The sequence below is a fragment of the Larimichthys crocea genome, chromosome XXIV (genome assembly GCF_000972845.2).
Source record: "Larimichthys crocea isolate SSNF chromosome XXIV, L_crocea_2.0, whole genome shotgun sequence".
Taxonomy (NCBI): domain Eukaryota; kingdom Metazoa; phylum Chordata; class Actinopteri; family Sciaenidae; genus Larimichthys; species Larimichthys crocea.
In genome coordinates this window covers 1,810,492-1,878,694 of record NC_040034.1, presented here as the reverse complement: position 1 = coordinate 1,878,694, position 68,203 = coordinate 1,810,492, and the positions used below count along the sequence as shown (strand labels likewise).

Genomic DNA, 68,203 nt, shown 5'->3' with positions numbered 1-68,203 from the left:
CTTGTCTCGCTGCCGTCGCCTCGCCCGCCTTCATTCAGGGCCTGGCCCTCCTGACACAAACGCTCAAATGAATCCCTGTGTGAAGGGAGGTAAAATGTTTAAACAGCTTGATAGAACACTTGAATGTTATTGACCGGGGATCATTATTAGGGATGACACACACCTTTCTTTGAGCACTTCCTGCTGATATTCCTCCACCTGCTCAAGCACGGCCTTTTCAGGACCACGCTGTTTGGCCTCGAGCAGATCTGTGGTCATTCTCGATTCCATGTGCTCCAACCACCACCTGAGCTTCTTGAGGCGACCCTCAAACCTACAAGGCATTTACAACGCAAGGTTAACAAATAGCCAGCTCACAAAGGGCTTCACAGTACCGACTGAGTCTCTTACCCCTTCATGAGAGACGCGCTGTCTTCCAGGATCTGTTGGTTCTGCCTGCACTGCTCCACGAAGCTGTCCCAGTCCTGCTGGATGGAGGACAAGTGCTGCTGGACTTGCCCAGCACTCGCTTTGGGAAGATGAAGCAGGAGCTTCTCTCCTTCCTCGCAGACCTGAGTGAGACGTACCTCACCCTCCTCCACGCGATCCATGGCGCCCTGAGAGATAAGCAGTCACTTTTAGCTTTGTGTTTCTAACTGTAGGGATGAGTTAGTCCAGGATCGGTTTTACCTTCAGTTTCTGCAGTTTGATGAGTTAGTCCAGGATCGGTTTTACCTTCAGTTTCTGCAGTTTGCGTTCCACAATTTGAGTGTCTCCAGATCGGTCAGAGCATTCTTTCACGATCTCCCTCTGCTCTGAAAGCCACCGATGGAACTCCTGAACCAGATCTGAGGAGACAGAGAATTACTATCCAGTGTAGATTCAAACTCTGCTAAAGCAGAAAGAAAGACAAACACTCAGTGATCACTACATGGCTGCGAGTTAACATGAAGAAATTAACAGGGGCTACAGAAAGTAAGTGGTCACAGAAACAGGATGTGTAATATCTTTAGACAATAATGTGACACGTGAGCTACCGCACCAAGTGACGAGTTAATGTTCTGTCAGATTTCTCACCATTGAACTGCTGCTGAAGACAGTTCTGCAGTGACACCAGCGTCCTCGCAGAGAGCTGGTTCACAGACTCGTAAGACTTGATGAGGTCAGTGAGAGCTGAGCCCAAACCAGCCAGCTCCTCAGAGGGATATTTTCTACACAGGGTGTTGAGGCTCTCCCGGGTGGAGTCAATACTCCCCTGCTGATTTTGCAGTTCTTTCTGGAGGTCCTTGAAAACATTTTGAACAACGTAGATTAGTTTATTAGTGTCTGAGGCCTATCTACAAAACAAAGGCTGACTGGACACATGTTGACCTGGCTGCACCTTCACTCTGCAGATGTCCTCAGGATCCGAGCCGGTGGGAGAAGAAACGAGGGAATCCTCCATACTTTTTAACCATGCGGACATCTGGGAGATGTAGTCTTCCAGCTGTTTCCTCTGGAAGCTGAAGTCCATGAGGTTTCCTCTGGCCTGCTCGTGTAGCTTCTGAACAGTGCTGATCTTTTTACGGAGGTCGTTCTCCAGCACCTGATGAAAGTGGGGGAAACTGTGCAATGCAGTTTAACCATTTAAACAAAACAAACACATGAGATTATAATAATCTTTCAGTACCTGTAATTTAGCAGGCGTCTCTTGACTTTGACTGCTCTTCTTCAGCTCTGCTACTTTGCTCTGCAGGATTTCAAGTTTCTGCTCCTTCTCGCCCATTTCTGTCTGTGGATGTATGAAATGAGAAAAGCACGTCTCTGCTCAGTTGCTTTGCTTTGTGACTAGGCAGGATTTCTATCATTTAAGGTGCAGAGCTCATCATATTAGAGTTACGTCAGGCAGTTTGATCGCACTAGCTATGCTTTGTGTCTGACAGTAAAGGGTCTTGGTAGCATTGTCCTGTGTGGAAAACCATTTTAAACAAATGATCCCCAGGGATGACAAAGTCTTACCTGTAACGTGGAGAGCCTTCCCGACACCTTCTGACTGTCGTTGAGGTTGTTCAGGCTCTCGTTCAGTTCAATCACACAGCTGCTCGTCCAGCTCTCGATGTCCTCGTTGATTTTCCGTACATCTTCCCACAGAGTCAAACTCTGGTTCAGCCGATCGATGTTGTCATCTATCTTCTCAGACACCTGAGAGGTCACAAACATTTACTCTCTGTGGTGTGTGTGGCACCGACGAACATGATACAGACTGCAAAGCTCTACATTGTAACTGTCAGCCCACAGAATCCAAATAAACTGCACTCTGCAGTTAAGCTCTTTCTGATTCTGACTTTCCAGTAAATCATTTCTGTAAAATGCCAATGTTTTATATGTCTCTTCTTCAAATCCCATTAAAGAACAGCAATTCATTCACACTGACATCAGATCAACACATAATCATAATCATAAAATCAGACGTACATCCAGCCACTGATCGACAAGCGTCTCCATATCCTTTTTCATCATCTGAGCGTCACAGTCAGGGATCTTCTTCAGTTCAATCACCAGTTGTTTTCCTTTACTGGAAAGCTGGTCCAGTTCATGTTGCCTGCTGGCCATCTCGATTTTCACCGCCTCGTGCTACAAACGGAGAGAAAACACACGTCAGCAAGAGTCTTCAGAATTCTGATGATCGATCACAAAGGCAAAACAAAAACCCAGAGCTGAGATCATGACTTGATCTGACCTTGGTGAGTGACCTCCTGGTTTCCTCGTGGTCCTTCAGAACGGAGCTTATATCAACCAGAGGTTCAGTGCTCTCAATGATGCTGCTGATGGAGGTTTTCAGGATTTGGTATTCTCTCAGAAGCTCGACAAGGACATTGCACTGCTCCTGTCTGTCAAAAAAGAGAGAAGTACAAGACTGTAACTGAGCAAAAAGAGCCCTTCTAATGAAAAACATCTGCGCTTTCATTCCTTCAGTACCTCTCTGTGATGAGCCTCTTGGTGTCCTCCCACGTGGTCTCCAGCAGACTGATTTCCCTCAGCACCTCGCCTGCCAGCTCAGCATCTCTCTGGGCCAGCTGGTTGCCCTTATCCCTCAGCCACTGCTCCTCGTGCTGGTGTGACTGTAGCTCATCCTCCATCTGATTAAAGAACCGTAGCCTGACAAACAGAGGGATAATATGGTACTAGTTCCAAATTTTAACTCAACTTTTGGATTGTACGATAAACCTAACAGACATCGATCTGATTGCGCTCTCGTAATGCTTTACCTCTGCTGTAGTGCGTGCAGACTGGGCTCTTTGAAGCTCTGGTGGTCGGCTTTTTCTTCGATGTCCTCCACAGCTTTGAGCAGCTGCTCCTTCCGCTGTCTGAACGAGGTCCACAGAGCCCCCAGTGCTTCTGCTTCACTCTGCTTGGTACCGAGCAAGTTCCTCACTGCGTCCAGCTCGGCACTGAGTGAATCAGCCAGCATGCGGCAGGACTTACGAGAACCCTCATCAGCACCGATGTGGAGGTGGCTTTTGCAGAGACTGCTGTCCAGATTGACGGCTAGAGTCTCAAGCTGGCTGATGTCTGGGACAATAGTGGCCAGCTCCTGCTGCAGCTCCTCTACTTTTCCACGGTCCCAGCTCCCGGCACTCTCCACGGTCTGCTTCAGACCCCGCAACACCCCTGCAGCCACGCCGTGGGTCTGCAGGAAGGCCTCAAGCCTTTCAAGGCACTCTAACTGGAGGTCAGATGTGTGTCGGGCCTCCAGGTAAGGCTGCAGAGAGCTGTCCGCTCTGCTGCGGAGGAGCTGAGCATCATTAGGCTCACAGAACTGACAGAGCTTCTCAGTCTGCTGCTCCAAACTCTGTCTGACACTGGACTGCTTCTGTAAGGCCGCCTGGGTCTCCTATCAAAGGCAGTTGATAGAGGATCAGTTGCTGTTGTTTGATGCTATTTGTCTAATGGATCTAGGATGAGTAGCATCCTGCAGACACAAACAGACGAACAATGATTCTCAGCTCTTACCTTCACTTGTACGGTTGCAGGCTGCAGGTTGCTGATGTTGATTTGAGATGATGAGTGCAGATTTGACAGAATGGTTTCACTCCACTGGGAGAATTTGAGCAGGGCCTGGTCAAACTGCTCCACCAGTGAGAGGTGGCTCTGAAGATCTTTGATTCTGTGAGACAAAATGGCAGAAATAAAATAAAATAAAAATAAAAAATCTGCTTAAACCAGCATTTCTACTGTATGATTTGCAATATTTGATTAAATGCAGTTTAATCTCACACACTGTGTTATTCCTACACTTGTCTATCAATCTGTGGTTTATTGCACCTGATATCTGTAACGAACACGTTCATATTAAATCCAAATCACAGACAAACCCCGTGTGATTCAGGGTACTAATATCCTGAAATCCACTTGTATTCTAGACATCTTTTCTATTGCTGAGTCACATTACATTTTGCAGCTGCAATAACCATTTCCACCTGGAATACGTATTTCTATTTTAGATTAAATATGCTGCTCTTCACTTCACCTCTCTTCTCGTGAATGAGGTTTTGTTTGACAGCCAGCTGTCCGTTCAGGTTTGTTAAAAAGGTGTTTGAATATGCTGCATCACACTGAGTGTGAGCTTGCTCGTGTGTGTGAGACCTATAAAGAAAATGACAAAATATAAATGTGTTAGATTCTCTTACCTTTGAGGGATGACTTCGTTTTGAACATGCAGTCTCTTCTTCAGGGCCTCCAGCTCGTCTTTCAGCTGCCTCACTCGCTCTTCTGGTGCAGTCGGACACAAGGACATCCCCAAAGACGCCAGTTCAGCATGAGCGGGCTCGAGGGACTGGACCTCAGAGTGCAAGGCCTGCGAGGAAAAGCGTTTGTCAGTACATTTTGTTTTAAAGTCAGTGCTGTATAAATAAATGTGTGTGCATGTATCTATTTATTTACATGCAAATAAAATGTGTGTATGCATCGTACCTGCAGATCTTGTAACTCTGTGCGGAGCTTGGCTTTATCCGCTGACAGACTCTGACTCTCCGGTTTGGATGTGGATTCACTTCTCTCCAAGCAGGAAACAAAGTTTGAACGCAGTTTCTCATACCTGAAACACATCGGTAGAAAGGGTAAAATTGTATGAATTATTCAGTTTACACTGTTGATTATACTTTACTGTGAGTAGAGAAATGTGTGTCTATCTGTCTAGGATAAGCCGGTGGCTCTTACTTTTGCCAAAGAGAAAGCAGGTTCTCCAGAGAGCTCTGTTTGTCCTTGGCCTCCTGTGTGTTTTGGTCATAGCTGCTGTTCAGCTCCGTCACCGTCCTCTCTGCTTGCTCTTTGTCACTGAGTCTTCGGGCGCCAGCTGACAGAGACAGCAACGTTCCCTTCAGCTTTTCCAGTTGCTGACAGACGTCCTGGAGATGAAAAGCACAAGACGGTGACCTACACAGCATCACAAGTGAGCTGGAAAAAGTGTCTCTGAAATAAAAAAGGTCAAACTAAAAACAAGCGAACACACCATGTGATTCTGAAGAGCTTTATAGGTCTCCGATGAGGAGGTGCAGGATTTGATAGGATGCTCCAGTTTTATGTGCAGGTCACTGAGAGACGCTTGCACCTAGGGGAGAGAATAATAATCAAAATCAACTCGATATCTTCTCTAAATGTCGCTCTCACTGACATGATATTCTTAGCAATAAGCTTATTTACCTCCTCCAGACTAACTCTGAACTTCTGCTGGTGAGAGGAGCTTTCCTCCAGCTGTCCATCGAGCTGCTGTACGCTCTCCTTCAGCTCCTCCCAGTACCTGCCGATTTGGGTCAGGCGGGCCTTGATGCGAGCTGCCTCTCCCGAAGATACAAACTGGGCTAGTGCCTGAGAATCTGCCTCCAGCTGAGGAGGAACGTCAGCTCGCTCCTGAAGCTCTGCACCGACGACCTGGATTCAAAACAGCAAAATGAAAAGCATAACTGAGATGATGACCGAGTCTGTGGTTGAGGTAAAATTAAAAATGACATTACAGTGCTTTCTTGTAGTTGTACTAGAGTTACACCACGTCTCGGGCACATTGTAAATGACTGCTCACTCAGTTAGTCAGCTGAGCCTATAATGCATGTAAATATGTCGCAGACTTAGTGTCATTCACGCTACTCTGTGGTTATGTATCAACATTTATACCCACTGTTTATGAACTTCCTTCATTTTGCATTCAGTGCATCTATGTGCTGTTTTTAGCTCAGAGAATGAGTCCAGCCAACTTGCACTAAAGCGTTCAAGTGCTGCACCTTGTTGTTTTGCTCAAATTATATCTTCATAGTACGAATACTTTTCTCCAAGCTGTAAAGAACGAGTGGTATTTAGGGTTACTGTGGTGTGTCCTGTGGTCAGTCGGTGATCTACGATCTACGACCTTGCACACCACGCTAAAAGCAAGCATGCATCAAACCAGCACATGGTGACAGCTCGAGGTTGTCAGCGAACTTTGATGAACAGTTACTGCTCTCCGTCTGAGAGACGAGGGTGTCCAAGACAGAGCCAGTGTAAAGAAGGCCTGTGTTGTTGCTTTCTAACACCAACAGCCCCTTAAGACAGATTTATTGGTTTCCTGAAATGACGACGTGGATGTGGTGTAAGAGAGCTGTTGCTTTATATTACGAAACACCGTACCTTTATTGTGTTGATCTGTTGCTCAAGAGGCAGAGTAGAAGATTTCAGGACATCCAGCTGCTTTTCTTTGTCGGATATCCACAAAGAGAAGGCTTCAAATCCAGCTCCAAACTCATCCCACTGACACTTCATTTCTTCCAGAGTCTTGACACTGGAAAACAAGAGTTAAGTAATTAAGTGCCAGATAATTAGTTTTACTACATCTGGGTTTGAGATTGTGTTATGTACAAATATATTCTCAAAGTGTTTTATTGCTCTTTGTGGTAAACTCTTCTCATCTGGTACCGTATCATACTTACTCTTTTTTGAGCCCACTCTCTACTTTGTCCACTTGCTCGCTGAGGGAACGAGCTTGTTGTGAGAGCAGAGTCTTGTTCTTTGGACCGAGCTGGATTTCTGTTGCTCTCCTCAGCAAAGTGTTCATATGCGAGGCCTCTGCCTCACACTGCTTCAACAACACCTGTTCACAAAATACAGAGTTGATAATTACTTGAAAATCACAAATTACGTGCACAGGAGTTAACCCAAAGGCAAACTTTACTTACTCTGGCCTGGTCCAGTTCCACAGCCAGGCTTTCTGGGCTGCTGAAGTTCAGGTCTCTCTCCATCGTCGAGCGTGCCTTATTAACAAACTCATGCACTGCCTCCTGCTGGCTGTCAAACTCCTGCCAAGCTGCCAGTGTGACCTGAGGATGAAAATATCCCAAAATCATTGATATGGAATCAAATTCATATCGAGCTTTATCTATAAAACTCAACAAAATGCTATGTTTATATTTAGCAGCAAACTTAGACACTGCTGATATTCGACCTTTCCGCCATCATCATCACGTGAAGGTAGTCTAAATGTTGCAGCAGGGAAATAATTACTTTCTACTGGCAGTAATCCCAGATCTAGATTATCATCAAAAGAACACACTGACACATGATACATGTGCTGCCAGTCCTGCTCCAAACACATCATTAAGTATGCAGGTGACACCGCACTGTCTGGCTTTATCAGCACAGATGAGTCAGCAAAAAGAAGGACGGCTTATATTCAGCAAGCACCTCACCCCGGTGGACAGACACATCAGGTTTGTCGGTGTGCACCAGACAGAGAATGTTTTCATTTGATCCTTAGTGCATCTCTCCTAACACAGCACAGCCCCGAAAAAAGTTTCCATTTCAAACCTCCTCCACCTCCATCCTGTCCAGTTCTATAAAAGCACCATCAAGGGTGTGACGACTGACTCGCTGCATCGCTGTCTTCTAAAGGAACTGTAAAGCCTCAGAGGACGAGTCCTTCCAGCAGAAAACATCACTCAGACCTCTAAACCCTCCATTCAGGACAAGTGTCCTGCATCTCAAAAACCCGCCGCGGTAACTGAATCCCTCTCGCTAAAATCTTTAACCACATTTAGAAGAAACGAGTAGAGGCCACGTATTTAGTGAGTGAGGCAACTCTTAATGCCACCGTTTAATAAATAAATTCATCACCAGATGGGATGTGATTCGGCTCAGACACTGACATGGTGTGTGTTCATTTCACGGTAACTATGGGATAGGGACGGTGCAAACGAAAAGTTAAACTTCTGAGTTTTTAAGGTTTTTTTTGTGCATTTCATAGCCACCATAGAAGGTGAGGTGACGGGATTGCAATCAGGCACTAAATCCTACACACTGTCCCCTTAATCCGCTGTGATATTCACTAACAGTGTCCCAAAAGTTCCCTGACTCACTGGCCCAGTAACATAGCTCACCTCCAGGCTTTGTTCTTGTGAATCCATATTTTGCTCCATTTTGCTCAGCGTGTTCTCTAAAGTCTGCAGGTCCTGCTGCAGAGTCTCTCCCAAACCCTCCTCAGCCTGGAGCTGCTGGCCTCTGGTGATCAGCTGCTGGACGTCCTTCCTCTTCAGCTTCAGGCGCTTTGACAGTTGCTAATAGGACACATTGAAAGTGTTAATCTGTAGAAATGAACTTTGCCTTCGAAACAGGCCAGATAAAAGTCATTATTTCGCAGTTATATATTTTTGTACCTGGTGAATGAGAAGTAGCTGTTGGGCTTCTCTAACAGTTGGACAGTTCAGTATTTTGGTGACCTCAGCCTGAGCCTCTTTCTGCCCCTGGATGAGATCATCCAAAGTAGTCTGGACCTCTTCCCTGAACTGCACACAGTCCCCCACAGCCAGCACCATCTTCTCAGCCTGGAAGGCATGAAAAGATGATTAACTCATGCCGATGTATGTCCACTTTAATGCAATCAAACATATGTCGTTCCTTTAATTACCTCTAACAGAGAAGCAAGAAGACCCTTAAAATCGGTGGAGAGCTTGCTCAGTGTACTCGCTTGCCTCTGGGCATCGCTGTCAGCACAGATCTCAATAAGTACGGCCATACGTGCTTTCAGCCAGCCAAGATTGCCCTCCTGCAGCTCTGCATCATTCCTCAGCTCCTACAAACAAAAAAAGAGTGATACAGCCCGTGCAGTCATCTGATGCAAAGTGTTTTTACAGCTTTATCTTATCGACAGACAACTTATAACAAGTGACCCATCACAAAGGAGGCGAGAAGGGGCATGTCAGTGGATAGTTGGGGTGCATGGACTCACTCACCATGATGGTAGCTTTTACTTGGCCATATTTTCTGGGGTCGTTGGCTCGGTTTCTCAGCAGCCTCAGTTGGCTTTCTTTAGATATAAGCCAGCAGGAGAGTTCAGCGTACCTGTTTCATACCAGAAAAAAGGAATATTTCACTTCAAAATATGAAATGCAAAAAGATTTCAAGGATCAAGATCAGGAAAGAAAAGGCTGCATTTCTGCACACTGTCAAATGTAAGACAAAAGATCTGATCTGGTTCAGACTCCTTTGTGTTTACTTCATGTACAGCTTTGACAATAAAAGACAACTTGGAGCAGAATATTGAATCTTTCAGTGATAAACTTAAAAATATATACGCATTGCAAACCTCCTCGCCTTTCTCTCTTTAACTCAAATGAATGAAAGAATTTAAATGTGATTATTCTGGGTATGTAATGAATGCAGCACACTGCCTGGTTAATGAACAACACATTGACACAATCACTTCTACTGTTGCAACAAGGCTACAACAGTCAAAAGGTTCAATTCTATGTTGTAACCACTGCAGCCTCTTTACACATTAAGGGGAGGACCAGTTACTGCACCTCGCGTTGTACTCCTTCCATTTATCTGGGTGCTGCATGAGCTTCTGAAGGGTGTTCTCGATTTCCTCTTGGACCTCAGAGAAATCCTTTCTGGCTGTTTCCAGGGTCTGGTGGACAGGGTCACCCTCAGGGAGCTTCTGACAGAGTTCCTCCATTAACTGCAGCCTTTTCTCACATATGGACAGGGGGCCCTTTTCCCTAAAGAAGGCCTAGTAAAAAAAAAACACAGGAGAACATGGATTTTACTCTTGTTAGGCAAAAAACATTTATGCTGGTGCTTCGTGCACAGTACAAAAAAGTGAATATATATAAATTACAACACACACTTCTGATTTCGTATTTGCTCGACGCTGAAAGAGCCGGAGTTCTTTTGGAACAAGTTAATGAAAAATCGCCCCACTCTGCTACACAGCAGTGAATTTGCACTGAACTATTTCACACTGTGTTAATCAATACATGAGACTCAGCCAGCCGGCCAGCCTCTCTGCGCTCACCCTGTGCTCCTTGATGAGCCTCTCGCTCCCCATGCTGGCCAGGTGGCGGTTCTCTCTGGTCACCTCTGCCTGGCACTCCTGGAGCAACACCATCAGCTTGCTCCTCTCCACCTCCACTTTAAGATGCAGGAGGTGAAAGGGGGCGTCTGTCTGAATATCCTGGGAAATGAGGAACACAGACTCAGAGCGATTTCTTTTCGGGAAACGTTAGAATACAAGACGACAACACAAATATTATTATTACTGTTAGTTTACACCTTAAGGCATCATTTGGGAACTACAATACAAAATCACATTGGTGAAGTGTTTGTCTCTGTTATTCAGGAGAGTAAACTGCCAAAACAAAATCTGGACGACAGATATTTATCACCACAATATGCTGATATTATAATATACACTGTATAATGCACAAATTGACCTCAGCCCTGCACTAATAATCTTGGATCTGTATCCTTGCACTTGAAAAATGACACTAACCTTCCAGTGTTTGTGCAGCTTCCTGACTGTTTCCTGCAGCGCCTGCTGCTCCTGCTCCGGCAGAATGTCTGTCAGCTCATCGCAGGCCTTGAGGAACGCGTTCAAAACCCGCTGGTCCAGCTGACCAAAGAACTCCTGCAAGAAAAGTAAAAATAATCAAGGCCTCGTCATTTGTCGCACTTTGAACACAACAGGTCGTCACGTCTTAGAAGTAACCTTGATGAATCTGACACAGGGCACCATTTATTTTCTTACTGTGTGTTTCTTCAGCAGCTCCTCTGGGTTGCCTCTTTCTGTCAGACAGCTCTGTGCCATTTTAAGAACCTTCTCCAGCTCTACCCGTGACTCATCGAACCGCTTCATGAGGCAGCTGTTTGCCTCCACATGCTTCCGCCACTCTGTAGATTCCTTAATCATGGCCTAAGCACACAAAGAAGTATTTTTTTTTAATGCTTAAACAGATCTAAAAGCTGGTGGGAGCTGAAACAGTCCTTGAGGTTTCCTGTACCTGTGAGGAGGCCTGCAGGTCTCCGACCCGTTTCTGCAGAAGGCTCATGTCCATGTGCTGGAGGGTTTTACTGCCATTCATTATTTTCTGGATGCTCTGGTGGTTTCTCTCTATCACTGTCAGACACTTCTTACAGCTGTGGGTGAAGGTCGCCAGCTCCTGCAGAATCCAATGACAAGCAGTGCGTTAGCCATTTATTCATATTTTGAGATTATGCTTTTCAGTCTGAGACGTGCTGACATTGTGCATATCTTTATCTTACGTACACAGTATCTAAAAGTAGCTGCATCAAATGGTAGAAGTTTCTGGTTACCTGGCACTTCTGTTTAAAGTCCACTGGTCCCTCGGAGTCAGTGCTGCTGGTGATGTGACTGGCCTTTTCCAGCGCTTGATAGAAGCCGGTGATGTTCTTTTCCATTTCTTCCAGTGGAGGTAATAGAGACTGGGACTCCCTCAGCAAAGGCAAACATCTTTCCCGTACCTGATTGGAGGAAAGCGTGAAAAACACACAGCAGTCTAACTATAATCAACACACACTACTACATACAGATGCACACAAAGACAAAGAAGAGAGTGTACTTGACGACGTGCACACACACCTTGCTCAGTTGCTCTTTGATCGAGGTCATCACAGCCATCATCTGTGAAACTTCCTCCTGTGGAGTGTCTTTGGTCAACAGCTGAGCGGTGCGGCTCGCGGCCTTACAGGCGGCCTCCATAGCTGGCACTTTGTGCTTGACTTCCTACAGTGAGTTAGGATATATGGCAGAATGATTTTTCATTGTGGAGAAGAGAAAAAAAAAAATCACTCTAACCCGAGGGAAAGGAGGAACGTATTCGCTGTTTACCTCAACATCTTGAGCAAAGGCTCGGACGTTCAGGAAGGATACTTGGACGGGAGCAGTCATCTTCTTGTTGGTTGCATCCATGAACATTTTCAGCGTATTAATCCCATCTTGATAGTCTTGCCTCAACTTGTCTACCTCGTCTGCTCTTGCATACTGCCAGTGGAACAGAGGAAGACAGAAAAATGGATTGTTCTCATTGAAAAGTCAAACTGATGAGACAAAAGGTCATTCAATCATTACGTTATCTTTTTTATGGTTCAGTATTTACATGTTTGACTTTGACAAACAGCTCCCTCCATCTCCCGTTCAGAAGCAGAAGCTGCTGCTTCAGATCACGTGAGACCGTTTCATCGCAGGTCTCAATGAGGAAGTTCCCGGCGTCGTTCATGTCCATGTGCTGCTGCATCCAGTGTGAGAGGTTTCTGAAGAAATCCTGAAAGAGGAATGGAAAACAAACACCATGGTTACAAGGTCAAAGATTCAATAACGAGCTGTAACTACGAATATCTGTCGTCATTGTGCTTACACGTTTGGCGTTCTCTGACTGATTGAGCATCTGCTCAGCGTCCTCCAGCCAGGCCTGCAGCGCTGCCACTGTGCCGCTGTACTTCTCCCAGTTAGAGATCACCTCCTCCAGCATGCTGCGAACACTCCTCACCTCCAGAGCCAGGTTCTTCCATTGAGCTGTGGCGTCACTGAGGAATTTACTTACCCCTTCCGCTTCTTCGACTGAAAGTAAAATAAGGAATAAGCTGAGTTTAGTTAAAAACCAATATGGGTATCAACTGTACAGGTATAAATTCATTTAACGTTTATTTATGTTGTTCATTTGGCCAGTTGGTTGATGTGTTAGGTCAGAAAGGTCGTGCTAAAATTGCATTCCAGCTAATGCAATTAATGTTACTCATTCATGCATCATCTTTCAGTTCTGGTGATTTAAAGTATGTTAGAAAAGAAAAGTGCAGCCCCACGTTTACAGAAAGAAACAGTTCAGGAGACAGGCAAAACCAAGGTTTGAAAGACTGTCAGGCTGTTTTTGGACTTACCTTTGTTACAGGTCTTAGACCCTGTAACATGAAATCAATGAAAAGGCTGTTTACCATGAGCCCAGACAAATTTATATATATATATATACACATAACATATATATATAAATAACAAACACATATTAATGGTAATAAAACTGAAAAGAGTCTTACTTGAACTGTCAGACTTTACGTAAACCTCCGCAGCTTGCTTGAGTGTTGTGAAGATGATTTCATACTGCTCAAAGAACCTGTGGCCTTCTACAAAAGTCTGGCATAGAAAGACAAACATAAAAATAAAGATTAAACAGTTCATAGTGGTGTCGTTCAAATACTGCGAGTACAACGCCAACAACTTCAACTTACAACGTAGGTTTGCAACAGGAGCTCGACAGAATCCCGTCTGCCGTATTTAATGATCCAGGACTTGAGCTTTGACTCAGCCAGCATTAGAAAAGCCATCAGCCGATACTTCATTTCCCAGAATTCCAGTTTAATCAAGTGAGCGTACGATGATGTGGACACAAAGTTGAACCTGCAAATGAAACAGATGCCTTTTAATTTGAGCTTTGATTTTACAGGAGAAAATGTTTTGCTTAATTAAAAACAGAACAAAAAAGTAATTATTAATTTTACCGTTCGGCCATATCTTGGAGCTGCTCAGGTGGGACAGGTACTCCATTCACTGATCTATCCCTGTGGATCTGCTGGAAGGTTTGCTTATGTGATTCCAGGTTTTTTAACACCTCCTGCAGAACGTAGTCACATATAATTATGTGTACTGTATGAAACGATGTGGATAAATTCAAACACACTGAAACTCAGAGGTCCCCTGTGTTACCTTATGCTGCTCTAGTTTTCTGTGAAGAACGTTGGCTGTCTCTTCATGAGCATGTTGGATGGCGATGTCCTCTCTCAGAGCCATCTCTGCCCTGTGAAGCCAGGCTCCGATCACTCCCAGAGGCCCAGGCAGGGACTTGTCCAGATGGATGTGCCAGTCCAGCAGCTGCAATTAACATGTTTTTAAAAAAAACAGAACCCTCTCCACCACTCCAAAGCAAGATCCCACCATAGAGGAGGCTATGCTGATCAAAACATTTCCACATGTTCACAAGCATTCAGGCTCAAGAAGAGTTTTATGTCAGTCTAGACGAGCTGTGGACGTCCAGAGGAGCAGACAAAACCTCCTCTGTCCTCGTCTCCTCCCCTCCGAACAAACTGTTAATTCAAACGCTTGCACCCCATTGAACTCTCACTGGCAGCCAGAGAAGAGAGGAGCCGTGAGGTTTGTTTCTCTCTCTATGACAACTTTCACTATGGCGATGCAATGATTTTAACGCATGATGACAAATACCAAATGGACAATCTATTATTCATCATCAAGTTATTTAACTTAGATATGACGTATCGTAATTAATCCTGTTTTCTTTGTGGCTTGGTTATAAATTATTCAGGTTGTGAAGAAGTATGCAGTACAATTACCCTGGCTGAGACGCGGTCCCACGCCTGTTTGACCAGAGCTTGGTCCACGGACAGTTTTCCGTCTCTGCTGACCGGCTGAAGCAGCGGTTCTGTTTGTTTTTTCTTCATTTCGTACTGTACGCGGAAGCTCTTGAATGCCTGTAAAACAAAAGGGTAAAATGAGAAAGACGTGATGAGAGCTGATAAATGTGTGTTATGTAACAGTGCACTTTGTCTTTCCAGGCCTGACTCACCTGATATTTGTCGGTGAGGTTTCCCTCGGCTCCCTGAGCCCGCAGCACATCTCTCTCCAGCTGATCTAAAAACACCTTCAGCTCTCTCAGCATCTTCCGTTCCTCTCTCTGTCGCAATCAGGGAACATTCAGCTTAGTCTCACGGGAAGAAACTGATTTTAATCTTTTTAATCCTTTTAATCCTTTTTGTTTTTCAAATCAGCATGCCAACACGTTCAGAAACTCATACCAAAGTGACATTCCAGAAAAAACCCATCACATCAGATTAAAGAGGAAAAGTAAAGATTTCACACAAAGGCAACCTCTACATTTTAGATCAGTTTTAGTCATGGTAAAAGGAAAGGAGTACGGGCACTAGTATCTTCTTCCAACCTCTGATTTAGTCTGTTAATTTAGTGAAACATACCTCAAGCATTTGCTCTATATCTTGGGGACCAAACTATCCAGGAAAGCAGCGAGGCACACAAAGAGATGCAAACACACCACAAAATGCATTAGATGCATTATTAAAAAGAAGCAAAGAGGATGGGAAAATGAGATGCGATGAGGGCGAGATGGAAACAGACTCCAAACGGAAAGCATGCAGCGCTATGACCTGAACTCTCACCTGGAGCACCGGCACTGACAGTGCAAAAGTTGGAATTGAGCCAAGAAGTAGCTTAATGTGCACAAAAAAAAAAGAAATACGTAGATGGAGACGTTAAACGAGTGGTGATGGAAAACAAAATCATGATCATATTACTGCTGTGTTCATGCTGTGATTTTCTTTGATTTGTGTGGTAAAATAAGAAATAAACAGAAATCAAGCTCAGCAGCAGTTCAAGCATATATGCTGTGTGGTTTTGATCTCTGCACATGGTCGTTCCATGAATGATGATACGCCAGGTGATTTTTGTGGATGGTAACAATATGTACAGCTTTAAAAATAACATATTAAACATATTACATATAAATTCTAATACAGTATTCAGTAGTAGTACAACAATATTTCTTCTTCAGCGTTATGTCCACAGTCTTATATGCACTTAAAGGTCCAGTGTGTAGGGTTTAGTGGCATCTAGGAGGGGTGAGGTTGCAGACTGCAACCAACCGAATGGCTCACCCCCCCTCTTCTCTCTAGAGCCAGTGTTGGGTTAGTTCATATAAACATGGGCAGCTGTAGAAACAACATATCTCTCTAGATATAAAAGGCTCATACTAAGGTAATGAAAACTAAACTACTCTTATTTCCAGGTGATGATAGACTAAAGAAAACATACTTATGATTTTAATGTTCCATTTCTGCCAATAGATCTGCCTCAATCCTACATATTGGACCCTTAATATATATTACAAGGTTTAAACCAAATACCTCATCGTGCTGTCCGTCAGTCTCAGAGTGGTGGGGGTTTGGGTAATGCTTGAGGAACTGAGCCACATATGTCATGATGGATTTCTCATCTGGTTTGTCTACATCCACATCTAAAGAGCAGCACAAACATTACTCCATGCATATCTGATGACACCTACGCATCAAATGTCTTAAATTCACGTCAGTGTTTAACCTAGATATGGTCTCGTTCACATAGAAATAAAGGTCTGATAGGACAGAGTCATTGCATTTAGTAAGTAGTCAATATGACATTAAAAAAAAAAGCATTTTGCATCCTCCAGAGGATAAATCTCCTCAGGCCTGACAGCTAATTATATAAGTCTACTTTAATCTCCATCCTTGGCCTGATGTTTCTAGAAATCAGGGTCAAGCTCTCGTAAAAGCAGAGACGTTTCGGTGCAGCTCTTTGTGCAATAAAACATCACTGCTCTGCTGGTGGAGACAGGACTGCAGAGCCACTGCAGACTGCTTCACACACACAGACTAAACTCAAATATTTGAATCCTCTGGAGGGTTTCACTGATCGTTTAGCATAAAATTAGTCAAAACTCATTCTTATGACTCGTGCAGAATGGACTGACAATGTCATTAATCCTATTAACACTTTATATGTGCTGATTTATGTCTAAAAACACTGGCAAACTCCACAAGACCTAACTATGTAACACCTATTTTCACAGCTTGTCTGAATAGTCTAATAGAGTTGAATCTTTAATGCAAGAAATGTCAAGGGCACCTTCTGGATCCAGCAGACGGGGAATACCCAGCTCGTTTTCTGCAAGTGCAAAGGCTTCCTCCAGATTCTCCCTGTTGCTTCTCCTCCGCACCACCTCCATGTCCACCAGGTCTGGCCTGATGGCGTGCACCACCGTCTGGAACGCGACACCGTCGCGCCAGCTGGGACCAAAGTCCTTCACCTCAATTCCATGATACCTGAAAAGCACATGTGTAACCACATACTGCGTCTTATACAGTATATAAACATGCATTTAAAGCCACATCTTTGAATATATTGTATATGTATATATCTGAAAGCGACGTACTTGGCTGCTGTGCACTGCACCCATCTGAGCAGGGCCTTCTTGGCATTGCCCTGAAATTTGTTAACCACCTTTCTCTTCATGGGAGGACTTCCTGTTTCAGAGCTGGCCAGACTCTCCACAGAGGAGTTGCTGTTGGACAGGGCCTGGAGGGCTGGCAGGTTGCTGGTTAACTCCTCAATCTAAATGAAGAACAAGAACAACGGGAACAGAGCAGGTTGCATTGTGACCATAGCAACGTGAAGAGAAAATGGCAGAATTTCTAAGGCATCCACGTGACTCTGCAGCTTGTGACATAATCTATCCAGTGATGTCTGCTTTAGGTACACAGTCGTCCCTCGCTGTAACGCGGTTCACTTTTCGTGGATTTTTTTTGTGTAATTTTGCATGCTTTTTTTTTTTACAGCGTACTGTACAGTATGAACGCGCATTGTGTGCGGTAATAATTGGTAATAATTTCTTATGCGTCAAACCTCGTAGATTGATCATTAAAATTAAATTTGTTAAAAAAGTTTGGCCTTGAAAACAGGTTTTGATCTTTGGTTTCATTTACTAATACAGTATTGTACTTATTTTTGTTAAATCTGCGAAAGTTTGAACTTTGAGAGTTTAAATAAGAGAGAAATGTGAGAAAATGTTAATGCCTGTCTGAGAAAAGTGTATAAAAGTGTATGGTTAGGGGGTTTACGGCCTTAAAACATGTAGAATAATTGTAAAACTTTCGTTTATTGCGGGTTATTTTTAGAACGTATCCCCCACGATAAACGAGAGACCACTGTACAACATTGTTCAGGAGTTTGTTAAGTGTCAATCAATCCATCATGGAGTGAATGCAGTTATTAAACTCTCAGATGAAGCAATACCTGGAAGTAGAGGATGATGGTCCATATCAACCCAAGGACAATTGATGGTCGTCCATCTGCGATGTCAGTGGCGTGAATGTTAACGAGTTTGATCTGAAACAAAGCAGGCAAAGCAGGGGATTATTCTGGAAAATAAGTTACATGCAGACAGGCTGGAAGTGAGATTTATTTTTAGTTTCATTCCCTCCAAACAAATATTGCAAGCTTTTTTTTTGTTTGTTTTTTGCTCAAAGTCATCAAAGGTGTCAGGTCTTTGATGCAGGTATGTACTGTAATATAGCCAAACCAGAGAGGCAGAAACAGCCACAGTGAACCAGAAGGAACTAAAGAAAAGACAACTGTGTTGAAGTAGGCATTAAAGGAAAAGCACCACAGCACAGCACTGCAAACCTTGCACTGGAGAACTTCCACAGTTTGCCATGTTTGCGTCTCTACGTTTGAGCAGCTCAGAATCGTAAGGAGCCAGACACATCGGCAACCAGTGCTCAAGTCAAAATGCATCACAATGCATGTCGGTGGAAAAGCACAGTGACTACACTTATAGAGACAGAACGGCTGTATCCAAGCATTGCTTTGTACACATCGTGCATCAAATGAAAAGAATGCATACAGTATAGGAGCACACAGGGCGTTTAATGGCGACTGACCGGAGATCCTCGATACACAGACTGAAGGCACACATGATGGGAGAGAGATCACAACAATGTAAGTCTCAGTCCTCAGGGAACCCAGATGAAAGTGGGACGCTGGCTCATAGAGCCGAGGGATTTAGAGAAGGGTTACGTAATCAAGAAGTCCTGTTTCTCTCTGCTGCTTCTCTGAACATTGTGCATGTTGCAAAACAAGAGACAGCTCATGTGCATGAACAAATATCTAAACAGCTTTTTCAGTGACTTTGTAATCATGCCGTGGACTTAAAGACTTTAAGACATGCCATTTTATACTAATACATTTAGTTGTGGACAAAAAAAATGACATTTAAAAGGTGAAACTGTTATGTTATGACTGACTGCTCACCTTTCTGCCTTCCAGGAATTTGAGCGCAGTGCCGATGTTGGAAACCCAGTGGATCCTCTTGAGTTGGCGGCCTTGCTCACGTGGCTTAAGACAGAGAGGGCAGACAGTGGAAATCAAGTTATCTGAGACAGACATATACAAAGCTGAGGAAAGATGGCAAGAAATGTTATTTTGTCTACCGTACCGACGGCTCACTTTGCTTTTAAAACCACCGCGTTTACCAATAGCTGCACAGTAAGATAGTGAAAGTGGCTCGGGGAGTATTAGCGGGGCTTTTCTTGCATAAATTAACTGGTGAGAGTCAAAGCTGCTTTAAGAGAAAAAAAGTCTAATCCTGTGCTCTGAGAATCAGCTTCAGTGAGATCTGTCTGCTACATTTTTTTTTGGTTGGTACAAACCAGCAGGGGTGCACTCCTGAAAGCAGTCAGCATCAGGCGGTGCCCACCATGACATGCAGCTGCCTCATGTGCAGATGACATGGCGGTTTCTTTCCAGACAGGTCTGATTACTGAATCCTATCGGAGTCTGAGCCACTGTGTGTTTGTGTGTGTGTGTGAGAAACACACACCTTCTCACAGTGGAGAGGCTATTTCTGTCAACAACTGATGTGAGCAACAAAAAATGGATCCAAACCTGGGAATTTTTTAAGACTCATCTCTGTCTCTCTCTCTCTCCATCATTACGCTTTATCTGCTTGCAAAATAAACCACTACTCTAAATCATCATCCATTTGCGCTGCAATCCAATTACTAAATGCCCCATAGGTTTTCATTGTCTGTCTATACTGTGTGAACTCTTCCACACATCACAACAAATTGCCCCCAGGAGGGATTAATAAAGCTCTTCAAACTGAATTAAACGGAGACAGAACGGATAAACAACCTTTATTTAGTCTTTGGTTGCATCCTGTCACTGTCAAAGTTGAGTAAGTATTAAAGGCTCATCGTGTTCGGTCACCCACGAGAAGTTCATAACACCAAATATTTCAGAGAATTCTCTGATGTCCACTCTGACCAGCTCTCTGTGATTTACAGAGTTCCCTGACAGCACTAGGGGAGTTTTTGTGTCTGTACCACAGACCACTAAAACAGGAGGTCTTCAGGACCGGGATGGGGCAATGCAGAGAGGGAGCAGAGCCAATGTCATGCCAGAACTGGAGCTGGACAAGCTGTCAATATAACCGGCCTTAGCAGCCTCTATTGAGATAAAGATGGAGACAAAGAGACTGAAGAGGACGCTGATGAAAGAAGCTTAGAAGTGAAAGGGAGAGAGTGGACAAGGGTCATTCTCAGACTGACTTGGTGAGACCTTTGTGAAATAAAAGATGACAGCACAGATCAGAATTGTGCAACTCATGTTCAAGTAATCACCTGTGATTGCAGAAGCAGTTCATATTAGGGTTAAACTTCATCCCTAATCTTTAATCCTTGTGACTCAGCAATTAATCTGATATAAAGTGATACAGTGGATGTAGAATTTTTGTTTTATACAATGAATCAGGAGTGTAAATCACCTTGAATAAAAAAACACTTGAGCATTTAAGAGGCATGAGTCAAGCCCAAAATGTGTGAAAATACAACTGATGATTAAATCCTGTACAAAAACAACCCACGAATGCTACTTACTAGTCTTTGGCCAGACAGCACCTCCAACAAAGCCAAGAGCTTCACCCCATCTTTGATGTCCTCGAAAAGGTCATTGACCTCGAGTGGTGGTTTATACTGGAGGAGAGAAAACACAACTTTAACTGAAACTTAGAAACGAACCGATACATTCACAGAACCAGAGATGCTGCATTGTTGAGTTCATAGTGTGAAGGGATATTGGTATTCTCTGCCATTAGCAGGGATGAAAGGAAACCAAATGCTGTTTGTGAGAAGCCGGCTTGTTAGCAACAACCACAGAGCCTCCCTGCAGCTGAAAAGATGCTGCCTTTTCCTCATAGTGGCTTGGTGCCCAGTCCTGAGGCGATGGTGCTCGTTTAACCCTAATTGGGTTCTGTCTCCTGATATCATAGCCGCACATTTACAGAGCCGTACGATCTCTGAGGTGAACGACTATGTTATAACCTCCTGTGTTACACAGTCGTTACCGTAATCAGTGAAGCTTTAATTAAAAGGAAAGCTCAACGTGGGAATTCTTTATTTGGCACTTTATACAGGCCATTTCACAACTCAACACATTCCGTGACAGGATGCAGTCGGCTGCCTATCTGGGGCAAAGCAGTGTGAAGAGGCAAGCGTCTGTCCTGTTTCTCTGAACATGCACACCTCGCTTCTTCCTGTTAGAAAGGTGCTGGAGAAGATGTTCGCTATTCAAATATTATTATTCAGTTAAAGGTCCATTAGTGCTTTAAGACTGCACATACTATATACACACTATTTGACTAAAACTAAACTTAAAACAAACAAAAAAATATCTGATCTTTCCAATTAAACTGCTAATACGCACACACAAAAATAGCTTCTGTAATTTGGAAATCATTCCCACCCTGGAAAATGAATTTAGTCACATGAGACCTCCCAACAGAGGGAAAACATAAAAATCCCTGGAAAGGTGCTTAGTAATACAAAATCAGAGGAAATGGACACAAAGGCTGAAGGGAAAGTGTGACAACTGGAGGAAGTTCAAACTTAGATAATACAAACTTTCACCCATTTAGACCCATACTCATTTATTCACACACATAAATCTGCAAACTGTTTATGCATTAACAAGAAAAACTGTAAACTTTCCTGTCAGATCTCAAAGCAGCTGTAAATATATGTTTGAGATCTCTTTCATGATGTGGCTTATGCTACATTAGTCCTATTGGTATGCACAGCGCGTGCGTTTGAGCGCAGTGCATGAATAATGAAGAATAGGCCAACACACAGAGAGAGTCTCTGCGTTGGCCCGCCACATAACTGAGATTCTTCTAAAGTTTTAGAAGTCACGCTTTGAACTAATGTGGGCAGATCCGCCTCAACAAAAGACCCCTCTCAACTCTCTGCAGGGTTCCAGACTCAAACCCTGCAGCATCGGAACATTTTGCTGTGTCATCAGTGATCATAGTCACAAAGCGATAACTTGGTGCTCATTCTGAATTATTTCACTTGGTCTCTTCTTTCGGGAATGATATTTTATAGTCTTACGGTTCACTTTAATTCAGCATATATAACCTTTTAGTTATAGTAGTTATTTTAGGGTCACAGCGTGATGTAATACGCCATGTGTTATTGTTGTGCACTGCTTGTAATTTACATGCATGAGCCTTAAGCAGACGACTGCCTGCAGGGATGTGTCCTCACCCTCTTGCTCTCCATCTGCACACCTCGTCCCTGTCCCTGCCAATCCTGTCCACAAATATACCCACGCACACGCCTACACACTAGTGCACGGCAGACACACACAGACACCTAAGCCTCCGACAAATACGTACCCCGCACACCAGTTTCTGAATAATTCCATCATACCTCCCATATGTCCACGTAAACACACTCCACTTGTGGTACTGAAGCTCATCCAAGCACAGATGCCCATAGTGAGTGTTTTTAAAACCCAAACGTGATGCACTGTGAAGACGCCTCTGAACTCTGTCATCTTTCCTGCAAAGCAACGAGCAGCATGACCTTTTCGATGGTTCTCCTCTCAGGAAACCAGACCGGGAGAATCACAGGTATACTGTACAGACGAGGAGTTCCTTCCCCATCATTTGATCCAGCAGACATGATTTGATTGTGTTTAAATGATTATCATTAGAGTCATTATTCACAGTAAACTGGATCAATCCAATTATCTTGTGCGGTGTTATTAAAGCCAGTGTTGTATTGCAGTCAGATCCCTGCACACAATGACGAGTCAGTAGTCTGAAATACCACCGACTGAAGAGAGGCTACATAATCATGACGAGCAATAAAACCTTGCGCATCTCTCTGACGAAAAAGGTCAACATAGCACAGCTTCCAAAATCCAAAAACTTGATGATGCAATTGCTGTGATTATTTGTTTTATGTGAGCCCGATGAGCTTGTAAAACCCTCCAGACCCTGTCGAGTTATTCACGATGCAGCAGAGAGCATGGGTGGAAATCGACACTTACCTTTGCTAAATGAGAATTGATCCATTTTGTGAAGGTTCTCTTCTGCACCGCCTCTTGCTCGTCTGAAAATTAAAGACACAGATAGCATGTCAATACATGACAGACACCACATGCTCTGACTTTGAGCCTATAAGAACCAAACTTGAGAGCACAGGAGCTGGTGATATTTGTAGAGGACACACAACCAAATGCAAAGAAGTGGCTGCTAAATCAGTCTAGATATGGATACAGTTCTCTTTATAGCTACCTCAGAAACATAAAACACATTCATTAATTCCTAAATATAATTTCTGTCCCCTGTAGGACTCCGCCTGTCAAATCCTACTTTATCCGACCTCATGCTACATCATTCTACATCGCTGCTGGCATATCGAGTTGCATTACAGCAGCCTTGCACCAAGCGTGTTACAAAGTGTGACTTCTGCAACGGTTAGGTGTGTGCAATGTGAATAAGCCAGCGCTGGTATGATAGATGCTCCTGTGAAGTGCTCTCAAAAAGAGGTCATATGAGGAGATCAGCAAATGAGTGGAGAGAAAATTTCCTCTGTGCTCAGTAATAACATGCGTGATTGTTTAGGTCACCGCCCCCCCTCTCCTCCACAGCCTCTTTTGTGGCCAATAATATATTTAGCCACAATGCCTCATGCATTATGCAGCACGCATAACAAAACAAGTGATTTCTTTGCCATAGTGGTGCTGTTGCTGCGTCGTGGACTGTCACGCATGCCGGTAGGCTCGGGGCTGCACACTGCACAGAGTGGCCATTTTTAAACATCCACCCTTGTAGATATAGACAGCGGTCACGTGTATGGGGAAGCAGTGAGAACACTATACAGGGAGCAAAGACGTTATGTTGACCCACAGGCGAATGCTTCATCACTGATGCACAGGGGATGCCCACTGAAGCATAGCACACACACACACACACAGACGCACAGCTGTTTGTGTTTGTTGTAACTAGTTCATGTAGCATGGATCCACCTACATCCCATTAGCATATGTTATTTTTCCATTTATAGCCCAGATCAGCTGCCTATGTGCACACAGATGAGAGATGAAAGGTGCTGCTGCCCTACTTACCACGTAGATACTGAAAGAATCCAGTAACCAGATTTAGAGAAGTCTTCCTGACAGATACATCCTTATAGTGAGCCATTCTACAACCCACTCTCCAGCTCTCTCCCTCTGCCTTTCATGAGTTCCACCGTGCATATATATGTATGTGTGAAAATAAGATCCACAGTGGAAAAAAAAAAACTGGCACAAAAACACACAGCTGTCCTTTTCTCCCTTTTCCAGCAGGAAGCAAAACAGATTAGGCTGCCTGGTTTCCCCCGGTGAAAGCAGAAGCTGCTGGTGGGGCTGCGTCCCCTCCTCCCTGACACTCTCACACACACTGACACACACACACACACACACACACACACCCACACACACACTCACGGTAGAGGAGAAAACGCTAACAGAGGGGGTCATTTACAATCCCATCCTTCCACCTTCCTGTGTTTTCCCCATCCCGAGGAGCCATGCCTGTGTGGATGTGCACAGCCCCCGCTGCACTGCCTCGCTGTATCATCGCACAGTCTGAGAGATCAGCTAGAAGCACGGCTCCACCAATCAGCATTTGGGAGGCGGTGATGTCACAGGCTTGGCTGCATGATCCAGATTTATGTGTGTGTGTGTGTGTGTTTTTGTGTGCATGGGCCTGTGTTTGCCTACAAAATCTGTCTAATCTTTTATGAGGCAGCATCCAAGACAATGATGAAACTAATCCCTTACAATTCTTTTTGTATCAGTTTGTTTTTTTATTTATTTTGGCTGTAAAGTCCCTGAAGGCCCATTGATTAAACAGAGCAGAACTAAATTAAGAGACTGCTGCACAAAGCTCAACATGGTGCAACAAATCTTAATTATTAATGCAGACGCTGGTGAATGACATCCACCACCTGCTCTCTCTCTCTCTCTCTCTCAGTGTCAACGCCATTGTGACGACAAAGCAGACACACCCACCTCGGGATTCCCGCTGCACACACACAGTATCATGTAAAAGCTCTAAAGCACGTCCATTTGTGTCCCAGCAGACCGAGCAGCACCACTTCAGCCTCGACCACTCTGTTTTTCTACTGGGCTGCTACTCCACTCTTCTGAATGTGACACACAACAGTGAATAAGTATGGCACTTGATAGCTTATCATCTCCTGCAGAAAAATCCCTTTATTCTTTCAAGACCACCGGCATACTAAAAGCTTTTCTGATAGGCTACACTAAAAATAGGCCTGAGCTTGTGATTCTATTATTACTGCTCCATGGGCTGCTGCTGAAACTGGCCCAGAAAAGCTGTTTGGGTGAAAATGGATTTTTTTTTTCTTTTATGTCAAAACAGCAAAAGGTTGAAGTAGCAGCATTAGAATGATGTTAACAGCTGCGTGCACTGAGAACAAAGAGCTTTTAAAAATACTTCAATTAGTGCTCACGGTTTTGGAGGATTAGCTAAGTACCACAAAAAAAGGTTAGGTACTCAAACTGGTATGTCAACAAGGACAAATTAAAAACTAAAAACATTACCCAACCAGATAACTAATAAGAATCATGCATTTTAACCCTTTAACACCTGGAGACAATATATTTTTAGGATTTTAATAGTATACTATGAAGTGAATTATTGTATCTGCATTATTTGTATGCTTGGATGTTCTTCTTGAATCTTTTCATTTCATGTTAGTACTCTATGAAAGTCCTCAAAATAGCTGCTGCTGACCCACGAACAGAGCAAAGGACATTAATGCCAGATAGGTCCAACCCAGGAAAGCTCCCGTGCTGCAAAGGAAGTTATATATTTTTGTTTCCACCAAAGGAAACTATGGTTGGATATCATATAAATTAACCAACACGTGCACTTCAAGTCCTGATAACAAAACATTTTTATATCTTAATTTTTACATATACAAACCTGTTGAAAATCTGAAATGTCTGAAACAGCTGTATAATAACACAATCTGTATAAAATAGTGGTAATATTTTGAGCTTGAAGATTCATTCTTGACAAAGCATTTCCAAACACAAGGTCCAACTTTCTTGCTTCTCAAGCTTTCTCAAGCCTTGAGAAGTGGCAACTATTTGATCCAAAAACAAGTCTGATGCAGCATTAAACCAACTTTCAAAAGTATTTGACTCTGTGCTACACATAAAGTATTGAGGTTCCATACCAAGACACACAAACACGTTTTAGGACTGACTAAAACACAAAGAGAATACATATCAAACAATAACTTAAAGTGTTATTCCAGCTGCTGAAATCCAACTAGATATTAAGGAACTGTCCAGAGTCCTGAACTCACTTTGTGTAACAAGATGTACGTATGTAGGTCAGGCCTGGATATACGAACTCTGACAAGCATGAAATCTTTATGTAAAACTGCATCCTATGATTGAGTCATTACGTCTCAGTCAACTGATTTAATTAAGCCTGATGTAGTAGTAGCAGCTAAGTGGCAATTAAAAGTGGATATCCCCAGCAACAAACCCCACACAGAGCATCAACCACTAAAGCATCTGCAATACACATGAGTAATGGAGTACTTATGGTGATCTTAGGACAGATGATAGCATTGGCAATACTGTACTGTAGGTGCTTGGCTTCATTGGCCTATGTTGGTCACCTGGGAGCGCTGTAAAAGCCCACTCACTCTGCTGTTGTTCCATTTAGTCGAGAGTAGCCCTACTCAGAAGAAATGATTGTGTAGCTGTCCATTCAGAGACTCTTGACACTGATGATTTATTACTTACTGAACGCTTTCCTGGTCATTGAAACAATATGACAACACTGTAATGTAATAAAAAAACAAAGATAATAAGATGTTGTTTGTTCTGCCTTTTGCAATAATAAGTATTCCAAACAGTCTGAGGCAGCTTGGCTTAGTGTCGAGTGGGAATTAGGCTCTCTGTTCATGAGATCATATCAGTGAGTCCCTGGCAGCTGTTACTGACACTGTAGAGTAGAAGCATCTCTTACAGCTGACAACATGCACACTTGTCTTTCTTTTACTTGCTTTTACTCCAACGGTGATGTAACTACTCCACCCCCCTTTGGTGAAACAATGGGTGTGATCTGCCACAGTGATTGTCAACGTTTTTTTAGCTTGTGACCTTTTACAACAAAGGGACAATCTTGTGTTACTGGCTGCATGTGCAGAGCAGGAAAACAAAGAGTCAGTAATTAATTTATTATTCGATTGTCTGAAAATTATGCAGCTCTTAGGGGGAGTTCCAGTTTCTTGAAACTGGAAAAACAACCCTTGGGTCATTTTGTCATTTGATTGGATATCAGTCTTGTGTGATCAGGAATGGCATTCGTCACACTATGAGACGTCACCACAAACTTCTCCAGCTGTGTTACTTCATATCCTGTTTGACACAGACTGAAACCCACAAAAAAAAAACCCACATGGGCCAAGGCATAAAGTGAGAAACTTGCTTGTCATGCACACTCCAGGAACACCCTGAGGGCATTCAAGGTTGTTGCTGCTACCACGGCATGATCATAGCAACGACAAGCTGAAATAAGCATTCTCCCAAAGATTGGTTATTAATCCGTTTTAATACAAAATGCTGCAATCAACACTAAGTGTGTATTCACAAGACTGCATGTTTGCTAGTGTCAATAATTCATCTGCCTAGTTGCTTCAGTTAAAGTGCGTCTGAAGTAACCCGCTCTGCAGGGTGCATTTTAATGACAGGAAGCTATGTTTGACTACGTTTCTGCTCACCATCTACAGATCACCTAAAACCACTGGCGCACTAAAATCTTCCAGATGTGACCTGACACCAAATTCCACTTCCTGACATGAAACATGCAAATAGTGGCTTTGCATTGCAGATCATCGGATCATGCCATTTGTGCACTCTTCACAGTTTCTTCTGATTTTGCACGACAGTTCGGAAAGATACATTTAGCGATTACATCTCTTGCGTGTTCCTCGTTATCTTCTTCCTTCTTCCTTACTATCTGAAATCTGAACAATTTTTTTCAGCTGCAGCTAAAAATTATATTGACGTTCGTGTCAGAACCTAACGCCCAAAGACTGTGTCATCTGTCATGACACATTTCACACTCATCATAAGAGAATAGAAATAGCTTTGCAGTGCACAGGAAACCAAAACTCTCAAAAGCAGGAACTGGATAGGTTTGGCACAACCACAGACAAATGCTTCATTGCAGTTGCTACGGTAACAAGTCATGACTTCACTTAACTTTCCTGGTATACTGTATGTCCATAAATACATTTAAACTGAGCGGATGCCACATCAGTGTAGGAGATGGTAGTGGCCCAATGCCCTTGTAGCAAAAGGGGAACACCAACAAAAAGAATCTCCCACTATCGATCTGTTCTCTTACCAAGGGCAGAAAGGGTGTCAGGTGTTAGTCTTGTTTAAAGCATTGTCTGTGAATCCATGAAGCCAGAGTTGTTGTCAGTTGGTATCCTATGTCAAGACTCAGACCAGACCAATTGTTTCTGATGATCACTGGCCTGGCTCAGAAAGAAACAATGAAATCAAAGGTCCAGCGAGTACGATGTAGGGTGCTCTGTTTACAGATTATGGCAGAAAGGGAATATAATACGATAACTATGTTTTCATTAGTGTATAATCACCTGGATGCTTTTGTTACCTTAGTATGAGCCTTTTATATCTATAGACACAGAAGAGTCTGCCATGTGTCTACAGTAGCCCACAATGGACAAACATTGGCTCTGCATAGCTTTTCATGCGTGAGGGTGAGACGTCCTACACACTTGTTCTTTGAGAAATAACTTTTTAACTTTCAGAAGTAATCCAACAAAGTTTCTGTAAAATGATTATACATGTCAAAAAACTTTTTCTCCTTCTCGCCGACTTGATGCTATTTGAATAACAAACAAACTGCAACAAACTAACTCTGGTCCATGTGCTGAGATCACTGGTTTTGCAGTAATCACTTAATAAAAGAAATCATGTTCCCCTGAATAACTTCTTAATTACGCTATCTAGGCCACCAAACAATGTCGTGTCTTGTGGTCGGGTCACAAGATATCAGAAGAATGAACATTAATTTTCTTATTATTCCAAATAAGATTATGTACTATCTTGGAAAAAATAAAGTGACAGAAGAGACTATGTGGACATTAAATCAAATTACCAAAAATGTCTGATTCTATTATGCTCTCAAAGGCTACAAGTACTCGACAACAGGCCAGTTAAGTATTAAAAACACGAGTAGCCATTAACATAAATAGATTATTTTTTATTAATACGTGCTCCAACTGCATGCCTGAATTCCCCTATGTGATTAAGTGTGTGTGTGTGTGTGTGTGTGAGCATCCTGCCTTGCAAAAAGCTAGCAAACTTCAGATGGGCTTGCAGCCCAAGCATTGAATCAGCACAATCTTACTGTACAGCAGCACAGGAGGAGAGAGCGTTTTGTCTTGTAAAGCCAGCCGAGCAGAAAGAGTGACACTTACTCTGCAGTTTCTGCATCACATTAGCAATGTCCACAGACGATCGCCCGGCGTGCCGTGGAGAGGCCATGTCGTCCCGCCGCAGCTGTAATGAAAGGTGGGTCACTGATGCTGCGAGCAGAAGATCCTTCACAACTGTCCTGAGTGGGACATCCCCTCCGCCCCTCCCTCGCTCTGCTCCTCTCTCCTTCTTTCTAATTTCACTGCAGGACCAGCTCCAATTGAATCTCAGGTTTCATGCAGGGACAAGCAGGTTTACTGTCCAATAGAAGCACTTCTTCCATTCATTGCCTGTAAATGAGAAGTATGTTTTAAAAGACGGTTTCATGTGAGGACACACCTTGTGACAAGCAAGTATTTTACTACACTGTTTTTCTCACCATGGGCCTCTTTGTAGGACCAACTAACTTCTTTACTTGTGCATCTTTCTTTACAAGTATGTCGAATAGCTATTAAGACTACTTTAGGAAGCATTGTACTTTAGAAATAAAAAATAGTCTGTGTGTGACAAAGAGTGATTTGTTTCAGTGAGTTTCACATGTACAAATTAAAGTAAATTCACATATCTAGTACACCAAACAATGTTGACATGAAGCACAGGTGGAAATTATCAAATTAACGACGGCTGAGTCCCATTTCTGTGTCCTGGTACTGTGTGCATGCTGGCTCACAGTCACACTGTAATGAATTAAAGCCATCGTTAGTGTTATTAGTAACACCTGTCTGATTTATGAAACCACCCCAGATATCTCATCCTCTCTCTCTCTGTTTGAAGAAGAGGCAAACGACCCCATATTAATTCAATAAAAATACATTCAGGGCTTACACAGGAAGCAAAAATGCTCTTTACAGATTCTGCTGACAGGGCATACAAGGCATTTCAATGAATGTGATGAACTTTCATTTAGCAAAAAGAGGAAATTAACAAGAGGACAGAAGACAGGGCTGCACAAACATAACCTCACAGGCAACAACTGTACATTAAGTTAAAAAAAGAAGCTTAATAAGTGTATGAAAATGTGAGTGCTGCAAACTTATTAACACATCAGCACTTTAAGGAAGTTCAACTGTTGAGAGTAAATGTTTGAATTAAAAAAGTGCCAAAGTCAGCTAAATTACACCTACAGTGCACATATTATTATTATTATTATTATTATTAAAGTTATCTAACATTTAAATCCATTTTATTAATTAAAGTCAGATACCTGTGCGGCTGTTTGTCGTCAGTTGACTGGAGGAAGTCACTGAAGCGCCGCAAACTGACGAACGAGCTTTGCAAAGCGTGCACGCGGATAAAAACCTAAATAAATAAACAATCACCTTGACAACCGGGAGTTCTATAATAATAATAATAATAACGCTGCAATGCAAAAGTCACATTTCATCATCTTCTTACCGCTGTCGGGTCTGCAGAGCATGACAACTTCACATAGGAAGTGTCTGTGTGTGTGTGTGTGTCTATGTGTGTGTGTGTGTATGTGTGTTTCCTTGTTGCCAATGGCAACGGCGAAAATGAAACATGGTGGCGTGAAGTGAAGTTTGGTGAAGAAGAAGCTGCAGGAGGAGGAGGAGGAGGAGGAGGAGGAGGAGGAGGAGGGGGCTGAATGTGTGGTTTGGTTCCTGTCCTGCTCATTTTTAAGGACAAAAGCTTCATTCTTTGTCTGCACAGGGAGGAATTCCAGTGTCTTTAAACTCTTCTGCTCTTCTTCTTCTTCTTGGAGCAAGTTGGCTTTGGCATTTCACAAGGCTAAATATAATCCCAGCTTTTATTTTTTCAAAAGTATGTGCTTTTAATTGGGTTAACTCCTATATAAGATGTTATCAAAAATTAGGATTATACTGGGATGCAGATGTTTTATGCACTTCCCTTAGTTGGCCTGTGTTTTACTGGATGGAGGATGGCAGGGATAGAGATAGAGACAGGCTCGGGGAGCATCATTTGGATATGAATCATAATGCTCATTACTGAGCAGAAAACCAAAAAGGACGTTATGATATTATCTGCATCAGTGTGGGAGTGAGGTGTCCGAGACAGCCCATTTTTTAAAAACTGTTAGAGCTCCTCAGGGAGCCTTTTCTCTGTAACCTGTTAAACTCTCCTTCTTGTACAAGAATAATAAATTCAACTTTGATACTTTGAATCCAGTCCTCCTTATTAAACATAACATAAGATGCTCATATAGGTCGAAACAACAGCCTTCTGATCCAGAATATCACCTACAATGAAAATGTAATGTGGTCTATACGCCTGTAGACTGATAGACAAGTCATAACCTCTCCATTAAATACTCTTGTTTTTAAGATATTAAATATTTTTCTTGCTGCTTTATAAAATAAAATACAATATATAAATCCCCACATCCATTATTGACTGTTCTGTTGTCAGACCTATCAAACTCATACATATATTGGCACCAAACATATGCTGTTAAAGGTACCTGATGCTGATGCTGGGGTAAACAAGGAACTAGGAAGGTCACGTGCACTAAACTGACTCTGGTTACACGTACTAGTCCCATCTGTATACTGTGAAAAGTATTTGATGCTGGGATCAACAGAAAAAAAAAATGATGGGGGTGGATAGTGGAGGAGGATTTGCTACAACCTGGCAACCAAAACTTCGTAACACTGCCTTTGTCCTTTTAGCTTGGTCTTTAATTAATTAGCAAGAGCCCACCAATGAGAAGAGGAAGGAGCTGCAGACCATCTGGACCACAGTCCATTTGTTAAGTCATTAATAAAGAAAGGGGCTCTTGTTCATCACTTTCTATAATAAGCCAGTACTTCTGCTGTTATAAATGATAATAAGTTTTAAGGTTTCTTACTTTCTAACATACAAAAGACAGTCATTCATGATCTAAAATACATTTATAACAGTTATTATTATGAATACTAAAAAGGTTTCGAGGTTATCCTTGATATTTCAGCACTCTAAAAGTGATATTTATTGCAGCCTTGACTATTTTATTTAACTTTTTACACAGCTTTGATCATTACACACACACATTGATTCATTAGTCCTGACTCTCAAGTGTTCAGCAGATTTTATTTTAAAAAGGTAAGATCCAAAGCTCCAACACTCACTGGACAAATTCAAAATTCGTAATATTTGAGGCAAAGCGTGAATTCATTGCGAGCAGCAGAAACATCAACTCTCTCCAGACCTGACGTTGGCAGGTTACTGCAGGGAGCTTGTCCTCTGTTCCTGTACAAAAAGCCTGTGGTTAGAGACCTTTACAGGCCAGCTGGTGGCTCCGCTACACAGTCAAGATTATGTAATAAACAAATTATGCACCAAAGGATGCAATTCTGGAAGTTTCAGGTTCAATTTAAACTATAAATGATATAAAAGCAATAGTTTTTTACTGAAAATTACTTAGAATTTCCTGCTAATTTCAAACAAACCTGTGATCCCGGACTTAAACTCACTCACTAACCCAGCTGAAATGTAACGCTCAGGGCCTGCAGCTGTATGATGTGTCTGAGGAACCTCCAGGCTACTGTCCTCCATGAATCACAGTGACTGTGAATCTTCATTGCAAGTACGTGAGCGCCACCTGCTGGGTTTCTTTGTAACATGACATGTCTCAATTCAGTTTCTAGAGAACTTCCCTCATTTATAAACGTCTCTATGGCCTCTTCCTTAGAAATTTGCAGAAAGGGAATAGTTGTATCTGTGTGTTGTATCAGCTGTTAGGCCGGTTTGTGATAATGTTGGCCTGAACACTCTGAGGGCAGAGGTGAAGTGGGAACAGTGCAACAATTGAAGGAAATCCCCACAGAGGCTGCAGACTCTCCAGTGGTTAGATTCCCACAGTTGAATTATCCAGAACCTTGTCAAGAAACATTGCCAAGGCCTTACCTCTGTCTACGTCAATGGTTCTGATTTCTTTTTTGACCATACTTCTGTCCTATCACCCTGTGTATAGCAAAAAAAAATGTCCTCTATTATAAAGAACACAAGAAACATGCCTTTCCCTAAGCAAGCCAATAAAGCCATTGTTGCAGAGTATTGATCCCAAGGAAATGATGCAAAAGGAAACAACCCTGTTTCCCAGTGTTATGTCCCACACAGATAAGCAACACACTTGCTAATTTTAAAGCCAGAGAGGGAAGGAAGCATGACAGCAAAGTTTCCGCCGTAGCAAACACTGCAGAGGGGGGAGAAAAGGCAAAAAAGCCTGTCTTGGAAAAAGCTCAGTGTTGTCGCCTGTCTGCTCGGAGTCGGTGTGGAATCCAAACAGCAGTTTATGGTGGAATTATGGCACAAAATGAAACACATCCCATTTTGGAGATACTAAAATCTTTTAATCTTGGTGAGTGTATCTGTGTTTGTTTCTTGTAAAGCTCCAGGGACTGTTTTGCAATCTGTAAGAGGAGAATGTTAGAATGTTGTATTGTTAAAAAAAAAAGCAGTTGTGATATAAAAAATCTGTTAAATTATGTTAAATTTCCACAAACTGGATTTTTTAAGGATTATTGAAACACACTTTACTTTCAGTCTGATGTCTCCGCATTTAGAAAATCGACAAATGAGCTCTGAATAAAGCACTCAGTAAGTTTAGGGCCAAAATATATTCAATAAAAATTAACAAATGTACCATCTGGTTATCTATTATTGTCCAAACAATTATTATAAATCACATATTAGGAATAAATTTCCAGAAAACAACTCTTTAACTGCAGCTTATAAACCTTTCTGACATTTATTAACTCAATTTGTATCACTGTGACAGTTTCTACCTCTGTTTCTTCCATTTAGATTATTGTTTTTAATCTCCTATATAAGTTATTCCTTAAAATCCTTGTTTTACTTGTATATCATATCTTAACGTTGTTGTAGAAAGGTGCATATATACTTGCCTCGAACAACTTTTGTAGTCAGCCACTATTCTCTAAAGTTCTCTCCCACATTATTTCAAGAAGAACGTGAGAATCAAATGATAAAAAGTTTTTCTTTTCATGACTCAGACCAATGACATGGTCTGTCTGTGCTTCAACACAATGATACTATATAGAAAGTGAACCCACACGCAGGTATGATATAAGATTTTATATAACACGGTGCCCGGTATAGCAGCATCCAGCAATAAAAAAATCAATAGAAAGAACAAATCTGGCACATATGAGCTGTACTTTGTTCAGCTCTTGCAACAGCTCCTTGTCTATGCTAATAAGATTTCATTTCTAACTTGAAATGCAGCTGAAACAGCCATCTGGAGAAATCATTTTTAGCACAACACAGTGCATCCTGCCTCACACTGTACCAAACGTTTCCAGTCATTATTCTGATCACTCTGTACTTTCCCGTTTCTGACATTCTGCATTGATGTTCTTCCTTCCCAGGCGATATGATTCTGGCTTTCTGTTTGTCTGTGCTTGTGGGCCTGCTGCTGGGGGCTTTGGTCTACGTTCTGTTGACCTGGGCATCCAGGCGCCAGGCCACGGCCAGAATCACCAGACGCTCTAAAAAGAGATCGACCACTTCACAAGCAAACAACCCCATGAGCAACCAGATGGGCCTCTACAGAAGCACTTTTCTAAGCGTCTACAGACAGCCATCTCTGGAGCCAGTGGGCCCTCTGGGGAGTAAACCCGGCTTAGAGACCTCCACCTTTCGCCCAGCGAAGAAAAGTAGACCTGCCCTGGACATGGGAGAGGACACTGAGGTCATCATGCCTGAGGACACAGCAGCTTCAAACTCGGAATCGGATTCGGCATCCCTTGTGCCAAATAAACGGCATTCCTTCTGGTTGGGTAACAATGGACTTAAAGGTTTCCTGCCGTCACAGACTCCCCCTCCTGCATATGACAGCGTCATCCATGCCTTTGAAGAGACCTGCACTTGAATCTGTCCATGTAAATACAACAAGAACTGAAAAAAAAGGAGGATTACATGGGACTTTCTGCTTGTGTTCTGCACAATCAAACAGCTTCAGACAGCTTTCAATCTAAATCCTTCACTGAAGTGTCATATTATGAGATATCAGGGGTGCAACTAACAATTTTTTTTTAAATAATGGGTTAATTTGTATGTTAGTTCATCCATTAATCAGTATGTTTTCTCTATGGAGTGTCACACATCAAACATTTTCATTTATATTCATAAATTAATGACCAGTAGCAAATCCACACTAGAGAAGATGATACAAGCTGATTAATCGATTGATCATTGCACTTCTGATACAAGTTGTTTGTGGCCATCTCATGACCCGTGATGTCGTCCAAGGTAAAGAGAGTATGAGGGTGTATTTCACACACGGTGTTCTTCACAGTTATATTATCTAATATCACAATAAAGGTTTAATGATGACTTTATTTCAGTGCTTGTGCTTTTGTGCAGTTTATAAAGTCTAATGTCATCAGAGGCTGAACTGTAAGACAGTTATGGTGCAATCAGTTATCTAATTAATAATAATTAACACTGGCAGGAGGGCAGGACAGCACAATCAGCACATCAGGGTCTTGTGTCAAGAACTTCATCACAAAGATGGGGTGCGCCGTGTGAGGTTGCCATTAGGAAAGAAACCCCCTCCTGAGGTGCAGCAATGTGATATTATATCAAACACAGCAGCCTGTGGACCAGATCAAATCAGGATTTATTCATTTTTTTGGGTTAAAGCGTCAATAATTATCTAAAGGGATTCTTGGCAGGTTTATTGGATGGTGCCGGTGCTGTGGTTTTTAACAAGACTTGAAGTTCGGGGTCCATTTTTTTCCGTGCTACCTGCCTCATGGCAACCCGTTTTCTTTTATTTTTTATTTATTTATTAAAGCCACAACCCCGAAGTGCGCCAGCGGAGAAGCGCCTTGGCAACACGACCGCACTGTGCGCCGCCCGCCTCTGGATCAACGCGGTTCCAGGTACGTACAAGCCCGCATCATGTTTTATCCATCTGATGAAAGCACCACCGCAGATCACTGCTCGATCCAGACTGCTGCATGCGGTCAGATACCAGGCTCCAAGCCGCCTGTGAATGAGAAATGTAATGGATGTGATGTGTAATGTGGGGAGAGACCTTCACAGGGGAGATGATAGGACTTTTATTGGATGCTGCTGTTAATCTGCATTCTTTAATGTTTCATTCCTCTCATCTGCATTAGGACATTTATTTTTTATTTTTAAATGTAGGGATACAGGAGTTCACATCCTTGCCTTGGCTGGCTGCTCTGCTGTTTGACGTAAAATGGGAAGAGCGGACAGTATCAGTACCCATGGAGACTGCGAGTGCACTCCAATGCAGTGTTGCTGTTGCATAGAGACTGAGAGAGAAAAAAAACTGTGAATTTCAAGGTTGATGCACTGAATGACAACGCGGCTATTTTAAGCAAGAGCCACCCTCTTATATATATATTACCTTATGTGTTGAATATCTATCTTCTTCTTAATTGCAACAGGATTCTCCAGAAGCCACAATCCTGTCATGAAGACATGGGCTGGACCAGTGTCATGAAAGAAGCTGCTCTCTGAAGTGAATGAAGAGCTGGACAACATCTGGCTACATGATGCATTTTACTTCCCCTTAGATTTTCTTTTTTTTTTTTTGGTAAGCACAAAGAGCAGAGCAGCCATTACCCTTCAGTGCATATCATCTGATTGGAAATATGGACCCATTCAATGGAGGAATTTTGACTCAACATGCCCAGGAACTATGAGGTATGTTGAATTTCTGTATCTAAAGTCATAAACTTGTTTTTGTTCAGCCAAACATTGCTCAGATTTCCAAAGAAGTTTCCAGAGATACTTTAGATTATTTCAGTGAATTGTGTTATATATGATTCAAAAGATATGAATGATAGGGGGGAAAAACATTTATTTGACTAATTTACTTTAGGCTGAATAAAATGTAGCTTCAATGAAGAGATGAAACAAGCGGAATTAGATGATTTAACAAACATAAAAATGACAAAGCTGTATGTTAAAGGGTTAAAGGGTTTGGTGTGTAAGTGGATAAACACTTTCAGAAGATATTCTCATTAGAAATGCATCTTTAACTCTAATTCAGGACAGTATTTGAACGAGATTTAAAATTTAAGGACTCCGTTTGAGTATTTCAACCCGTGTGAAAATACTGCAAACATTTTTGTTAAGGCCCTAAAATTGGAATATATGTGATATATATTTCAAAAGATGCTCGAAGTTCTAGTTTGTGAATCTGTCCAAATAAAAGACAGACTGTAGTGATGATGTCATCTGGAGCTGCTCCATAGACAGTGAATAATAGAACAACAGCTTAGAGAGCAGCAGCCATGGTGATTTTACTGGTATAAGGGCACATTTAGTGATTCACTGTTGCAAAAGCTCTGCTCACTCAAAGAGGGCCTGAGCCTCTTTTTGTTTCAGTCACTGATCTGATGCCTGCGTGTGAACCCGCTCAGCAACTTGACGCCCATTGGTATCTGTGCATTTACCACAGGTATACATTATGAGCCGATGTATTGTAAGCTACTGGTGGGTCTTGTTTCAGGTGGTTTTCTTTTACTTTTTCACCTTTAGTTAGCAGATTTTTTTAATATTAAATCCATCATCATGCTCTTAATTTGATCACATTGCCCGTTCTCACCACAAGATCCATTTAGCACCAACATAGAATTAAACATGTTGAAATTCCCCATTTTTTGAGCATAAGATGGTTTAGAAGTTGAGATTAAAAGTTCATTCTTGACCTTGGAAACAGTAACCACAAGGCCCAAGAATGAATATTTAATCTCAGCTGTTTAATCGGTGTGTTTTACTTCTTCTTGTAAAGTTTATGACCATTGTTGGCAATGTATTCCCTGTCTGATTAACCCAAACTTTCCTAAATAAGTAAATTTAGGCTCACAGACACACGGTGATAATGTAAATAAAATCTGATTTCATGAGGTCAGACAGGTTGTACTTGAACTCGCCTCTTCCTTTGCTTTACCTACCAGCCTGGTCACTCAGTAGGGATGTTGGCTGCTGTGGAACATGGTCCCATCCTGTGCAGCGACTCCAACATCCTCTGCCTTTCGTGGAAAGGCCGGGTCCCCAAGAGCGAAAAAGACAAGCCGGTCTGCCGGAGACGCTATTATGAGGAGGGCTGGCTCGCCACAGGGAACGGGAGAGGAGTTGTTGGGGTGACGTTTACATCTAGTCACTGCAGGAGGGACAGAACTACACCTCAGAGAATCAATTTTAATCTGCGAGGACACAACAGTGAGGTGTGAGGCTTTGAATCCAGCACTATGGCTTTTTTTTTTGCAATATGTTGTTATTGGAAGAGAGTTAAATACATAAAGAGAAATCCTGCAGACATCAGTGTTTACTGTCTTTGACAACAAGACAAAATGAGATGAAGCTGTAAAGATGTCCACAGGGAAATGTAATCATTGCAGCAGCAAAGAGGATGAATCAAGAAATCTGCATATAGATATAAAACAGAGGTAAAATAGAAAAGCAGTCATCTATTGTAACTCTTAAATATACAGCATGTATAAAAGCAGGAAAATATTATAAAAGTATGCAATAGTCTGGCATATAATAGACCTAAATGTGCATTAACACATTGAAATGTAGCATAGAGAATATGAAACATATGCAGTAATCAATGTTATATGAGGCATTTTGTATGCCGTATAAAACAAAGGAGAAAAATGAGATATGCAAAATGAAAATAATGAAATTAGATATGTGTAAAATGTGCACTACATTCACTATAATAGGTTTTGTCTTGGCATGCTTTGTAAAATACATTTTTCAGCTGATCCATCACATCAGATTTACAGGTTCAGATAACGTTAACGTTACGTTTGCAGCTCCTCATGCTGCATGCTGACTTCTAACTGCAGTGCTCATAATGTGTATTAATCATGAATGCTCCTCTGTGCAGAAAGCCACCTGTGTTTGTTAAAAAATAAATAGTAACAGTGTTTTTGGGGGATGTTGCAGGTTGTGTTGGTGCGTTGGAATGAACCCTTTCAGAAACTGGCCACCTGTGATATGGAAGGAGGTATTTTTGTGTGGATCCAGTATGAAGGACGATGGTCTGTGGAGTTAGTGAACGACAGAGGAGCCCAGGTAGACACTTTTTTTTTCTGTTATCACCTCATAAAGCACCAAGACTGTAATTTGATGACACAAATGTCACTTCTTTCCCTTCAGGTCAGTGACTTCACTTGGTCACACGATGGCACTCAGGCCCTCATCGCGTACCGGGATGGCTTCGTGTTGGTCGGCTCGGTCAGCGGTCAAAGACACTGGTCCTCCGAGATTAACCTGGAGAGTCAAATCACCTGTGGCATCTGGACACCCGATGATCAACAAGTAACCTTTCTTTATGTCATATTGCAGCTGCTGAGCATTTCCATCATGTCGGCTATTAAAGTTTCATGTACAACGCCCCGCAGGTCTTGTTTGGTACGGCAGACGGTCAGGTGATAGTAATGGACTGTCACGGACGAATGCTTGCCCATGTTCTCCTACACGAGTCTGATGGGATCGTGAGCATGTCTTGGAACTGCCCTGATTTCCTGGTTGAGGACAGCACAGAGAGCGACACTGACTCCGATGACAGTATTCTGCCTTTAGGTAACAAACACATCCCCTCTGCTCGTACTGCTTCTTTATGTTGGACATGTAAAGCTAATGTACTCACTGTTTTCTTTTCTTTGGTCCTCCAAGTGCGCAGAGTCAAACCTTTGTTGACAGTCACCTTCCTATCAGGAGATATCAGCTTAATGAACAACTATGATGACCTCTCTCCTGCTGTTATTCGCTCAGGGCTGAAAGGTATAAAAAACAATGTTTTAATGTCACATTTACATGCATGCTCATCATGATCCATAACACAAAGAGATTTATGCTCTCCTTCACTCTGCAGATGTCGAGGCCCAGTGGTGCTCCCAGGGAGACCTCCTGGCTGTGGCCGGCATGGAGAGACACGGGCTTCCTGCCGACTCTGCCTGCGCGTCCATCATGAGGAACGCCCTTGTTAAGTTCTATAATGTCCAAGGAGAACACATCTACACGTTGGAAACTCCAGCACAGGTCAGTCCTGTTTGAATTTAGGGATACAGTAAATCCCTGGAGAACATGGAATAAAATAATTATTACAATAATCATAAGCATAACGATTCTGCGAGATATATTTAAGATTATTTTTGAAGAGACAAAGAGTTATACTGCAGCAGATTCAGGAGAATGTCACAACCTTTATTTATGTTGAACTTTTCAAAATAAAAGCTTCAATAGAGATGGTAAATAATAACAGATAATTAAAAAAAACCCCAAAAAACAGTGACCTCATGTAACATAAACTTAATGGACACTATACAATGATAGTTTGTGAAAGTCAGGTAGATATTGCTAATAGCTATGCAGTAAGGTGCACACTATTCTCCAAATATTTTATTTACCAAATGATTAATTGAATAAACGAGAAAATAATCACCATGTTAATAAAATTAATAATTATTTTAAGGGTCTGAAATACAAAAGAAAGACAGACAGGGTTGGAAATGAACCAGTAGCACAAGAGATGTGATGAAATGTTCTTGTTACGTAAGTGAGTGACTGCCAGTGATTGTCCTTTACTGTAGAGAAGTGATTGTGAATGATTGTGTTTCAGAGACCCATCACCACCATCTGCTGGGGTCACAGAGACTCTCGTCTGTTCCTCGCATGTGGACCGGCGCTGTATGTGGTGCGTGTGGAGCACAGGGTGGCCAGCCTCCAGCTTCTATGCCAGCAGGGCATCGCAAGCGCCTTGCGAGAGGAGAAAGATGTGGGGAAGCTGAACATGCCCTCGCTGCTCTGCTCTTATGTCACCACCGCTTTCATACCCACCATCAAGGTGCATTCATCTCTCGCTCGAATTCTGTGCAGGCAGCTTTCTTACCGACATTGTTGCACTGCGATAATGCAAAAAAAACTGCTGACTGTTTTCATTGCAGCGTCGAGCAGTTCTACAGCCCTTTCCTTTCTTTGTTCTAGCCCCCAATCCCTGACCCCAACAACATCCGTGACTTTGTCAGCTATCCCACAGCTGGGAACGAGAGGCTGCACTGCACTATGAAGCGAGCAGAGGACAGCCCTGAGGCAGGCGGACCCTGCTACACTCTCTACCTGGAATATTTAGGAGGGCTGGTACCCATTCTCAAAGGACGACGCATCAGTAAACTACGGCCAGAGTTTGTCATCATGGATCCAAAAACAGACAGCAAAGCAGGTGGGCTTGGACCTTACAGGCTCTTGTAGTTTTCATAGGGACTATATTTTACAGTGAGGTGTGTAAGCACAAATGAATCTCCATCACACCTACACCTATAATGACTGGAAGTAAAGGGAAACAGGTAGCTTGGCTTTGTCCAAAGTCCGCCTACTATTGTGTTTTGTTGTTGTTGTTTATTTATTGTGTACATAGACAGAAATGTAACTGGTGTTGCTATGACAACGAGATTATATATATATTTATATACTACAAAAAGATGCATTTTTGCATATTCTCATCTAACTATTGGCAAAAAATGACTAAGCAGATTTTTTCCCCAAGTGTACATCTGAAGGAAAAAGCTCTTGAGCTTCCTGATGTTAGCCGACTGGCCAAAGGTCAGAAATCTTGTTCCTTGTCAACTTGAAATTAAATCTGCGCCTGGTTATTCTCTTTAAACCTCTGCTGCATTTTAAAAAATGTGCATATTTATGTGGAGGGCCCATCATTCACCTTGAGTAAGAACAAGTACAGACTCCGGTGATGACTGCTCTTCTCTGATGTAACACAGTCTGAGGCCTGAGACAGGAATAGAGTGTACCACGACCTGGCGAGGCACCAGGGTTGCATTTAGCCTCCGGTCTCCAACAAACATATATTTGCTTTTCATATTTACTCAGAGGTTTAATACCGTGTTAGTATGCACTAGGACTCTGTTCAAACTCACCTTTTCGGCTTTGTGCTTTTATTTCCAGAGGAGGTGTGTGTGAATCCCATGATTTCATACACTGACAGCTGCAACTGCTCTGACTCCAGTGACATTGAGTTAAGCGATGAGTGGGTCGGGAAGAAGTCACCGAAGTTATCCCGAGGAAACAGGTCACCCAAACTCTACATGTCAGAAATCATACACATAAATGACACGTTACACAGGCCTGAGTGTCTGCGGATATGTCTGTGGCATTTGTCGCCATTTGTCAATTAAAGATTTCAGAAGTAGAAGATAAATAATTATTTACCTCTTTGTTTCAAAGGATGAACATGGAATCGAGAAAATCTCCCAAACTTTCACGCGCCAATCAGGAAGGCCAACGGTCGCCACGGTTACCGACAAAGAAGCCTCCAGTTCGCTCTCCCAGTCTGACACGTCGAGAGTTTTCAATGGATGGGATCACAGAGGTACAAATCTGCATTATTTGACCTAATCATACCGTAATGAGTAATGATGAAATGAAATGATGAAACCTAAAAAAAAAACAGATGCATTCATGATGTTAATACCATTTTATTTCATTCTTGTTTCCATCTCTTCGTGTTTTAAAGCACAACTACCTTGCTCAAGTCACATCCAACATTTGGGGGACAAAATTTAAAATAGTTGGACTCGCCTCTTTTCTCCCAACCAACCTTGGTGCAGGTAAGTGTCATAGAAGTCACCCTTATACAGTATGTCACCGTAACAGTCACAATAACTGTCCTGTACTTTGTGTTTCAGTCATCTACAAGACAAGTCTGCTTCATCTGCAACCGAGACAGATGACGATCTACCTTCCAGAAGTGCGAAAGATTTCTCATGACTTCATGAGCCTGCCGGTGTTCAACCCCAATGTGTTCAGTGAGGACGAGGACGATTTACCAGGTGTGAACAAAATGTTGAGTTTAAATGCACCTGACAAAGTTTTTGCATGTGCTAAGGCGTCACTTACACACTTCTTCCTCTGTGTTTTTATGAAGTGATGGGGCCATCCGGAGTGGCAGGAGACAATCCTCCCTGCACAGTCAACATTCCCATCGCTCCCATCCACAGCCCAGCTCAGGCCATGTCTCCAACTCAGAGCATCGGCCTGGTTCAGTCTCTTCTGGCCAATCAGAATATTCAGCTCGATGTCCTGACCAACCCCACGGCGACTGCAGCAGCTGCAGCTGCGGCGGCGGCGGCATCCGTCCCTGTTAGCGATCATGGGCAGGATGCAGTTGCATCACCGTACCCAGTGCCAACTAGATACTCAAACCCCGGCCAGGTGATCTTCAACGGACTGGAGATGGGTCCTCTTCTTCCTGGTACTCTTCCTCCACCGCCTCCACCTCACCATCTCCCACCGCAGCCTCACCCGCAGAGGTCTCATTCACAGCAGCCTCGCCAACAGCAGTCCAAACAGTCGCAACAAATGCAGACGCAACAGCAGCAGCAACAGCAGCAGCAACAACAGCAGCAGCAGAAACTGCTTCATCATCAACAACAACAGCAGCAGCAGCAACAACACCACCTTCAGACCCAAGCACAACAGCAACAACAGCAATTACAGCAACAACATCAACAGCTACAGCAACTGCACCACCAGCAGGCGCTACTCCAACAGCAGCAGCAACAACATCAACACCAGGTTCAGCAACACCAACAAATGCAACAAAACCAACAGCACTCCCCGGTGACACCCCAACAACTTCAGCACCAACATCAGATCCAGCAGCAGCAGCAGCAGATGCAGCTGCAGCACGAACAGATGCAGCAACAGCAGCAGCAGATGCAACAGCAGCAGCAGCAGATCCGGCAACAGATCCAGGAGATGAGGCAGCAGCAGCAGCAGCTCCAGCAGCAGCACCAGCAGATCCAGCAGCAGCATCAACAGATGCAGAGGCAGCACCAACAAATGCAGCAGCAGCTGAAGATGCAGATGTCGCTGCCGCCTCCTCCGACCGGCTATCCGACCATTTCATTACAACAGATTCATATTCTGCCTCAGATTCCTCCTCCTACCACCGAGCCGGGGCTCGGCAGGGGCGAGCATGGACACACTCTTAAGCCGAGTATGCCAAGGACTTTACCTCCCTTCACTGACATGGATGGATCTATGGAGATCCAGATGAGGAAGGTTAATCCTCCTCCTCCATACCCGGGCACCGTAGTTTCTGCAGCGGCCACAGCTGCCACTACGCCTCAAACTCTTGTCACAAACTGCGACAGCCCAAGTGTTCTGGCACCAGACCCCTGCCTCAAGAAGGATGAGTTTTTGCTTCACCCTGTCACCTTACAGTACCCAACACCTCTGGGGTATGAAAGGATCACAACCTTTGACAGCAGTGGCAACGTGGAGGAGGTTTGTCGGCCACGCAGGCGACTCATTCGCAACCAAAATGCGTATGCGGTCCACGGTTCGGCCACGCTGAAAGTCACTTCTTCTGAGAATAAAAAGATTCAGCTTCCCTACAGCTCGGCAACACTGAGCCGTCTCTCTGTCCCACGCTACTCAATACCTAGCGGAGACCCCCCTCCTTACCCTGATCCAGCCAATCAAGTACCTGCTACACTTCCTCCTCCTCAGAGAATTGACAGCAGCCTGATCCACGCCACTCTACGCCGTGACCGCAGAGACGTGGGACTTAAAGTGCCACAGATGATGGAAAGCTCAAGGACCCTTCCCTCCAGGGCTAAAATAAACAGTGCACTTGCACTCACCTACCAGCAGAGGGTGCCCACTGCGTTGTACACATGCACACAGTGCAGCAGCAACAGCAGTAGCACCAGTGTCAGCGTCAGCGGTGGTGGAACCACAAGTAGTGGCATCGCAGGTGGCACGGTGGTGAGGCAGGACTTCCCACCAGGGAAAGGAGCGCATCACAGCACCATCATCGTGCACTCTAAAGGCACCTCTCCTCTGGCCTCTCAGTCATCCTACAGTCTGCTGGGTGCTGTTGACAACAGCAGGGACAGGACAGTGTACGTTAACTCTGCTTTCACCGAAGACGAGACTTTAAGTCAGCAGTGTCACCTTGAAAAGTCTGTACGTCAGCTGACTCTCGGGGATGTCAGTTTAACAGTCAAACGCCCTCCGCCTTACCAGTGGGACACCTCGACCACAGAGGAGTTCTGGCTCACCCCGGAACAAACAATGTTGGCTCCTCCGCCAGGACCTCATAAACAGCCTCCACTCATCATCAGTCAAGCTCAGCACTTGGACATGACGCGACTACCCTTTGTCCTCACGACTAAACCTCCAACAAGTCCGAGCACGAGCACTCTTACTTTCCCGTCAGGTTACCAGATATCCCTGTCACCTTTTCCTCCAGGTGTAGGTCACAGTGGTCCTCCACTTCAGACCTTACAGAACCCTCCACCACAGTGCTCTCCAAATGAAGTGGTTGGTTCAGTTCCTTTTGCTCAGCAGGATCCCAACTTGGTCTTGCCACCGGGCTATCCTCCAAACCTGGCTAACTTGGCCTGCTGCCCTCTCCCTCCAATGTATCCAGGAGCCAGCTCATGTGCCGGACTTCAGCTGCACCCTGTCAACCTCCACCCGTGGAATCCTTACCCTTGCCCGCCTCCCATGCAAGACCCTCCAGCACCTCCCCTCCCAACCAAAACCCATCAGATTTTAGAGAAGCCGATTCTCTCCCCTCCTCCTCCCACAGCACCGCCTCCACCACCTCCTCTCCCGCCTCCTCCTCCACCTACTGAGCTACCGCCATCTAAAAGTGCCACAGAGGATCTAGCAGAGTCGGCCAACAACTTTCCAGAGCCATCATCTCTGAATGAAAGCCCCGTGCCGCAGGAGTCCGAGCGCTTCAACAAGAAGAGCCGCAAAAGACTGGACAGCAGAGCCGAGGAGGCCAACATGCCCACCGTCTCCGAGGGCAAGTCCAGGAAGGAAGGACGTGCGCTCTCTGACTTCAACACTCTCATTTCCAGCCCAAGGCTCGGGAGCAGAGAGAAGAAGAAGCCCAAGGGTCAGAGAGAGCAACTCAACAAAACCAAGAAGATGAGCAGGACCACAAACGAGTTCCAGGATAGCTCAGAGAGCGAGCCGGAGCTGTTTATCAGCGGCGACGAGCTCATGAACCAGAACCAGAGTAGTAAGAAGAGCTGGAAGAACAAGCGCAGCATGCGTATGGCGAGTGAGCTGGAGGAGATAAAGTGCCGCAAGGCGAATGAGAGAGAGGATCGTAGTTTGGGAAGTCAAGGATTTGTCTACGTCATGGCCAATAAACAACCATTGTGGAACGAAGCCACCCAGGTCTACCAGCTTGATTTTGGAGGACGAGTCACGCAGGAGTCAGCAAAGAATTTCCAAATCGAGCTGGATGGTAGACAGGTAACGTGAGCTGAAATGATTCATCAGTTGGTTGACGCGTTGGTTCATACATGCTTTTTAAAATGTCTTCCTCTCTTCTGTCTTTTTTCAGGTGATGCAGTTTGGACGAATTGACGGGAATGCCTATATCTTGGATTTCCAGTATCCTTTCTCAGCAGTGCAGGCATTTGCTGTTGCCTTGGCCAACGTGACTCAAAGGCTGAAGTGAAGGGATTACTTTGTGTTGTTGTGTAGACTAATTCAAAATAAGCCACAGCGCTCTTGGAGGTGTTCCAGGTGTGGGGCTATAGCTGTGAAAATGTCAGTGCCAGTGTCAGTGGTGGTTCTTTTTTTGAAAGAAAAGATTAATGTACGAGTTGGTCTTGCACGTGCAGATCATTTACAGTCTGTCTGTCGAAGGTAAAGTCAGTCTAGGTCACTGGTCATGGAGACTAAACTAGTTGCTCCATAATTTCTAGTTCATATGTTGAATGTACTCGAGCTAATTTTATTTATTATTAAAATGTTATTGAGTCAAAAAAAAAAGAAGAAAGGAAGTCAGCCTTCCCTGGATAAACAAAAGGTTAACTAAGTACATGTTGGGAATTGCATAAAAGCAATCTGGAGGTTTAGTACCATATGTGGTGCCAAAGACATGATGATTCAAGAAATATCAAATTAATTAATATTTTATATATGTTTGTGCTGTAAGGGTTACTTTATTGTGAGATACGGTGGTATTCAAAATTGCAAATAAATGTTCACAAAGCCATACCATATCTGAAACAAACACTGCACTATTTCAATTCAACCAGTTCACTTAATTATAAGATTTTACAGCGAATGTCAAATCCCATTTATTCAAGGCGATGTTTTGATTTTTTAGTCTGTTATGTGTGTCTTCTACATTATGTTAAAATTGCTGAACATGCAATAGAAGAATATATTTGATTCTGTAACCTCGACACAAACAGTTGAGTACAGTTTGAAACCGTAGTTTGTATATTTTCTATTCATGATACTTCTATGAAGTGGTGCAATGAACATAGTGAATCACATTCCTTTGGCCACGATACTGCAAATCATTTTCAGTCAGAGCTTTTATGATCTGACACTGTATTCTTCTTTGTTTTTGTTTTTTTAAATCTGTAAATTCACATCTTCATTTCCAAAACTCCCCCTCTGAAGTTTGGTAGATGGTTAGAAAGCCGTCCCATCCCCCACAAAGTAAAAATTTGTACAGAGATCCTCTCAGTGAATCTCAAACTCGGTTGGCTCGGTGTTGTTTTCATGGGTGTTTATGATGCTACTGCATCAGTAGTTTGCCTCGTTGGAAATCAGTGCTGCTTTAGCTAGATAGAGCTTGTGTGCAATAACGCTACTACATAGAACTGATGTTGTACTTGCAAAAGAAAATACGAAGCTGCTTGCACTGTGTATTTAGTAAACGACCTAACATCATTATATGCTTAGAAAAAAAATTGTGCGTATATGTTGCTGATTTTAGTAATTTTGTACTTCACCTTTGCTTTAACATGGTACCAAGAGTTTTTCGATGTTACACTTGTAGAAAAAAAAAAGAACGAGAATAAACTTGCAAAGGTATCAAATACAACATATTCATAAGATTAACTGTTAGTAAGAGTGAGATTCATGTAGATTTGGTGCTAATATATATATAAAAAAACAAATATGGAAATGTCTGGAAGGTTATTTTAAAGTATATGAAGAAAGACTTTCGAGAGAGGCTGCAGGACGTTTAGTGCAGAGAGATTTAATTGAACAGCTTTTCATTTAACGCAGCTTCAGAGACTTCAGCGACAGCGTGTGTCAGTTATCAGCAATACTGCCTAATGAATAGTTGGTTGCTTGTTTTGTTTTTTTTGTTTTTTGTTTTTTCTCTCTCTTATTTTGTGAAGGAAACAAATATGATATGACCATAGGTTCACATTGACCTATAGGCTGGCCAAAATGTAATAAAAAAATACATTGTTCCAATGGTTGTTGTCGTTTTATTTCAGGATATCAGGAGCTCACGTCACGGTCTTCCTCATCTGTAGTTATAAAGGGATTGATAAATACTAAAAATAAAGTACTAAAAATAGTGCTAAAAAGTAATAAAAGTAAATAAATGACTTGATTGTTTTTTTTTTTTTTACAAAAACAAGGTCACAGAAATATCTCTAAAATGTAAAAGTTCATATATTTAGATATAATAATAAATAATAACAACTGTATGGATAAATTATGATATATTAATATGTACATAATTTGATTAATGCACTTTTTTTAGATTATACAAATATACTGTAAAACTTTGCCATAGTGGTAGTCATAAAAACTCATATTTATTATTGCAAGACAATGACATAATAATAATAAGAACACATAAAAACAAATCATAACATTGAGATATTAATACTGATGCTAACAATAGTAAATAATTCAGGCTTATTATCTATATATCGAACTTATAGTCCAATGAAATTTCAAATGTATTCAGTGTTAGTCCAAAATTTAATTTATCCAATCAGTCTACCTTTATACTGTGTCTGTTTTATACTGTCTGTGACAGTCTACATTAGAAAGGGTCTTTGCCTTCAGTCACTCTATCCTCCTTTCTAAAGAGTGTGTGAGCCCTCACTGTGGGAGGCAGAGCCTTACAGTCCAAACTCAGGGCAAACAAGTCCCAGGAATCACAAGGAGTCACGAGGCCTTCAAGAGCGTCACCGGAAATAAAAATAAATAAAATATTTATTTTTTTATCAGGAATATTGTGATAATAACTTGGTGTAACTAAATTTAAGATTTTTCGAACATTTAATTTTAAAATTTGTCACAATAAAAACACACAAAACAAAGATTTACTAAGCAATCCCACAAATTAAATCACATATTCAATTATTTAAAAAAATAATAGTGTAGCTCTTGTATTTGTGTTAAAATATATTTATTAATAATTAATTTAGAAAGGCAGACTCGTTTAAACCTCCGGAAGCTGCGTATGGGGGCTTTTATTTTGAAGGCAGTGTGGGAATGTTTTCTGTTTTGACGCTGAATGAGGAAATACGCACACACACACACACACACACACATACTGTGTCCAGTCTGTCTGTGGTCTCCTGTCTCTCCATAGATCGTCTCAGGGCTGCTCGGCTGTTCATGTTCTCGGGACTTTTAATCTGAAAATCGAAACCTTGGAAATAAAAACCTCAGAAATGGACCCGGACCCTGATCTGCAGCAAACAGGTTGGTGACTCCTGTCCGGGTTATTCATTATTCATAATATAATAATATAAATAATAATAATAATAATAATAATAATATAAAATATAATAATAATAAATCAAGCTGAAGAAGCTTTTAAATTAAAATGCGTCCTCGACATGAATTAATGTCAAAGCTCATTTTCCTTTTTTCTGTTCCTTCACTCTTTTTCATTCCCTTTTTTTTCTCTTTTTGTTTCATGACAGATAACCACACTCAGGCTGAATCAACAGATCCTCCCCCGAGGATGACCAGACAGCAGATCTCACATTAATATCAAATGGCATCTGTCAACTTCAGTTCAATGATCTGTTACTCAATATAGGCCGTTTTTCCCTAATGAGGTAAGATCAAACTCTTTCACAGGTGTAATGAAGGTCACATCTTGAACTGTGACCTCTTGGGAGAATAAATACATTTTTCATTCATTGTCAACATAAACACACTCACAGGGCTTTTGCTGCTGCAGGCTTACCTGGTTGGTAGAGCAGTAGGGTGGATAATCTGAACTAATCTCAGCAACTTTAGATATTTCAAACATGCTCACTCCTCTGTGCTGGTGTAACACAGTGTGTTTGAGGGATTACAGAGAAAAATGACCCTAGTTAGCCAAGGTAATATATATATATATATATATATATATATATATAGATAATATATATAGTAGATATATATAGATATATATATATATATACAGGTTTTTCCACTGCATTAAACAAAGCTTCATCCCGTAACGCCCACTTGTGACCACAGTAACCACTTTTCAGCAAAACTTTAAATAGGCTGCCTTTAACAATCTGCTTAAGTTTCATAGATTAGTTCTAGGGCATCGTTAAGAACACATGGAGCTGGTGTTTAACCCTTCTGTTTTATTTTAATCCATTAACATGGCAACACAAGAGTTGTTTTTATTAATGACTTTTACCTGAATTTACAACTAGTATTTGTTAGTGAGTGAAACTAGAGTTTGACCACCACACTGACTACTTATTTTCCGTTTAAACACAATATACATTTACAGAACCACAAAAGCAAACACTGAGATATACTATTTTAGTATTCACACCTTATATTCCTGCTCCTTTGTTTACACATTTATCTGCCTTCTACACTGAGTTTGTCTTTTTGCCAGTGGAGTACAGTTTGTGCCAACATATTATACATCCATACGTGTATTGTTTGACACCGTTGATGCGGTTTATGGCATTTGTTTGTAGCGTTTTAACCTCCTGTTTAATGTGGACTGAAGTGAGTTTCTGTTGCTGGAGGCCGAGGACGTCAGATAAGACATGTGACATGATGTTCTGCCAGACACACAACAACAATATCTGCAGAAATATCTGTATTAACAGAAAATATTCAGTTCATTACTGCCTGTGCTAAAATACAGATTGTTGACTTTTCACGATAAAGTTTGGAGATATCCGATAACAAACAGTCTGATCAAACAGGGCATAACCTTGAGGATGTTGTAGCTATTGCAGGACAGGATACAGGAATAGTTGAGACAAACTCCTCTCCTCAGTGGGATGAATGAGTAATCATGTGCTACCCTCCCTGAAGGCCAGTGAATCATTGGCTTTGTTAATCTCACTGGACATAAGTTCTCAGGTAAGATCAGGCAGGCATCATGTGTAATAACTGTAATAAAGTTAGGGCACTGTGGAGTGACAGAGGGTAAATAAATAACAAATACATATGATAAATTCATAGGAACAGTTCTTTGATGACTCATCTTATACAGAGGACATATAAATGTCTAACACTAATATTTCTGCGCAGGCAGTGAAGAAAGGAGCCAGTCAGACCGTCGTTGGACTCATATTCGGCTGCTATGCTGTCTGCAATTTATTCGGTTCATTGATACTGGGAAGATATGTAAGTATATATGGTATTTACAGTATTTCTTTATCAGTTTGTCACGTGTGAAGTGTGATTTGCCGCCCAGGTGTACAGTAATTTTTATCTCTGTTCGTTTGTTGTATCAGATCGTCCAGATCGGTGCAAAGTTCATGCTCGTTATGGGACTCTTTGTGTCGTCAGGCTGCACCATCATGTTTGGGTAAGTGTGTCAATAATGATGACGGCCACAGAAATATACTCTGTACAGTTGTTACTCGTAATATTGTAACTGTAACTGTCTTTTAGAGCTTTTGAAGACAGTCAGAAATGCTCAATATCTTATTTCTCTGTGTCAAACAGCTCCATTGTTTTTCTGACTATCAAATTAATAAAAGCACAGATTTATCGTGATCTGAATCCATGTACACCATTTTTTCAGGTCAAAATAGTTCCAACAAATTCACCGTTTACTGTCCGTATGGTGTTTGCAGTGCCCGGCTGTTTTGGGTTGTTATTTAGCCTTTTTTAAAATAGACAAAACAATATATTTGACCCATTTTCATCAGTAGGAATGAATGGAACTGGGGCTGAGAGCCAAAGACAGGGTGGGAAAGTTTGAAGGTTTTGAGAGACGTTTGTTGGTGTTTTCATGGGATTTGTTGACAGTAAGAAAATCCAGAAAAATGACTGACTTTATTGTTAATCACTTATTTATATGTGTATAAACTATTATTCCTAGTTGTAATATCTTCCGTCAGCCTGGATTTGTTTCAGTCGTTCTGCTTTTCTTGCAGATTACTCGACCGGGTTCCCGACGGGCCTGTTTTCATTGCCCTGTGCTTCATAGTGAGGTCCATCGACGCAGTGGGCTTCGCTGGTGCGATGACTTCCACCGTTGCTATGATGGGGAAAATATTCCCAAACAATGTAGCGACTGTTTTGGTGAGTGCAGGCGAGTATTCAGAATCACGAGCAAACAGAAAAAGCATTCTAGTTGGGGTTGTTTTGTGTGTCCCTCGTCTCCCGGTGACTTAACTTAATAAATAAATTACGGCATACAGTAGTAATAGCATTTAAGCTCTCAGATTTGACAAAAATGTCTATTTTAATGTGCTCTCTCTGTCTTTTTAGGGAAGTTTGGAGATTTTCACAGGACTTGGTCTCATTCTGGGGCCACCGGTCGGAGGATGGGCCTACCAGTCATTTGGATACGAAGTCCCTTTTTTGCTTCTTGGATGTTTATTGTTGATTATGGTTCCTTTCAACATATACATCTTGCCATCCATCGGTATCAGTTGGAGATTTCAGCGTGTGATTTGTTCATTTTCAGTCATTTCAATCACTCTCTGCTTGTAACCTCGAGCTATATTTTGTGCTTCTGTTCCGCTCAGATGCCAATCCCTCGAAGGATTCGTTCTTTCGACTTCTCACCAAAGTGAAAATAATCCTGATCTGCTACGTGATTTTCACTCTTAGTGCAGGTCTGGGCTTCTTGGATGCCACGTTGTCCCTGTTTGCTATCGAGACGGTAATTTCCCTTTTGTTCTGATAAACCTTGAACTGTAAAAAGAAAGATCTTCATGTGAACTGTCTTTGTTTGATCTAGTTTGGTCTCTCGACTGGCTACGTGGGACTCATCATGCTTGGCTTGTCCTTGCCGTACTGTCTGGCTTCACCTCTGATCGGGTATTTTACTGATAAATATCCTGTGAGTATCAAAGCACATGTGGATAACGTATTCATGTAGAAGTTTGGCATATTAAACTTAAAGAAATCTCTTGTGTGTCTGTGTCCATCAGGCCACCAGGTCTTGGTTCATGGTATCAGGCGGTATCGCCACAGCACTTGGCTTCTGTCTGCTCGGTCCAGCCCCTTTCCTTCACATCCCAAAGTGAGCATATGAACAACAGATGACACAAGACTGATCTTATATTCAGAGCTTTATCTGGATCAACAGATCCTTTACTTTAACCTTTAATTGATACATTGTGTGTTTTTGTTTGTGTGTGTGCAGTCAGCTGTGGTTGGTGATCGCCATGCTTGGTTTTATTGGGTTTTCTCTGGGCATGACTACAATTCCTACATTCCCTGAGCTCATCGTGTGTGCACGGTGAGTGGCTTCACATGTTTTCTTCTACGTTTATGCAAAGGGGAAACACATGCTCCACATTGTTTTATTTTCCTCTGTATAGTGAAGAGGGATATGAAGAGGGACTAAGCACTCTTGGAATGGTGTCTGGGCTATTCGGGGCAGTTTGGTCCATGGGGTAAGTTTTTCTGAATCAAGAAAAAAGATGAGCTCAGGAGATGATAAAAGCTCTAGACCAGTTTTTCTGGTTGTTTGATTTTTAATGTTTTTATTTCTTTTTAAAGGATGTTTTATGGCCCGGTAGTCGGGGGACTTATCACGCAACATCTGAACTTTCATTGGGCAGCTACTGTCCAAGCAGGCTTGGCATTTCTTGGCGTGAGTATCAGTTTGTTCATCATTTGCATGATGATCCACACAAAGCCATGGAAATTGTAGGGACGCTCTCACTTGCTTGTAATTTGAAAGATCCCAGTTTACAGTTTGATCATCATTAAACGATTGCAGTCATTACTCGGCTTAGTCATGTCAGCTGATTGTCTGTGAAATGCTTCCAGTGTGACAGAGGCAGCATGAAACCGTGGAAGTTAATGGCGTACTTATTTAAGGATGGAGAAAGCATGTGTCAGTCATTCAGGGGTCAAACACACCATGAGGCTCGACAGAGAAAAGAAGCGTGTCATTCTCATTTCTCAGCTTTAACGCACATTAACTCAGCGATCTCTCTGTCCTCAGGCTTTCCTCCTCGGCTTGTATTATCTCTTGGCACACCGGCGACAACAAAGGTAATCATTAACCTCAAATGGAGATAATCAGATTTATCTTAAGTATGTCATACATCATATTTAGAAGCGTCATACCGTACACAATGTGGAAGGTTATTCAGACATTTATGTGTGTAACGCTCACTTTTTATGTTTGAATTTAAGCGTGCGGGAAGAAAGTCGACCGACAGACGAAAGCACTCCTCTCCTGACCGAATGAAGCCTCAGCGACATGTGGACAGACAACATATTGAACAATGCACAAACTGTGATTTCAAACTTTCATTGTTATTTTTAATAACTTTTTTTAATTGATCATTGTGTTTTGTTTTTTTTACTTTGGGGGTTATTTTTTGTAACAGTATTATGTTTATATGATGTTTTTAAAGCTGCAACGATCAGTCCATAAACAGAAAAATAACCTATTTTGATAGATGGTTAATTATTTATGTGAGAACGGCAGAAATGCTGTTTTCTTTCTCTCTTATATTTTCTACTTGAGTCTGTTTTACGTCATATTAAACTGTATGTACTGACAAAACAAGACATCTAAAGATGTCACCTTCTGATAGATCAAATGATGAATGAATCTAGAAAATAATCAAAAGAATCAATAATAAAAATAACTTATTTGCAGGCAGCCGTATAAATATTTATGTGTTTGTAGTAGATGCTGTCTAACAGCCGAAAACAAAGCGGTGCAACCCTATGACTGACTTGAAGTTATGACATTAGGATTTAAATACATTATTTTATACTGTTTAGTAACTTTGGATGAATTTTACATGAATAAATGAATAACTTGAATAAAGACTCGACCACTGGAAATCACAGAACCAGATCACAAACTAAATGTGCCTTTTGTTCCCTGCTGTATTAATCAGCTTATTTTTCTACATCACGAGTTGGATTTCATGTTCGTGTGGTACACGTCAAGAGCTGCTGACAACATTTTTAATATAAAAGAAGCAGATATGAAGTATTACGCAGGTCACAATGAACGTCTCAGAATGTACAGTACAGTTCAATATGACCGGGAGCGTTATGTCAGCGTTATGTGTTTCTGACATTTTTGTGACAAAGGTTTTTTGCACTGATTTGAATAAAGAGTAAATATGAAAATGAAAAACACTCACTGTGTTTATTTACTCTATCATAATAATATAAAGTTTAAAGGTGACCTGAGCTGACATCATGCAGACTAATATTTAAAGTGATCCACTGAAACATGAGCTATATTCTAAAATAATTCATAATCTATTCAATAATTTTGGATTATATTCAAGTTTGCAACTGGCAGAATACTTTTTTTTTTAGCGCACACATTGTTTCACAGGTACGTCCTGGAAATGTAACACAATAATGATCAAAATAGCTCATAAGCGTATTTATTTAAACATTTTAGATATCAAAACTTTGACTTCACATGATGGTCTATAGAAAGCATGAATAATCTGTATTTTTATAGCTGTGAAGAAGTGTCATATACAAACTTTTAATCTCATACGGGCTAAGAAAATAGAACTACAATATTACAGAAATATTTTCTATATAGGTGCAAAAATGTGCACAATTTATTCTTATGTCAATAAATATGTAAACATGTGAAGACAAATTTTTAATTGACAATTCTGTATTAATACACATTAATACAGAATATGAATACACCGACTGCTTAATTATAAAAATAAAAATAAACTGTAAAAAATACAACAAACCTGCATGGTTAATTGTCATTAAAAACATATAAAAACAACCATGTGTCCATGAGTTCACGTGTCCGGCTGGAAGGCACCGTTAGTCCGGCCCGTGGGTCTCTTTGGCAGAGGCCTGTCTGTGGATCGGGCTCTCCTCCTGGTGCCGGCCGACTCCAAAGCGTCTGCATCTGAGACGGTGGCTTGAGACGAAGGTGCAGAGACTTCTGGCTTTTTCACTTTCTTTTTCCTTCTAGCTCTGAGGGGGGGAAAGTTCACAGTCAGTGTTTGTTATTTCTAAGACGTGTTACAATATGCCAAACATAAACCTGTGTCTTCCTCCTTTTCTTAAAGAGAAAGAAACACTTGGAGCTGTGTTCAGTGACTGTGATCCTGTGAATGAAGTCAGGAGGATTTACCAAAGCGAGCCATTTACCTGGCATCAGTCAACTCAGGTTCGGTGTCAGAAAGAGTCGGCTCAGAGAGAAACCTAAGCTCCCCAGAAGAACTAATTGCAGCAGATACCTTGAAAAGGGGAAAGGAGAGAAAATAAAATGACAATAAGGAAGAAGACAGGAAAAGATATCCCACCGTAGAGATACTGAAAGATAGACCACAACCATCATGTTTTTTAAATCTCTCTCACTGGAGCATGGAAGCATGCATGCACAGAAAGTGCCTGTGGAAAGCCAGTTTTGATCAGAACATCAACATATAGAATAAAGAGGAAGTGGGAACAGGATGTCGTTGTGCAGGTGTGTTTTTATCCGTTTAATCTCATTATTTGATGGTCAAAGCAAAGACTGGGGTGAAGTATCACTTTACCAAACAGACACAGGAAGAAGAAAGAAAAGCTGCGATTAGACGACAGCCACACGATTTCACCTTTAAGCCCACAGGACCGACGCCACAGTGTTATTCTGTCTCCTTACCCTGGTTGGTGTCGACCTCTCGGCAGTCTCCTCAGAGTGTGCATGACCCCCCTCATTGTAATCTCCTACAATATAAAATAACTCAGCATCCTGCACCACATGTAGATTCGTACACATTACACATCGTCTATCGCAGAAAATAGAATCCACTTACTCTGATCCGCCACGTAAGAAGCAAGAAAATATCCCTGCTGCCCGTTGTCCAGACGCCCAAACCACCAGTTGTCATTGTCTTTGTACAGAACGTGGATGACGTCGCCACGCCGTATGGTCAGCTCATCGGATCGATTCGCTCTGTAGTCGTACAGCGAGACGACCTAGAGGGGGAACACAGAGGTGGGGGGGTTGAATACGAGAGGTTGAATGTGACGGAGCTCACAGCTGCGGTGTGGATCACTTACGACTTGTTGAATTGGGTCGGTTTCCACGTGGGTGCCTGAAGAGATGTGGTCAGGAAGGGTCTGACGGAGAAAAGGGACATTATTTGAATCATGTCGTAGTAGCTTTAGTCATTTTGATGTTTGACTAATCAGTTCTGTATTGTTCATCTGGTTCACAGTTGACAAAAACAGCTTCACCAGCCTTACCGACTGTAGCCTGAAAGACGAGGCTCCTTTCAGACGCTGACCGACTGGATTGAATCCGCCTGAAACGACGAGAAAACAACAGCAAAGTAAATATTTCATCTTGATCTGTAACACGAGACAGTGACTTGAGTTCACAGAGATCACTTACGGACACAAGTGAAAATCACAAGAGGTCCGTCTTTGTCTCTGTGTACGGTGTACATGCTTAAGCAGACTCTAAACCACAATGCTGGAAGCATTTGGTCGTGGTCCCCACATGCTATACGTCACACAGCTCTAATCTTAAGAAATATTTGACCTCACGTAGCACAGAGTTTGCAGTAGAGCCGTTCATTGGTTAAAACGCACATAACAGTGTGATTAACCGTATAAGCTCACTCACGGTTTTGGGTGCTGAGAGCTGCCTGGGGGATAAGCTGCTCCGCGAGAGAGCCAGACAGCTGCAGCTTGGAGTGCGGAGACAGGAGAGACGGAGGAGGTAACGAAGCATTTAATCCCATCTTTAAAAAAAAGAGAAAGTTGGACTTGAGTTGCATAGAAAATTGTTTTATTTCAAAATTTAAGAACTGCTTCCTGTTTCATGTAGACCTGCTTTAAGGCTTCCTAATGCATTTTTCTTGTACAGTACAAAGTCAACTACTTTAGACTCGTTATTGTGGCGTTTCCTTCCTCAGCACTAACATGAGAACAAGCTTGGTTTGACAGAGATTAGAGAACAAAATCAACATTGGCAGGAAGGGCCTGTTAGTTTACATCACCACCTATGACCTGAATAAAGAAGAAAGGAGTATACAAAGGTGTGGTGAACAGAAACTCACTGTGCCAGAATCAGATGTAAAGCTCCTCCCCATTTTGTCTGCAAACCAAACACATAAAACACACTTAATATTTTGCACCTTATTAAAGAGACAGCACTGGTTATGTTCATCATATAAAACACATACAGTTACCTTGCTCATAAATGTATCCTGAAGTTGAAGATCTCCGATTTGGCTCCTAAAAAATGACGTGACAGGGTGAGGTTTGGTATACGATGAATTGAAATTCCTTGAATTGAATCTAAAAGTAACAAAGAGTGAGTATTTACAAGGACGGAATTCAGTTGCTCCTTAACACTCTGCATTTTCATTGCAAGTCTCGTCGCCTGGGCAAACTGATCCATGGCTGCGGCGCCGGATGCATCCTGCAACGCCGGCAGATCAGGCGTGTTTCTGATGGTTCTTGTGTCTGCAGAAACCGACCTGCTCACGCTCGATGCTGCTTTTATGTTATGCACTTCCAGCTGGGAAACTGCGTGATAAATGATGACACATTTTTTTTTTAGCCTACTTTGTATTTTGATGCCTAAAATAAGAACGCAGCTGATGAGAGACTCAGTTTTCACAAACCTTTGCGATCATACAGGTACACGTGGACAGGCTGGCTCTGACCGAAGGCACAGAAAGCGACCATGTTTTCGTGAGGGTGGAAGGCCACGCTGTGGAGAGCGGTCGGGTAACAAAGCTCGGAGTAGACCGCAACTTGATCACCTGAGGAGACAAAAGAGCCGACAGCTGGAGCCACTGGAGCAACTGTTGAAAAACTGGCCTCTTTGTTACAGGAAAAAAAAAAACAACGGCATGATTCTCACCTGTGTCTGTATTCCAGACATACGCCATCCCGTCCTCGCTGCCGGAGAAGATGAAGTTCCCACATGGCGTGAAAGTGCTATAGATCCTTTCTCTGTAGTTTGTTGCTCCTGTGTACTTCTTCACAGCCAGGCTGAAAGATCCAGGTGGAATGTTAAAAACATATAAATAGAAAATAGGCAATAAAATAAACTTAATTCATTTGTAAGTAATTCTGTTGTTGTAGTGTTTTCTGAAATGGTGAGTACAGGATGACGACTCAAGCTACATAACATAGTTTTGTTTTATCTTACGTACATTCTCAAGTCCATCATCCTCAGGACGCTGTCTTTGGCGTGGATGAGGAGGCACCGCCCGTTTGGATGGAGCTGCATCATGTTGATGGGGATGCCGCCGAGGTCACTCTCGTTAATTTTCTGCCGAGATGAAAACACGCGCGAGTTTCACGTTTCTTTCGAATTTCAAATCACACCGTGTGTGTGTGTGTATGTGTGAATCAAATACTTGTGTACCTTCTCTATACACCAGCGATTACACGGCTGACGGTGTTTGCTGTCGTTTACTGAAGTCCTCCACACGATGATCAGGCCTGTGTTGTCTGCAGAGAACATTCTTCTTCCTGATTACAACAAAAGGAACACACACTGTAAGAGAAGTACAACGTTCTTCATTCATATTACAAAAGAAGTTGCACATTTTATAAAGAGAGCACCAAAATTAGCTACACAATAGATAGTAAGAGTACAAATACTAAATATAACCCCCTCAGTGCACACATGCAGGCTCACATGCAGACAGACATTTCAGGTGGCATGCTTGCTGCAGTGTGCAGGGTGTGGGCAGCAGCTTATGATTAAGAGATAATCTCAGAGCTGGAGGATATCTCAGGTTCTCAGATGTAGCAACAGAGTTCACTGCCCTTGGACTTTGGTTTATGATTATGAATTGTATATTAAAATCCAAACAAATTCAATGTTGGTGATCAGTAGAGACACCAAAGAAAGCAGAGGCCAGCTAAATGTACGTCTCATGTACAAAAAACTGAATGAGTTCTCAGGAAATATTGAAGCCAGGATGTGAAATAAAATAAAACCATGAGTTTATATCATTCAATATGAGGGAAATAAAATGCACTGGGTGAGAGGTATACACCATAAACACTACTTTCTGATAGGGTTCATACGCTTATACAAAGATGCAACCACACCTTCAGAGTCAAAGCAAACCGTGTTGATGAAACTGTTGTGGCCCTCAAACTCCTGCAGCAGCTGGCCATTCACATCATCCACATCGAGTCTCCACACTCGCACCAGAGAGTCGTAGCCGCCGGACACCACCAGGTTCTGGGCCGTGGGGTGGTACTGGGCACAGTACACAAAGGATGGATGAGGGAGCACCTTTTGTGCCGAACCCAGAAGCCTCTCCACGTTCCACTCTCTGAGAAAAGCAAGAAAAGCTGATGATGTAATGCGGTGTTCTTTAAATAATACTCCAAAATCACTACTAAAAACATGCTGTGTCACTGGCGACACAAAGAGAGCGAGTCGTTTATTACAAAGAGTACTGCCTCCCTCTAGAGGTGCCACAAAGAACAGCAATTCATTCACCAGCGGTGCCACCTCATAGACAACTGTTCAATCGCTGAGATTTTTTGTGATGTAACAAACAGAAACCTACCTGACAGTTCCATCAGAGGAGGCAGACAAAAGAGTCCGATCGTCTCTGGACCAGCAGAGATCGTAGACTATTTTCAGATGGCCACTGAAGGCAGCCAAAACCTTTCCAGAGGGAATCTCATACACTGAAACAGTAAAGGAATAAATTATTCTTTGCACATCAACATTTCTTTGTATATGTTTGGAAGCTGTAGACTCTTAAATCCATTCCCCAGGGCTGTTTATGACTGGAAGCGAGTTAATTAGCTGGAGATTTCTGCTGAGGTGTGAAGAGGAGCGTCACAGACGAGGTGTTGCTTACCTACAACAGGGAACGCGTCTCTGTCAGCACAAGCAGCAGCCAGTATTGTCCCGCTGTGAGAGAAGAGCACCGTGAAGCAGCCCATCTGACCGCCGCGGAATGACAGCATGAGTTTGTTGGGAATCCGACAGACCTTTAACAGAAAGACTCGGGTAACGTTTCAATGCAGTCAACCGTGTTTCAAGGTTTTTTCCAAGTCTGTGTCTACGGACAGAGAATGTTGTTCTATAAAACTAAATATTATTTTGACTTCTGTTTCATCAAATAAAAGTTCTTAATTCCACCAACCTGTCCCGGCAGCCTGCTCCATCTCAGCGCTGGTGGTTTGCTGTCTAGCGGTTGTGTCAGGCTTTTCTTAGTGACTTCATTCTGCAGCTCACTGTAGGAGGTGCTGCCCCGCTCCTCCTGCAGCGCCATCATGGACCGAATACTTGGGTCCACCTGCAGAACGGAAACCATCTCAGCATCAATGAATTACTGAATCTACTCGTGGCTTCAAAAACATAGAAATAATTAATAGCAGCTGTAACTTACATGCTCGGGGAGTTTAATGCCTTTCACCGTAACATAAAGAGTGGATGCGTATTTGTTCCGGGGGTATTTCCTCCACCACTCGACCACCTCAATTGTTTTGGGCTGTCGTTTTGCCCGAGGTGGAGGGCAGAAGAGCTGGAGGCGAAGTTTACTGTCGATATTCAGCACACCATTTGTGCCGACAAGCTAGAAGGTACAGGAGAGAATATGAAATGAATATATGAGAGCAATTCAAAACAAATTCTTTCTAAATAACCAGACAAAATATCGTACCTTGAGGAACGCCCATGCAATCTTTCTGAATCCTCGCTCATGCTTGTCAACATCAACATTGGCTCTCGCTTCTTCCATAGTTATGAAGTCCAGGATCTTGATGAAACATTTGAATAAAAGAGTTACTGACAGCTACATTTAAACTGGCCAAATAAGTCTAACTGAACAGTCTCTTACTTCAAAGAAGAGAAGCACTCTGGGGCTTTCATCGTTTTGTTGAACAAAGTAACCAAAGCGTTCATTGAAGATGATCTGTTCCTGCCACTCCGGGATGATTGATTTGTTCTTCTTGAAGTCGAAAGGTTGAGTCATGATGGGGAGAATGTGGTCAACGTTCTCTTGCTCGTAAAATGAGGAGACTGGACGATGGCTATAAAAAACAAGACAAAGAAATTTAATTGACAAGCAAATACATAAAAATACCGAAGCCACAGTTGGGTGGTGTGCAGTATGTTGTGTTCATTTAATGATTTTACCACCCTGTATACTCCGACAGACAAGAAACACAGCTGCTGCCAATGTGAAAACACAAAACACAACGTGTTTAACACTGAACTTCAGTACTGTAGGTGTCTGAGAGTGTCCGTTCTCACCAGTCTTCCTTCTTCACATACTGTCCAGTGACTTCATCGACAACATGGATCTTCACCATGGGGTGTGAGATCAGTAGCTCGTTCTTGAGGCGATCTGTTCTGTGGATGTACACTCCCAGCACGAGGCTGTCGTCAAACGTTGGCTGCTGTGGTACTTCCGCCTCAGTCTCAATCTCTTCTTTGACAACTGAAAAATTGGAAATAAAAAAAAACATGAATTTCATTTTAAAAAAAAGAAGGACTTTTTAAATGATTTCCTGACAATGAGCATCCAGTTACCATGTTTTGTCTTCTTCTTTTTCTTCTTTCCCTTGGTTTCTGTTTCGTTTTCCACATCAGCATCCAGGTCAGCATCTTCATCTTGATACCTAGTGGACCGAAAAACATTAAATCTTACTACAATAGTCTAAAAACAACATATGTATATCATATTAGTAGACATACACACCCTGCTTCGGACTGTGTGATTACAGATTTCAGCTTTTTCTTTTTCTTCTTTCCGACGTCATTATTTAGCGGAACGTTCTGGGAGACAACATCTTCCTCAGACTTGACTCTTGTCTTCTTTAAAGTCCTCTGCTCCTCTTGTACAATCTGCTGCTGGTATTCATGCAGCAGCTTGTCCTCTGTGTCCTCCACCTGACTCTCCTCCTTGGCCTCTGTCGCTCCTTTGCTTTTCCCCTTCTTACTTTTTCTCTTTGGTTCCTTTCCACCATCTAAATCATCTGGCTCCAAAGCGATCTCAGACTTGGAAGCGTCCACATCCTCCTGGATGTGACTTGAGGTGTCTTCAGGTACAGGGAGGGGTGGAAGCTCCCTCTTACTTTTCCTCTTGCCCTTTGAAGCTTGAATCTCCTCTTGGTTTCTACTGTTGTTGATATTAACCTTCTCTGCTGTCTCCCTCTCTCTTCGTTTATTCTTGGTGTAGCGAGGGCTGCCCTGTTCAGGGTGATACGTGTTCTGGAGGATGGTCTCATCTTCCTCCGTGTCCTTCTCAAGGTTGAGATTCTTTTTCAGATTCTGAAGCTAAAGAAATGTAAATATATACTGCATGTTAGTATTTGAACACTAAACTATCAGAACTTTAAAGTTTGATGTGAGGTTCACCACAACTGAAGGCAGAACCGTGCATATTAAAATACATACCACAATGGTCTCCTGAGTTTCAGTGGTTTTCTTCTTCGCCTTCTTCTTGTCTGTCTCAGAGTATTTCTTGAACACTTCATTGAATCTTTCCCGGGTCTTTGCCCGGTCTTCACTCTCACCTGTAAAAAAAAAGGTTGCATTCATCATTCAAGGGCAAAGTACGTGTGGTCCTAATACTACATGATCATAACTGTCTGTGCTGCTATGAAGGGTAAATGTATCTTAAACTGTCTATTTACTTTAAGTTCTGCACTTTAGCACAATTTTAAAGTACTCACTTTTATATTTTATTCATACAGCACCACATTTCTGATTTAAATTGTATTTTTACAGCACTACATTTGTTTACATACAGACAAAACATGATCAACAACTAAGATATTATGTATTTTTATAGATTTAATGATCCCCTTCAATATACTACAACATTAAATAATAACCTATATGATAAATATAATACAAAAGAAGGTATTTGGCTTTATAAGGACTTTTACTTTTGATAATTAAAGTATATTTTGTTTAGACTTTAACCTGAAACAAGGTGTTTTTATCCAGTGATATTACTACTTTTACTTTAGTAACAGATCAGAGTATTGCTTCTGTACTTCAGTACAATTTTGAAGTACTTGTTTTCACATTTTATTCATACATTTGTTTACATACAGACAAAACATGATCAACAACTAAGAGATTATGTATTTTTATAGATTAAATAATCCACTTCAATAAACTACAGCACTAAATACTGCTTAAATAATAACGTATATGATAAATATAATACAAAAGAAGGTATTCAGCTTTATGATGACTTACTTTTGATAATTAAAGTATATTTTGTTTAGACTTTAACCTGTAACAAGGTATTTTTATCCTGTGATATTACTACTTTTACTTTAGTAACGGATCAGAGTATTTCTTCTGTACTTCAGTACAATTTTGAAGTACTTGTTTTCACATTTTATTCATACAGCTCCACATTTCTGATTTAAATTGTATTTTTAACGGCACTACGTTCGTTTACATACAGACAAAACATGATCAATAACTAAGAGATTATGTATTTTTATAGATTTAATGATCCACTTCAATATACTACAACATTAAATAATAACCTATATGATAAATATAATAGAAAGGGATATGTGGGTGTAAACAAAGTGTGATGCTAAAGACGAGAGGAGGAATAGAAGCAATGTATGATAGTCATACAGAGGAAAGAGCGGCAAACGACTAGGTGCAACGTAAAAGATGGAAGGGGCTGAAGATTGGTGTGGTTTGGTACAACAACGAGGGGTACCGGGGAAAAGAAGAAGGGGGGCCAATTGGGTTCATACAGGAGAAACATGATCAACAACTAATGAGACTGTAGGTTTATAGATATAAATTATCCATCAATATACTAACTGTTTAAAGTAAGTACCTAGTATAATCAGAGATATAATAACAAGAAGGAATTCAGCTTATGATGACTTACTTTTTGATAATAAATATAATTTTGTTTAGACTTTAACCTGTAACAAGGTTATTTTTATCCAGTGATATACTACTTTTACTTTAGTAACAGTAATAAGAGTATTTCTTCTGACTTCAGTACAATTTTGAAGTACTTGTTTTCACATTTTATTCATACTGGTTTACATACGACAAAACCTGATCACAACTAAGAGATGTATGTTTTTAAAGAATTAATGATCCACTTCAATATACTCACACCATAAAAAACCTATATGATATAAATTACATCAAAGAGGTATTTCCGCTTTATGAGGACTTTTATTTATGAATATTCGTAATTTTTGTTGTGCACTTTAACCTGTAGGTATTGTTTATCCAGTGATTTACTACTTTACTTAGTAACGATCAGAGATATTCTTCTGACTTCACCCAGTCCAATTTTAAAGCTCTTGTTTCCACATTTTATTCATACATTTGTTTCACTACGCACAACCTGATCAACAACTAAGAATTATGATTTTATAATTATGTCCACTTCACTTACTGTCCTACAGCACTTCATGCTTAAATATAACCCTAGAATATATCATCCAAAAGAAGGGTTTTGGCTTTATAAGGACTTTCTTTGATAATTAAGTTATTTTGTTTTAGACTTCCTGTACAGGTTTTTTATCCGTGATTATCTCTTTTACTTTAGTACGGATCAGAGTATTGCTCTGTACTTCAGTAACATTTTTGAAGTACTGTTTTCACATTTTTTCATACATTGTTTACATACAGACAAACCTGATCAACAACAAGAGATTATGTATTTTTATAGATTAATGATCCACTCAAATATACAAAGCACTATAAAAACCTATAGAAAATATAATACAAAAGAGTATAGCTTTAATGAGGACTTTTACTTTTGATATATAATAATATATTTTGTTGACTTTTACCTTAAACGAGGTATTTTATGCTGTGATATTACTACTTTTACTTTAGACAAATCAGAGTATTTCTCTAACGCTGTGTTTTGGGGGGACCTCACCTGCTGCTGGCATCTCGCGGGCACAGTCCCGTCATGTGTGTCATCCTGGATGCACAGCCGGTTAATCCGAGGGACGAGGCTTTCATTCAAAAATAAAAAAACAGGGATAACGCTGCACAACAAAATCCGTGCTGGTCATACTCGGGCGGATTATACCACACACAGATAAAATTTTTAGATGTTTCATACGAAATACAGCAGATATGTTGTAAACAAAGACCTGTTTACTGTTTATATCCGAAAAGAAAAAGCAAGCCGTGTTAGTTGCTTGTGCTAAGTGCTAACGGTGGCATATTTAGCGTAACACGTTTGTTACGGTAAGATTTAGCTCCTCCAACAAACAGTCCGAGTCCTAAAAACGAACCAAACACACACACGGGTCCGTTTTTAAAGACTGAATATGGGCTAATAAAGCGATAACTGTGCGTGTTTACCCCCGCAGTGATGAGCTTTCCGCTAACTGCAGCAACAACGCGGGGACGGTTACCAGCAACCACAACAGGGCACGAGCGAGGGCGGAGCGTGCCGGACATGTTCGTGACGCAGCGACGTAATGACGTAAACACGTAGATAGTTACGTAATTCAGATTTTCTGTCCTGACGTTTGATTGGTGCGTATTGGGCGGAATCGTACGTCGACGTCGCCGCCATATTGGATGTGGCAGATCTGCCGGTAAACTAATACAAGGAAATGGACTGAACTTCATAAAGCGCCTTTCTACAAAGTTCTTTAAGTTAATGCCTCTTATACACCATTCACCACACACACTAATATATCTGGGAAACAAACAGGCACCAAAACAACGAATGTAACTTCAAAGTGATGATTATAAATGTTTACCCTTATGTAAGGCACCAAACCAACTATGTATTTTCTAATGCTGATGTTTACAGCTACTAATGTGTGTAACACTGTTACTGTGATGATAAATATTGAAATATTTAAATTTAACATTTAATCTGTGTCTATAATAACTAGATCCTGAAATGTAGATGTGACATGAGGGTTTTCGGAATAAAAGCACTAACATACACATACACACACACACACACACACACACACACCTGTGTGTAGATATAGACACAGATTAAATGTTAAATATAAATATTTCAATATTAATCATCACAGAACAGTGTTACACAGATTATAGCTGTAAACACTCAGCATTAGAAAAAATACATACATTGGTTTGGTGCTTACATAAGGAGTAAACATTTATAATCATCACTTTTGAAAGTTACATACGTTGTTTTGGGTGCTTGTTTGTTTCCCAAATATATTAGTATGTGTGTGAATGGGTGTATAAGAGACATTAACTTAAAGAACTTTGTAAAAGGCGCTTTATGAAGTCAGTCCTTTCCTTGTAGTGTTACCGAGATCTGCCACGTCCAATAGGGCGGACCCGTTGACGTATCGCGACCAACGACC

At 41.9% G+C, this 68,203-nt stretch overlaps 5 protein-coding genes across 9 annotated transcripts in view; 3 read left to right on the top strand and 2 right to left on the bottom strand.

Annotated features, from left to right (window-relative positions):
* Window positions 1-29,997, bottom strand: part of syne1b (spectrin repeat containing, nuclear envelope 1b) — a 68,124-nt gene extending 38,127 nt beyond the window's left edge. Inside the window, exons 1-51 of one of the 4 annotated variants that reach the window (XM_027274964.1) lie at window positions 29,719-29,997; window positions 23,222-23,283; window positions 20,767-20,862; window positions 19,142-19,225; window positions 18,125-18,217; window positions 17,265-17,443; window positions 16,958-17,154; window positions 16,201-16,310; window positions 15,457-15,507; window positions 14,850-14,957; window positions 14,617-14,754; window positions 13,976-14,140; window positions 13,771-13,883; window positions 13,501-13,669; window positions 13,309-13,405; window positions 13,156-13,176; window positions 12,636-12,838; window positions 12,378-12,542; window positions 12,110-12,262; window positions 11,861-12,004; window positions 11,575-11,742; window positions 11,262-11,420; window positions 11,009-11,173; window positions 10,754-10,888; window positions 10,277-10,435; window positions 9,783-9,991; window positions 9,213-9,321; window positions 8,888-9,052; window positions 8,637-8,804; window positions 8,361-8,537; window positions 7,164-7,304; window positions 6,918-7,078; window positions 6,619-6,769; window positions 5,662-5,889; window positions 5,471-5,569; window positions 5,179-5,366; window positions 4,933-5,056; window positions 4,650-4,816; window positions 3,973-4,126; window positions 3,228-3,853; window positions 2,938-3,117; window positions 2,699-2,849; window positions 2,434-2,592; window positions 1,978-2,160; window positions 1,649-1,750; window positions 1,361-1,564; window positions 1,057-1,264; window positions 715-827; window positions 391-596; window positions 164-313; window positions 1-75 (exon numbers count right to left, since the gene is read on the bottom strand). The exon at window positions 1-75 is cut by the window's left edge and continues 217 nt beyond it. In XM_027274964.1, coding sequence (XP_027130765.1) covers window positions 1-75; window positions 164-313; window positions 391-596; window positions 715-827; window positions 1,057-1,264; window positions 1,361-1,564; window positions 1,649-1,750; window positions 1,978-2,160; window positions 2,434-2,592; window positions 2,699-2,849; window positions 2,938-3,117; window positions 3,228-3,853; window positions 3,973-4,126; window positions 4,650-4,816; window positions 4,933-5,056; window positions 5,179-5,366; window positions 5,471-5,569; window positions 5,662-5,889; window positions 6,619-6,769; window positions 6,918-7,078; window positions 7,164-7,304; window positions 8,361-8,537; window positions 8,637-8,804; window positions 8,888-9,052; window positions 9,213-9,321; window positions 9,783-9,991; window positions 10,277-10,435; window positions 10,754-10,888; window positions 11,009-11,173; window positions 11,262-11,420; window positions 11,575-11,742; window positions 11,861-12,004; window positions 12,110-12,262; window positions 12,378-12,542; window positions 12,636-12,838; window positions 13,156-13,176; window positions 13,309-13,405; window positions 13,501-13,669; window positions 13,771-13,883; window positions 13,976-14,140; window positions 14,617-14,754; window positions 14,850-14,957; window positions 15,457-15,507; window positions 16,201-16,310; window positions 16,958-17,154; window positions 17,265-17,443; window positions 18,125-18,217; window positions 19,142-19,225; window positions 20,767-20,862; window positions 23,222-23,283; window positions 29,719-29,785 — 7,799 coding nt within the window. In that variant the 5' untranslated portion in view covers window positions 29,786-29,997. Of the gene's footprint in view, window positions 76-163; window positions 314-390; window positions 597-669; window positions 683-714; window positions 828-1,056; window positions 1,265-1,360; window positions 1,565-1,648; window positions 1,751-1,977; window positions 2,161-2,433; window positions 2,593-2,698; window positions 2,850-2,937; window positions 3,118-3,227; window positions 3,854-3,972; window positions 4,127-4,649; window positions 4,817-4,932; window positions 5,057-5,178; window positions 5,367-5,470; window positions 5,570-5,661; window positions 5,890-6,618; window positions 6,770-6,917; window positions 7,079-7,163; window positions 7,305-8,360; window positions 8,538-8,636; window positions 8,805-8,887; window positions 9,053-9,212; window positions 9,322-9,782; window positions 9,992-10,276; window positions 10,436-10,753; window positions 10,889-11,008; window positions 11,174-11,261; window positions 11,421-11,574; window positions 11,743-11,860; window positions 12,005-12,109; window positions 12,263-12,377; window positions 12,543-12,635; window positions 12,839-13,155; window positions 13,177-13,308; window positions 13,406-13,500; window positions 13,670-13,770; window positions 13,884-13,975; window positions 14,141-14,616; window positions 14,755-14,849; window positions 14,958-15,255; window positions 15,289-15,456; window positions 15,508-16,200; window positions 16,311-16,957; window positions 17,155-17,264; window positions 17,444-18,124; window positions 18,218-19,141; window positions 19,226-20,766; window positions 20,863-23,221; window positions 23,284-24,301; window positions 24,418-29,718 lie in introns of those variants that run through there. The other 3 variants (XM_027274965.1, XM_027274966.1, XM_027274967.1) reach the window with 3 other exon arrangements.
* A 3,839-nt stretch (window positions 29,998-33,836) lies between these two features.
* myct1b (myc target 1b) lies at window positions 33,837-36,033 on the top strand. Its single transcript, XM_010749634.3, has 2 exons — window positions 33,837-34,031; window positions 35,062-36,033. Exons 1-2 carry the CDS (start codon window positions 33,977-33,979, stop codon window positions 35,562-35,564), a joined length of 558 nt encoding a protein of 185 aa, XP_010747936.1. The 5' UTR covers window positions 33,837-33,976; the 3' UTR covers window positions 35,565-36,033.
* A 345-nt stretch (window positions 36,034-36,378) lies between these two features.
* On the top strand, window positions 36,379-48,951 carry tulp4b (TUB like protein 4b). Its single transcript, XM_027274970.1, has 16 exons — window positions 36,379-36,579; window positions 37,114-37,372; window positions 38,632-38,901; window positions 39,629-39,757; window positions 39,842-40,003; window positions 40,087-40,267; window positions 40,361-40,468; window positions 40,560-40,726; window positions 41,307-41,531; window positions 41,672-41,906; window positions 42,644-42,767; window positions 42,923-43,067; window positions 43,212-43,305; window positions 43,384-43,527; window positions 43,623-46,978; window positions 47,070-48,951. The coding sequence occupies exons 2-16, from the start codon at window positions 37,355-37,357 to the stop codon at window positions 47,184-47,186; spliced, it is 5,475 nt and encodes a 1,824-aa protein (XP_027130771.1). The 5' UTR covers window positions 36,379-36,579; window positions 37,114-37,354; the 3' UTR covers window positions 47,187-48,951.
* Window positions 48,952-50,015: 1,064 nt separating this feature from the next.
* Window positions 50,016-56,048, top strand: slc18b1 (solute carrier family 18 member B1). The gene is made up of 14 exons (XM_027275037.1): window positions 50,016-50,206; window positions 50,431-50,568; window positions 52,007-52,102; window positions 52,213-52,286; window positions 52,861-53,008; window positions 53,198-53,354; window positions 53,458-53,594; window positions 53,673-53,774; window positions 53,866-53,957; window positions 54,081-54,176; window positions 54,259-54,333; window positions 54,440-54,533; window positions 54,891-54,940; window positions 55,085-56,048. Exons 4-14 carry the CDS (start codon window positions 52,237-52,239, stop codon window positions 55,137-55,139), a joined length of 1,056 nt encoding a protein of 351 aa, XP_027130838.1. The 5' UTR covers window positions 50,016-50,206; window positions 50,431-50,568; window positions 52,007-52,102; window positions 52,213-52,236; the 3' UTR covers window positions 55,140-56,048.
* Window positions 56,049-56,291: 243 nt separating this feature from the next.
* Window positions 56,292-66,828, bottom strand: ahi1 (Abelson helper integration site 1). Of its 2 annotated transcripts, XM_027274976.1 has the most exons (26): window positions 66,775-66,828; window positions 64,284-64,402; window positions 63,586-64,163; window positions 63,417-63,505; window positions 63,138-63,324; window positions 62,722-62,914; window positions 62,545-62,640; window positions 62,272-62,457; window positions 62,026-62,178; window positions 61,738-61,870; window positions 61,438-61,561; window positions 60,968-61,197; window positions 60,273-60,379; window positions 60,058-60,176; window positions 59,763-59,893; window positions 59,521-59,661; window positions 59,220-59,422; window positions 59,083-59,128; window positions 58,951-58,988; window positions 58,515-58,632; window positions 58,133-58,191; window positions 57,947-58,006; window positions 57,700-57,862; window positions 57,546-57,610; window positions 57,050-57,138; window positions 56,292-56,872 (listed from the first exon to the last, which is right to left on the bottom strand). In XM_027274976.1, the coding sequence occupies exons 1-26, from the start codon at window positions 66,785-66,787 to the stop codon at window positions 56,692-56,694; spliced, it is 3,621 nt and encodes a 1,206-aa protein (XP_027130777.1). In that variant the 5' UTR covers window positions 66,788-66,828; the 3' UTR covers window positions 56,292-56,691. The 2 variants fall into 2 exon arrangements, with proteins under 2 accessions (XP_027130777.1, XP_027130779.1); XM_027274978.1 differs by lacking the exon at window positions 57,050-57,138 and having other exon boundaries at window positions 56,760-56,872.
* Between the last annotated feature and the right edge of the window lie 1,375 nt (window positions 66,829-68,203).

What these genes read in the sequence shown, in the direction of transcription:
- myct1b (XM_010749634.3), top strand. Translation starts at nt 33,977, where the DNA reads ATGGCACAAAATGAAACACATCCCATTTTGGAGATACTAAAATCTTTT. An exon ending in ACTAAAATCTTTTAATCTTG is followed by an intron (nt 34,032 to 35,061) that starts GTGAGTGTATCT and finishes CTTCCTTCCCAG; the next exon opens with GCGATATGATTCTGGCTTTC.
- tulp4b (XM_027274970.1), top strand. An exon ending in CGTTGGAAACTCCAGCACAG is followed by an intron (nt 40,727 to 41,306) that starts GTCAGTCCTGTT and finishes ATTGTGTTTCAG; the next exon opens with AGACCCATCACCACCATCTG. An exon ending in AAGTTATCCCGAGGAAACAG is followed by an intron (nt 42,768 to 42,922) that starts GTCACCCAAACT and finishes TTTGTTTCAAAG; the next exon opens with GATGAACATGGAATCGAGAA.
- slc18b1 (XM_027275037.1), top strand. Translation starts at nt 52,237, where the DNA reads ATGCTCGTTATGGGACTCTTTGTGTCGTCAGGCTGCACCATCATGTTT. An exon ending in ACAATGTAGCGACTGTTTTG is followed by an intron (nt 53,009 to 53,197) that starts GTGAGTGCAGGC and finishes CTGTCTTTTTAG; the next exon opens with GGAAGTTTGGAGATTTTCAC. An exon ending in CCTTTCCTTCACATCCCAAA is followed by an intron (nt 53,958 to 54,080) that starts GTGAGCATATGA and finishes GTGTGTGTGCAG; the next exon opens with TCAGCTGTGGTTGGTGATCG.
- ahi1 (XM_027274976.1), bottom strand. An exon ending in GAGTGCTTCTCTTCTTTGAA is followed by an intron (nt 62,641 to 62,721) that starts GTAAGAGACTGT and finishes TGTTTCATCAAG; the next exon opens with ATCCTGGACTTCATAACTAT. An exon ending in AGACGCGTTCCCTGTTGTAG is followed by an intron (nt 61,562 to 61,737) that starts GTAAGCAACACC and finishes TTACTGTTTCAG; the next exon opens with TGTATGAGATTCCCTCTGGA.